At 50.8% G+C, this 71,252-nt stretch overlaps 1 protein-coding gene across 2 annotated transcripts; it reads left to right on the top strand.

Annotated features, from left to right (window-relative positions):
- The first annotated feature begins 18,639 nt into the window (after positions 1–18,639).
- On the top strand, positions 18,640–31,188 carry ARRDC4 (arrestin domain containing 4). 2 transcript variants are annotated; one of them, XM_056124515.1, is made up of 8 exons: positions 18,640–19,062; positions 25,151–25,217; positions 25,433–25,580; positions 26,668–26,770; positions 28,124–28,380; positions 29,042–29,204; positions 29,762–29,901; positions 30,193–31,188. In XM_056124515.1, exons 1-8 carry the CDS (start codon positions 18,777–18,779, stop codon positions 30,247–30,249), a joined length of 1,221 nt encoding a protein of 406 aa, XP_055980490.1. In that variant the 5' UTR covers positions 18,640–18,776; the 3' UTR covers positions 30,250–31,188. The 2 variants fall into 2 exon arrangements, with proteins under 2 accessions (XP_055980490.1, XP_055980491.1); XM_056124516.1 differs by lacking the exon at positions 29,042–29,204.
- The last annotated feature ends 40,064 nt before the right edge of the window (positions 31,189–71,252 follow it).

Genomic DNA, 71,252 nt, shown 5'->3' with positions numbered 1-71,252 from the left:
TCCTGTTTGCGTAGGGCCCAGGTCTCTGAGGCATATGTTAATGCAGGAAGAACAGTGGAATCAAAGAGATGTGCCCAGAGCCGGAGGTTCTTTGTCCTCTTAGCTATTTCTTTGATGCTCTTGAAGGCGTTCCAAGCCGCTCTCTTCTTCCTGCGCAGCTCAGGTGCCAGGTCATTCGTCATGTTGACTTCTCGACCTAGGTACACATAGCTGTTGTTCCTCCACTACCTTCACTACCCGGCCGCTGCCACACTCCAGGATGCTTTCTGAACCTGCGCAGCCGCAAAGCGGCCGCGTGACACATTATAAAACACTGAATACCCATCTTCCAGAATTGCCGTACCATATTTGATAGGGTTCAAATATGGTAACATCTACAAGGGCGATTAGAGGTTGCCCCAAAAGCCTCTATCCCTCTCAGAGAGCCTGGCAGAGTATTCCGCCCACACGGCAGAGCCTTGCAAGCTCTCCATTGTGTATTCGATATGCCAAAACCAGTAATTACAATGGGTCTCATTCCCCTGACCCTGAAGGTGCCCTTATTTGTTTTTATTTTCAGGCCAAAGACCTTTTGTTGTGACAACTCACAAACTATGCCAGACTGCACATCGGCCAGCAATATGCTGATGGGCAGCTCCTGTCTTTCCAATTCTAGGGTACTTTTAAAAATGATTTCTGGCAAGCTACCCGCGACGTATTCAATACGCCAAACACAGTAACAAGAAGTCTCAAAATGGAGACATTACTGGGCCCACTCAAGCAAATCGATGAACAACGGGAGGACAGTGACAGTGACAGTGTCTGCGGGCTCCAGGCTGTGTTCATTTGGCCTACTGCATTTTAATTTGGCCCGTTGCACTATTGCTCTGGTCCCACCTGGGCAGTTTTGTTTGATGCGTCCATACAATGGTTGCATCTGCTTTTGGGAGCTCAGGGGGAGAGCGGCATGGGACCTGTGAGGATTATGCAGTGACAGGGGTTAGTCCAGATGCAAAGTACCCTGCATGCCACCGGGCACTACCCTGGCCCAGCATCTCTGGGCCAGTGCTACAGTGTGCCAGGACCCGCCCATGCCAGGGAGTGCTGCAGCTGTGCCACCATCGCCCTGCCCAGTCTACGCAGCAACTGTCTGGTGCCTCCCACTTCCCACCGACATATGGAAGCTCCGGCCCCGGTCTCTCCACTCATCTAGGACTGCGCAATTTTACCATCACTGCTGGCACAGAGAACTTAACAGTTCCCACTGTCTGTGGGTCCCTGTTTTCTGGCTGGTTCATGCCACGGATGGGGCCGGTGACAGTGTGGAGGCCCTTCTCAGGACTGAAACCCTGAGCAGTCATCTATATGCAGAGTGCCAGGCGTGCCAACTTTCCAGAACCTGAAGACTGCAGAGCCCTGAGCAAAAATGCTGCAGAATTCAAGACCCCCCTTCACCCCGGTCCTGCCCTCCTTTGCCCTGGCCCAGCCCTCACTCTTCCTGTAGCTAACTCTGGCAGCTTCGACAGGGGTGAGGACCCCTCTGTGATTTTTGTAGGTGGAATTATTTATTATTATTATTATTAATTTTGGACTGGTGCGATAGCACAGTGGGTAGGGGTTTGCCTTGCAAGCAGCCAACATGGTAGACCCCAATTTGATTCCTCCGCCCCTCTCAGAGAGCCCGACAAGCTACCGAGAGTATCTCACCCGCACGGCAAAGCCTGGCAAGCTACCCGTGACATATTCAATATGCCAAACACAGTAACAATTGTCACAATGGAGATGTTACTGGGCCGGCTCGAGCAAATCGATGAAAATTGGGAGGACAGTGACAGTGACAGATTATTAATTTTAATTAAAAACACTGATTGGGCTGGAGCAACACGACAGCAGGAAGGGCATTTGCCTTGCACGCGGCTGACCCAGATTCAATCTCCAGCATCCCATAGGATCCTCTGAGCACTGCGATGAGTAGTTCCTGAGTGCAGAGCCAGGAGTAACCCTGAGCATCACCAAAACATTCTAAAATTTTAAATAAAAAAATAATAAAAACACCGTGGTTTACAAAGCTGTTCATGATACAGTTGTTCCCAGCATTTAGTGTTCTAATTCCACCAGTGTGACCTTCCCTCCACCAATGTCCCCAGTTTCCCTCCCGATCCCAACGTCCCAACCTGTCCCCTTAAGTATATAATAAATTTACTTTATATTGCATATTTCAACAAAACTTTATGAAATGGCAAATAGAATGCTGAGAAAAATAAATCAGTAAGAGCCAATTAGTGATTGCTATATGATTTTGACCTATTTAAATAAAAATGAAACCATTTCATACAACATAATAAAATGTCTATTCTCATTTACATATATACATTGTTAACTCTGGGATCTAAAGTATGTTACATTAAATTTTATGTTTTACTTGGATCTTCTTATGATAATAATCATGTCTCACCTGCCATTAATAATAGCAATTCTATATTGATGTATTTTGGAGTTTACATGGAACAGGTAAGGCCCACATATGTAAATTTTCCCCTACACTATATAAGTGCTGTAGTTTACAAAGTTGTTCATGATGATTTGTTTCTGGTGTTCAATATTTCAATGCCAATTAGGTGGGAATTTCTACAGCTGTTTCTCGGGATGGTTACTCTGGACTAGGTTCAAGGCCCTTTTTAATTTTTATTGTATTTTTGTTTGACTTTGGGGATAGACCTGTGGTGTGTAGGGCTCTGTGCTCAGGGATCAGTCCTGGCTGGGCTTGAGGATCCCATGCAAAGCCAGAAATCAAATCTAGGTTGACCTCATGCCAGGAGAGCACCTTAAGGACTATACTATCTGCTGGGCCCCAGAACCCCACCTTTGAAGGGAAAGATACTCCATTCCAAGTTCATCTGGTGGAGCTTGACAGAGAGATCTTGGAAAAGTCACTCAAGTCTTACTTCCACCAGGCTTTCGTTGCCCCTGGGTAAAATTCTGCTGTAACAGAATCCTCGGGAGAAGAAATCACTCCAACCACCATGAGGCACTTGAGCCAGAACTCAGGACCATGAAGACCTCGAAGCACAGTAACCACTGTGCCGGCCACAGTGTCCAGGGCTGGGGCCACAAAGGTCAGTGACTAATGGTAACGCTAACAGCCCAGGGCTAATGGTGGCCTGGGTGGAGTTAGCACCCACCTCCGAGGGCACATTGCCCTCAGAAGCCAACACAAGGTGGGTGCAAGCATGTGGGCATACACGGCAGGGGCAGGGCTGGGCTCCAGACCCATCAGAGAATGGACAGGCACGGGGCAGACAGAAGCTGGAAAGCCTGGAGGGTCAGGGCGTCCAAGCCCATGCTGGGGGAGCAGTAGAGATTGTTCAGGTCCATCTGAGCCATGAAAGGGGCACTGGGTCTCTCTCAGATAGCCTCCTCACTTCCTCCTTGCCCCTCCCCCTCCCCCTCCCTCCGTGGCTTCTCTTTCCCTCTCCCTGTCTTGCTCTGCCCCCACTCCCTCCCTCTCTCCCCTCCTCCCTCTCTCTGCCCTGCAGCTCTCTCCCAATCACTCACTCTTTCTCCCTCTTCCCCTCTTTTCTCTTCCCCCTCTCCACTTCTCTCTCCTTCCCTCTCTTCCTCTTCTCTTCTCCCCTCTCTCTCCTTCTCTCTCTCCTGCCCTCTCTCTCTCTCTCTCTTTCTCTCCGTCTCCCTCATGCCCTTCCCACCCCAAAGGGCTACTACTGTCTCCCTCTGCCACTACAGGAAGGAATAAAGACAAATGGAGCCCCATTTCCATGTGCCCTGCGGGCAGGGGGCACAGGACTGCAGAAACTGAGGTCCCCGTGCCTGTCCCACACATCAGCTGCAGGATCCTGCACCATGCCCACGGTGGGGCTGGGGGAGGGAAGGCAGAGTGCCAGAGGCCCTGCAGCTGATGTGTGGGACAGTGCAGGATCCTAACCAAGTCCTTCTCCAAGGGACCCTCTAGACCCCTGCCACCCCCAAATGTCTCCAGAGGGATCACAGGAAACCATCTCTGTGCAATGATACGAAGGCAGGTTCACCTAAGAGGATGCCCCTTCCTCTCTCTCCTCACTGGGATGGAAGGGTTTGCAAAAGCTGCTGCTCCAGTCTCTGCATCCTTCACCCTCAGGTCCAGCTAACTTGTGCCCTAAACCCGAGATCCCATAAAGAGATGATGGGGGAGAGATAGCACAGCCAACCCAGGCTCGACCACAGCACCCCAAAGGGTCCCCTGAGCATCTCCAGGAGTAATTTCTGAGTGCAGAGCAAGGAGTCCTGCTGGCTGTGGCCCCAAAACAAAGAAAAATAAATAAAAACCAACAACATCCCCCAAAGATCAAAGACAAGACAAGGTTGTCCACTCTCGCCACTCCTATTCAATATAGTACAGTACTGGAAGTTCTTGCCATAGCAGTTAGGCAAGAAAAATATATCAAGGGCATCCAGATAGGAAAGGAAGAGGTCAAGCTACCACTATTTAAGGATGATATGATACTATACTTAGAAAATTCTAAAGACTCTACTAAAAAGCTCCTAGAAAAAATAGGTTTGTATAATAAAGTGGCAGGTTACAAAATCAACACTCAAAAGTCCATGGCTTTCCTATATACAAACCATTAAAGAGAAGAAAGAGATATTAAAAAACAGTCCCATTCACAATAGTGCCTCAGAAAATTAAGTACCTCGGAATCAGCTTAACTAAAGAGGTGAAGGACTCTATACAAAGAAAATTACAAATTATACAAAGAAAATTGCAAAACATTACTTCAAGAAATAAAGAATTAGAGACACATGGATTGGGAGGATTAACATTGTCAAAATGCCGATACTCCCCAAAGCATTATACAGATTTCACGCATTCCCTATAAGGATACCAATGACATTCTTCAAAGAAATAGACATAACACTCCTGAATTCATATGGAACAATAAATCCCCACAAAGAGCTAAAGCAATCCTTGGAAAAAAGAATATAGGTGGCATCACCCTCACTAACTTCAAACTGTACTGCAAAGCAGTAGTAATCAAAACAGCATGGTATTGGGCTAGAAACAAACCCACAGACCAATGGAACAGAGTTGAATATACTGTCACAGACTCTTGCTTAATCTTTGATAAAGGAACAAGAAATGTGAAGTGGAACAATAAAAGCCTCTTCAACAAGTGGTGCTGGGAAAACTGGACAGCTGCCTGAAAAATAAAATGAACTCAGACATCTATCTAATGCCAGGCACAAAAGTCAGGTCAAAGTGAATTAAGGACCTCAATATCAGACTGAATCCATAAGGGATGTGGAGGAAAATGCAGGCAGAACCCCAGAACCATCCATCACATTGAAGCTAAAGGCATCCTTAAGGATGAAATACCACTGATCAAGCAAGTGGAAGCTAACATAAACAAATGGGACTACATTAAACTAAGAAGCTTCTGCACCTCGAAAGAAACAGTGACCAAAATACAGAGAGACCCCACTAAAAGGGAAAAATTATTTACCCAATACCCATCAGATAAGAGGTTAATATCCAGGATATACAAGACATTAGTAGAATTATACAAGAAAAAAAAAACTCCAACCCCATCACAAAATGGAGAGAAGAAATGAACAGAAACTTCCTCAAAAAAGAAATAAAAATGGCCAAAAGGCACTTGAAAAAACACTCTACATCATTAATCATCAGAGAGCTGCAAATCAAAGCTGCAATGAGATATCATCTCACACCACAGAGACTGGCACACTTCAAAAAGGACAAGAACAACAAGTGCTGGTGCAGATGTGGGGATAAAGAGATTCTTATTCAGTGTTGGTGGGTCCAGCTGTTTTGGAAAACAATATGGACATTCCTCCAAAAACTGGAAATTGAGCTTTCATATGACCCAGCAATATCACTTCTGGGAATAGATCCCAGGGATATCTGCACCTGTTTGTTCGTTGTAGTATTGCTCACAATAGCCAGAATCTGGAAACAACTCAAGTGCCCAAGAATAGGTAACTGGCTAAAGAAACTTTAGTACACCTACACAATGGAATACTATGCACCTGGTAGGAAAGATGAAGTCATGAAATTTGCTTATAAGTGGATGGACATGGAGAGTATCATGCTGTAAGTGAAATGAATCAGAAAGAAAGGGACAGACATAGAATGACTGCACTCATTTGTGGAATATAAAATAACATGAGACTAACACTCAAGGACAGTAGAGACAAGAGCCAGAAAGATTGCTCCATGTTTGGAAGCCTGCCTCATGAGCTCAGGGAGAAGGCAGCTGAGATAGAGAAGGGATCACTAAGTTAATGATGGTTGGAGAGATCGCTCGGGATGGGAGATGTGTGCTGAAAGTAGATAAAGGACCAAACATGATGCCCTCTCAGCATCTGCACTGAAAATCATAATGCCCAAAAGTAGAGAGTAAGAGGGAAATTGTCCGCCATAGAGGTAGGGGGAGGGGAGGGATTAGGGGGATACTGGGGACATTGGTGGTGGAAAATGTACACTGGTGGAGGGATGGGTATTTGACCATTGTATAACTGAAACACAATCATGAAAGCTTTGTAACCGTATCTCACAGTGATTCAATGAAAAAAAAAAAGCAACAACAGATTCCAGAGGTGAGCAATCCTATAGTCAGCATGGAACTGACCCTCGTTCAGTCCCCAGCACCCCGTATGATCCCCTGAGTGCCAAGTTCATTCCCCAGTATCCCATATGATTCCCTGAGCACCACCAGGAGTAATTCCTGAATACAGAACCAGGAGTACTTCTGGGTGTGACCTCCAAACCAAGAGAAATAAATAAAAGCAACAATAGACTCCAACAGGGAACAATCATACAGTGGAGAGGGCATTTGCCTTGCACACAGCTGGCATCCCATATGATCCCCTGAGTGCCACCAGGAATAATTCCTGGTTGTAGAGCCAAGAGTCACCCCCTGAGCACTGCTGGGTGAGGCCCCCCAAACCAAGATAAATAAATAAAAGCATTGGCAGACCTAGGGTGGCAGGATTTGTGGGTGGCAGACTTGACCTCGCCCGCCAGCAGCACATACACATATCTTGTCTCTCAGGCGTGACGTGCCTCTGACTGTTCCCAAAGCCTTTCGCCATGCGTGGTTGTGAAAACTGCACAGAGCTCAGTGCCCCCAGGCGTGGGCTGAGCACCTGGCCTCTGCCATGGGCACACAACAAGCTTACACAAGCTCCGCAAGCAGAGGCAATGCAGTCTTTCGAACAAACCCATCCATGTTGTTCTTGAAAATTCACTGAGCCGCCCGCTCCTCTCTGGAGAGAAAGATGGCGGCCGCACGGGAGCCTTGTGGACAGCAGGTTTGAGCCGGGGGTGGTGGGAGCGGCAGGGACCTCATGGGAAGGGGGGCGTTCTGGGCCGTCCTCCACGCCCGACCGAGGTCGCCAGCTGCCCCCCACGAGCGGCTCTCCAGCACGGCCACGACTCCAGGGCACAGAAACCAATCTCTTAACTAGCTAACTTTTAATAGAAATTCTTCCAGGGTCAATAAGTAAAATAGCAGAAATCCAAAGACATCATTTTATTCTTAAACCAAGTTGTAGAAAGCAAATCATTTCACAACGCTGTTTCAGCATGTCTGATTGGGGGGGGGGGGTCGTAAACTCTAAACAATAATTGTGCATCTTCTATCGAAACAATGTATCTAGTCAAAGTAGATAGAGTATTAACTAGAACTCATCTGCCTCACAGGAATTGGGAGGGGTGGGAGGTGGGGTTCTATTGGGGTTCACGGTTAAAAATAAGTATTGGAAAAGGGAAATGTGTTTGATATTTACATGACTGAGACCTAAACCCGAAAGCTCTGTAACTTTTCCCACAGTGATTCAATAAAGAAATAAACTATTAAAAATAAATAAATAAATAAAAAAGAAAATTCACTGAGCAATCAGTGGGGATGGGGAACACAGCCGGGTGTTGAGTTGGGGATCTCATGGCCTGGCTTAGCCCAGCTCCCCACTTCCCATGGCTCCTTCCCAAAGACCCGTTGGCTTTCCAGGGCTGGGATGCAGAGCCGCCACAGGTCAGCACTCGGCCCTCCAGAAGGTTCAAATTAGCCACTGCTCCCTGTGGATTCACCTGGACAGGAGACTTGGGCAAAAGCAGTCCTGGCAATACTGTTTCCTCTCCTCAACTGGTCTGATGCCTCAGACCACAAGGATCTGGGGCAGTTTCCAAGAGCGTGTGAGTCATTCCCCAACTCCCCCTCCTGGATGCCCACTAGTCACCCAATAAAGCTGCTCACTCAGCTCAACTTGGAGTGAATGGAACAAATAATTGACAGGATTTTCTACTCTTCTGGGAAGAGTTGGGAAGTCATTGGACCTCACGCAACTAAAATTACTTGGTTGTCAGCCCCAAATAATCCATGAGAAACCCACTTATCACTGAGTCTTTTTTTTAATTATTAAACCACAGTGAGATAAACAGGTATAAAGTTGTCCGTGATTGGGTTTCAGTCATACAATGTTCCAAAACCTGTCTCTTCACCAGTGTACATTTCTCTGTCCCTAATGTTCTAAATTTTCTTCCTTCCATACCCCACCCCCAGTTGACCTCTCTCTCTCTCTCCCTCTCTCTCTCTCTCTCTCTCTCTCTCTCTCTCCCCTCCACCCCACCCCACCCCCGGTTTGGTCATTATGGTTTGCGATAGATACTGAAAAGTTATCGTGCATATCCCTTTACTGCCTTTCAGCATGCAATTCTTGTCCAAAGTGATCATTTCCAACTGCCATTGTCATACTGGCCCCTTCTCTGTCCTAACTTCCCTCTCCACTATCCACTTGTGACAAGCTTCTTAACTGTAAACCAGTCATCCTGGCTCTCCTATTGTCCTTGGGTAATAGTCTCATACTGAGTCTCTTTTTTTAAGTTTTGTTGTTGTTTGTTTTGTTGAGGTGATTGATTTATTATTTTTTTTGCGGGGGGGGTGGGACACCCATCTTTGCTCAGGGCTTACTCCTGGCTCTATACTCAGGGATCACTCCAGGCTGTGCTTGGGAGATCATATAAGATGCTGGGAATTTAACCCAGGGAGGCCATATATGAGATAAGTTCCCTGCCCACTGTACTATCTCTCCAGCCCTTGGTATGTCTTTGATAAGCCCGTGATTCTTGGCTTTTGGCCTGTGGTTTTGAGTCACTGGCTTAGAGACTGAGTCAAGGTGTTTATCACAGTCCTTCAAAATCTTAAAATTTGGACTGGAGAGATAACTTACAGGGCAAAAGGGCATGCCTTGCTGGCACTGACAGCCAGGTTCAATTCCTGGTCCTCTCTGATCCCCTGCAACCAGCAGATGTTGCCTAGTAACTCCCAAGCTCTAGGGAGCCCCCTCAGTCAAACATGTGTGTGTGTGTGTTTGTGTGGTGTGTATGTATATATATGTATGTGTGTGTGTATATATATATATATAATTTATGTCCAGTGATTTTATAGATCCCTTTAAGTATTGTAACCATAAATAGAATCTTAAGGTGAACCAGGAAAACACATTTCCCCCCTAAATCTCAATGAAAATATTTTGTTTTCTTGCCCAAAGAGGGACGACTAATAGAAACTAATGATTTCCAGCCTCAGAGACACAAATTATGACCATTTCAAAGGAACTAGCTGAGAGTGTTTCTCACTGAATTGTGCAACCAGGGCTAGCCTGACTTTGTGGGGAGAGGGACTAGGGTGTAAATGGCTATCGTCAACTGTCAGGCACCCTGGAAGTGAGTCCAAAGCAGGCCTCTGGGACACCAGTTGTCTCCACTGCCGTCTCATGGAACCAGGAGCTACAGGGCACTGAGAAGACAGAACCTCAGAGACACAACAGACCCCTGAGGAGGGAGTGTCCTTGGATGCATAGAGCAGTGTTTCCCAAGGGACCACAGGTCCCCTGTGGACACCAGGATAGCCCTAAGGGATCCCAGTGGAAATCACATCAGAGGAAAGGGAGCCACAATAGGAGACAAGGGGCCAAGTGCAAGGATGTGGGGGCCACAGGAAGGACTGGAAACCAGAAGGGGCCATGATTGATAAAAGGTTGAGGAACTCTGGCCTACAGAGCTTGGCCCCTTCCAGAAGATAGGAACCTAGAAGCCAAAGGCCCAGGCAATTCACAGGAAGCTAAGGCCTGCTTCTCCATTCCACGGAGGGAAGTTTCTCCATCAAACCCCACCAGGCAGGAGGTCTGGTACCTGGTGGCTGCAGGGGAAGCAGGAAGTAATCCCTGGTGAAAGTTGAGCATCCCCAGCACTCCAGAGCCAGATTACCTGAACACTGGGAGCAGACACTGGGAGCAGACTAATCAACCCCATTGCTTGAGGCCTTATTTACTGCCTTCATTTGCTTAGTATCAGCTTGACCCTTGAGGAAAGCCAAGGAAGGGCCCTTCTTTCAGCTCCACCCTCTGTCACAGTCTGCCCAAGACCGAAGGGCAGGACCCAGCTACCAGAGTGATGCGGGAGGGGTCCCTATGTCTGTCCACAGCTCCCAGGCTCCTCATATCATCATTCATTTCAAGAATTAACATATGTAATACCAAAAATTCTCCGGGGCCAGAGAGATGGTACAGTGGGGAGGGGCTTGCTTACATGCAGCTGACCAGGTTCCATCCCCAGCACCCACTATAGTCCTCTGAGCACTGCCAGGGTGATTCCTCAGTGCAGTGTCAGGAGTAACTGCTGAGCATTGCTGGGTCTGTCCAAAACCAAAAATAAAAAATAGTAATAACACTGTAGCACTGTCCTCCCAATGTTCATCAATTTGCTCAAGCGGGCACCGGTAACGTCTCACAACAAATTGTAAGACTTGTTGCTACTGTTTTTGGCATATCGAATACATCATGGGGAGCTTGCCAGGCTTTGCCGTGTGGGCAAGATACTCTCGGTAGTTTGCCAGGCTCTCCTCTCCAAGAGGGGCGGAGGAATCGAACTTGGGTCGGCCGCGTGCAAGGCAAACACCCTACCCACTGTGCTATCACTCCAGCCCAATAAATAAATAGCAAATAGTAAATAGTAGTAACTGTCACTGTCACTGGCCTCCCATTGTTCATTGATTTGCTCAAGCGGGCCCAGTAACGTCTCCATTGTGACAATTGTTACTGTGTTTGGCATATCGAATACATCACGGGTAGCTTGCCAGGCTTTGCCGTGCGGGCGAGATACTCTCAGTAGCTTGCCGGGCTCTCCGAGAGGGGCAGAGGAATCGAACTCAGGTCGGCCATATTGGCTGCTTGCAAGGCAAACACCCTAACCACTGTGCTATCACTCCAGCCCAAATAGTAGTAATAATAATAATAAGGTAAAGGTAAAGGCCCTCCCGTTGATCATCGATTTGCTCGAGCGGGCCCAGTAACGTCTCCATTGGAGATTTTGTTGTTACTGTGTCTGGCATATCGAATACTCTCGGTAGAATATATAAAAGTTTATTGAAAGTATGTAGAAGAGAAGGAACTTTGTATAGGACTAAGCAAAGCATGGTTCTTTTTGTGTGGATTTTATAGGAAATCTGGGTATTTGTTTTCTTATCAAACAAAATCAGAGGAGTCCCATCGTTTCCCAGGGATCACAAAATCACAAATCACAAATCATCCTGTTATTCGTCGATTGCCTCGAGCAGGCCCCAGTAATGTCTCCTTCATCCTGGCCCTGAGGTTATATTCAAGGCTCTTTAGGAGAATGAGACCCATCATTGCTACTGGTATTTGGCATATTGGGTATGCCTCGGGGAGTTTGCCAGACTCTGCCATGTGGGCAGGCTACATTAGGTAGCCTGCCAGTTTGTCAAAGTAGGAATAAGATGTCATAATAAGATGTCGCGCGGCTGCAAATGCAGCCGTGCGGTTCCGGGAGCTGGTTTTTATAGTCTCAGAGTCTTGGCCACTGATGGGATTACACGGCACCAGGGGGGCAGTTGGTGGGTGTGACCCCCGCCTACTGGAATTTGGAGGATCTGGGTGGAGGATGCTCGACTCCAATCCGAGTAGGCTTGGAGATCTCGGCCCCGGAACCCACATGGCTTTGTCCCTCTGCCGGTACCTTCAGGTGTGCGGAGAGTGGTCTCAGCATGGTGGTGGCTGGTCCTGGAGGTCTTCGGCTGCCGGGGCCCTGGCCAGGGTGGGGAGGAAAGCTCAACCCCGGGATGTCTTGTTAAATTAGAGCCTATTTATGTTTCTAAAATGAGATTAACATATTTCATGCCCACATAGGCTGGTGGGGCCCGGCTATTTATTTTAGACCTATTAGGGGCTGGAGCAATAGCACAGCGGTAGGGCGTTCGCCTTACAAGCGGCCAACATGGCCGACCCGAGTTCGATTCCTCCGCCCCTCTCGGAGAGCCCGGCAAGCTGCCGAGAGTATTCGATATGCCAAACACAGTAACAACAAAGTCTCCAATGGAGACATTACTGGGCCTACTCGAGTAAATCGATGATCAACAGGAGGGCCTTTACCTTTACCTTAGGGTCCATATTTCACCTCGTGCCCAAGAGCTGGGGCAGAATTTATGGTCTTGGCAAGTGTAAACTATCCAGTCTCAGAGAGAGTCCAGGACTTCGTAGGAATGTCTAAGATGTAAAATTGAGTCAGCTAAGCTAGAGCTGCAAGCAACAGTGAGAAAGAGGGAAACTGAGTCTTCCTCTTTGAGAAGCATCCATTCTCCCACACTGTAGCAACGGTCCCTCTGGGAAAACTCAGGTCAGGGCACACAGGAACGCCTTTTCTTTCCCAACAGCCAGGAAAACAGGGAAAGTCAGTCTCCATGGGAAACAGGCAAGACCCCTATAAAGAAAGGTATTACTTTTTGGTTGTTGTTGTTAAGAATGTTTAAGTGACCAGGCAATAGAGGCAACAGTGCCTCATGTTCCAGGAGGTCACAATAAACTTTATTTTTTTCCCAGCATTCAGTTCTTATTTTCATAAGAACCTGAAAACTGAATTCTAGAATTTTTTCAAGAAGAGAAAAACATATGGAAAAAGAAATAAAATGTCTAGAAGAATAGAAATGAGGTTAAACTTACTCTAGATATAAAAATAGAATAAACAAAATAGATATGAAAATAAAATAAACAAAATTGAGTTAAACTTACTCTAAAGATATAAAAAATATTAATCAAAATTGATTTGGTGGAAGAATTAAGAATGGCTACTTTTATTAAAAATTTAATTTTTTATCATTTGCTTATTTTAACATTTAATAATAAAATAGGTCAGAAAGACAGTATGAGGTTAGGGTACATGCCTTGCATAAGCTAAACCCGGTTTGATACCCAACGTTATGTAGTTCCCCAAGCACCACCAGAGACCACGGAATATTGTTCAAAACAAACAGACAAACAAGCATTAAAAATCAGTGGACTAGAGAGAATACAGCAGGGAAGGCTCTGGCCTTGAATGCAGCAGATCCTGGTTTGATCCCCAGCACCCCATGTGGTCCTCTAAGCATCACCAGGAGTGATCCCTGAGCACAGAGTCAGTCAGGAATAAGCGTGAGCACAGCCAGAAGTGGCCTGAAACAAAAAAAAAAAAAAAAACCAATTCTCCAGTACCATAAATATAATAGTCAGAGATCACAGATCAACAAGTCAGAAGACAAATAAGTGAGTAGGGGAAAATCCAGCAAGCAAGATGAACTGCCATTTCACAGAACTGCATGTCACATTTTTTAAAAACTTCCATTTCACCAGATTCATCAAAAGGTAAACCTACAGCCCCAAAGAATTGCCTTTTCGCCCATCTGCTTGGCAAAGATTATAGAATGATTAACTTGGGTGTTGGCAAGAAAAGAAATGACCCTGTGTACAGCTAATGAGGATATAATCTTTTTGGAGGGTAATTTGGCAGTATCTATTTAAATTAAAAACAACCTACCCTTTGACTCAGCTATTACATGGTAGGGTTTATCCTAGAGGGAATAATTATGTGTATATACACAGAGACTTACTCCTGGTGTATAGCATCACCATTATTATTAATAGCCCTAAATCTCAAAAAGACAAAATACCTATTAGTGGGCTATGATTATACAAACAATGGCACAGTCACACAATAAAATTCTAAGTTACTCATGAAAACTACGAGGTAGAATTTTATGTGCTAATAAAGAGAGAGAGAGAGAGAGAGAGATCCAGCCTGTTTTGAAGCAAAGAAAAACAAGGTACAAAACCCTGAACTGGACCTACTTTGAAGCTTTTATGAACATGTGTGTGTAAGACACAGACCAAGTGAAATTTTGCACTGCACCAAGACTTAGAAATACTTTACTCAGCTAGGAATAGTGGGTTTGGGTTGAGGCCCAAGAAAACGGTGTAAGGAGTTGAGGGCTAAGCACTGCCAGGAGTGAGTCCTGAGAGCAGAGCCAGGAGTAAGCCCTGGACACAACCAGATGCCCAAAACAACAACAACAAAAGAGAAATTCCACTGGACTACAGCAATGGCACTCAACCCTTGGATATGGAAACACTCTTATCTAGCAATATTATAAACAATCACCATCATCATGCCATTGATCTAAATATTCACCTGGATTAAGAGGCTGTGAGGTCTGTCAGCTCCATGGAATTCTATACCAGAAGTAGAACTAGAGGAGATTTCGCTGAGTATCCTAAGCCAGGAGGGAAATGGCAATTACCTGCCTCCAGTTTCATTCACAAGTGAAATTGCGCAACTATCAGAAGCAACACAACAAACTCCCAGACTCAGTGAAAACCAGGGTGCTCGCCAGCAAAGGAGACTATAAGGTGGGAGGGATAGGAAGAGGGGCCTTTTGGCAGGGGAAGGGGGGATGGCACTGGAGTTTGAGGGGGAAGCTAAACCCCTGGAATTCCTTCATCTTGTCAACCAAACTGAATTTTTAAAAAATAAATCAATTATAAAAATATAGAGAGACACTTTTATTATTCTTTATTTTTACTTTTTTGTCACAGCCAGGTATGCTCAGGGGTTACTCCTGGCTCTGCACTCAGGAATCACTCCGGCAGTGCTCAGGGGACCCTATGGGATGCCAGGGATCGAACCCGGATTGGCTGTGTGAAAGGCAAAAACACCCTCCCCGATGCATTATACCTCTGGCCCCCTTTGCCCCTTTCTTGAAACTCCTGAGGACAAGATGCCTTAGCACTGAGAAAAAAAAAAAAAAAGGAGCTGAACAGAGCAGACAGCTGTTCTCAGTTGGGGTCAGGAAGGTCCCTATGGGTCCCCAGGATATTCCAAGGGGTTGCAAAAAATCACAGAAACTGAAGGACCATAGCATGAGACTTGGGGGTTGGTAGGATGGGGGATGCACACACAGGAAGTTAAATGGGTCAAAAAGCAGGGTCATACGAACACAATGGCCACTCAGTACCTCTATTGCAAACCACAACACCCAAAATGAGAGAGACAGAGAGAGACAGAGAGAGAGAGAGAGAGAGAGAGAGAGAGAGAGATAAAAAGGGAATGCCCTGCCAGAGAATCGGGGCTGGAAGGGGGGCTGGAAGGGGGGGGAGAGGGGGAGGCACACTGGGATCATTGGTGGTGGAGAATGGGCACTATGCACTGTGCATCGCCGGGTGTGACCCAAAAAGCAAAATAATAATAATAATAATAATAATAATAATAATGTAAAATAAAAAGTCCTATTCACTGTTAAAAAAATAGGAGGGTCATAGTTGGACAACATCTCAGGAGCACTGGGAAAGAGCATTTTATATGAAAGCTAATCCTGGGTGAGCCAAGGATGGACTTATTCAAAACCCCTTATTCAGTATGGAGTTGAACATCCATATCAACATGAAACAGGCAACTGTGTTAGAATAACTCATCCAGAGCAAAGCTGATCTCAACATCTCCCTCAGATACACAGACCCAGAGGGTACAAATGGGACCACATTGAATTTACATCGACTTGGCCATCCACTTCAACAGGGAAACTGTAAACAAAAACCAAGAAATCAAGACATTAAAGAGGCCAGAGACAGGACTCTTAACAGTTTGAGAACTGAAATAAGATGATAGAAAAAAAATTGTTGACAGATCATCTGGGAGCAAATGCTTCCTGGAATTTAAAATAAAATTAAATAAAAATTATATATATACAGGGCTGGAGCGATAGCACAGCGGGTAGGGCGTTCGCCTTACAAGCGGCCAACATGGCCGACCCGAGTTCGATTCCTCCGCCCCTCTCGGAGAGCCCGGCAAGCTACCGAGAGTATTCGATATGCCAGACACAGTAACAACCAAGTCTCCAATGGAGACGTTACTGGGCCCGCTCGAGCAAATCGACGATCAACGGGAGGGCCTTTACCTTATATATATACATATACATATATATACATATATATCTGCATGTGACCCCAAATGACCAGAAAAGAACCACTGATTACATACAATGCTTTTAAAGGAGATAGTCTCAGAAACAGAACTATGAAAAATAAGTATCTAGTGTACTAATTTCATTATCCCTTATAATGCTATTTTGCTCCCTTAGAAACAGAATCACTTCATTCCGATGTCATTTTTTTTTCCTGTTTACTGATTTTTATGTGCATGTTTGTGTTCTCTGTGATTTGGCTAAAATACAATGTTTAAGGGCTGAGTTAGCCAGGAAAGTGCTTGCCCTGCAAGCAACCAGGGTTCGATCCCCAGCAATCCGTATGGTACCCCAATCCCCTCCAGGAGTGATCCCTGAGCAGAGAACCAAGAGTCAGTCCTGAGCACAGTCTAGTGTGTCCAAACAAACAACAAAATGTTTGTTGAAACAAGAAAGAAATATACTCCTTGATCTGAAGCAACAGTTTCTTTATGTCTCTACTATTAGTCCTCAAAATATTAACAACTGACAAATATGCAAGCTTTTTTGGTCCTCCCACACACCCAAGCTTCCATGCCATTCTCCCCTAGGGACGTGGGGACATCTCTGCTCATCCCAGACTTGCATTTTGGTCAGGAACAGGATGGAGAAGAAAGGTCACTGCAAAGGATGCAGGCGTGGCAGATCTAAGAGCCAGAGGATCAGGTATTTATTGCAAGACTAAATTCCCTGCATGGGTATGAGCTCTGTCGCTCAATCAGTCATCACAGAGCACTTCTTGCTTGCTACATTCTGCTGTGCTAGATTCCAGGGTTTCAATGACGGGGGCAAGTCTGGTTCAACAGGGAGGATTGTGATGAAGGATATGCAAATAAGAATTAAAGACTGTGTCACAAAGCCATGGGACCCTAGTCCATGGGGGCGGGGGTGGGGGGAGGGCTGGGGTGTAAATAATGATATAATAGTAGTCACTTAGAACTTTATGCAGACCTGAATTAGTGACCCTTCCTTTCTTTCCAAAGGTATCAGGAAACTTTGGCCCTTGTAAACTTCCAGATTTTTTTTTTTTTTTATTGAATCACTGTGGGAAAGGTTACAAAGCTTTCAGGTTTATGTCTCAGTCATGCAAATATCAAACACATTTCCCTTTACCAAAACTTATTTTTTACCATGAAGAACCCCAATAAAACCCCACCCCCCACCCCTCCCCGTCCCTGTGAGGCAGATGAATTCTAGTAAACTTCCAGATTTTAAATCACAACTCAAAAGGGGCAGTAGAACAAACCAGAGTTTGGGATCCCTTTTTCTTTTTTCTTTGCTTTTTTTTTTTTTAAAGGAGGGTAGGGGAGAAAAAAAAAACAGAGAAGGAAGAAAACAGAAATAGGAAATCTATTTTGTCATCAGGAAATCTTTTCAAAACTCATGAGCTTCATCAAGCTGTGATACAGTTCACAAGCTTGGAATGCACAGAAGGGGGAAAAAACTTGAAAGGGTTGGGAAACACTGGCCAGACAGTGGCAGCTTTGCAAGGTACAACACCTAGACCGCAAACCTTCAGGGAGGTGACACCACGGAAGCCAGGAAATCCCAGGGTGGGGCAGAAACTTGGGTGGCAGAAGGGAGCTTGGAAACAAACTGATTCATGACCTTGCTGAACAGTCCTCAGCACCCGGGATCCTGCAGAACTCAGCCTGGATGCCTGAATTCTCCACGCCTGTGGCTCTGCCGCTGGGAATGTTGACATCTTGAGGGTGCATTGGGTGACAGGAGGGAGGGCGGTGGCGACACTCCTCCTCCCCCCGCCCCCCCCCCCCCCCGATTTTCCCCAGGAAGCATCGCTGGGTTGCATTCCTTTGAGTCCTGCAGCCGTCATCAGAAATACCAGCCAGCCGCGACCCCAGCTCAGGAGGAATCGACCTGGCGACTCCAGCTCAGCGGGAGCAGTCCGAAACCCCGCCCGCGTGCGTAACTATGGGAACAGCTGACAAGCCGGGAGTCCGGTGCTTCGCCGGGTCCGCCCCCTCCCGAGCAAATTTTGTTTCCCACTATCTGTCCACGTGGGCGCACCGCCTCGCAATTGGTCAGTGCCCTGGGACCGTGCCTTGCCCTAGCCAATAGGCGGCCTGTGCACGTGCACGCCCGCGTCTTCCGATTGGCCACTCGGCCCTGATCACGCACAGCCTTCCTGCTCCAGCCTCTACGTGGGGGCGCCAATGAAATGACTCAGGCGCCGTTCACAACCAATCGGCAGGACGCGCGGCTGCCTGCTGGCGAATGGACGCGCGCCGGGGGCGGGCCTTTCCCGCCCCTTTCCAGACCCAGCTGAGTCTGTTAAAGAGACAGACGCCGCGGCGGGCTCGGGCTCCACGGGGGCACCGCACAGTGGCCGCGGTGGCCCTCGGCGTGCGGCGGGCGCCCGTGACAGCGGCGCCGCGAGGCCCGTGACCCCGGCTCGGGACCGCTGCCGTCCTGGGCGGCGCGGCCGCGTGGCCCGGCGGGATGGGGGGCGAGGTGGGGGCCCCGGCGGGCGCGCCGGGGCGCGTGCAGCGCCTGGGGCTGGTGTTCGAGGACGAGCGCCGGGGCTGCTACGCGAGCGGCGACACGGTGGCCGGCCACGTGCTGCTCGAGGCGGCCGAGCCGCTGGCCGTGCGTGCGCTGCGCCTGGAGGCCCAGGGCCGTGCCACGGCCGCCTGGGGCCCGAGCGCGGGCAGCGCTGCCGGCCCCGCGCCCGCCTCGGAGGTGGAGTACCTGAACGTGCGCTTGAGCCTGCAGGAGCCCCCGGACGGTGAGCCAGCCTGGGGGGCGGCCGGGGACCCGGGGGGCCCGGAGAACTGCAGCCTCAGCTGGCTCTGGGGGACGGGGAGTGGGGTGCGGCGGGTCACAATGCTTGCGCGCCCCCATCTCCCACCTTAGTTGCGTGGTGCAATGAGATGGGGGGTGCTGGGTGCCCACCCAGCTGAGACCTGACTTGCACCGGGTTTCCCTGATTTCTAGGAAGCCCTGGGTGTGCGCCGTTGCCGTGGGGACGGATGGGGCGATGATCGCTCAGATCTGGAGTGTGGGGGTTCAGGGGGATGGGGAGCACCCCCACCCCCCGGCTCTGAGAACCCCCGTGGTGGTGTTGCCCAGGGTTGTGGGAGAGGTTCTCGTGCCTCCTTTGCCTCCTGTCCTAGAGGCCCTGATTCCGCTGGGTCCAGGATGAATTGGCAAAACGTCACTCCTGCCTGAGACATAGGACAGCAAGGGACATAGGACAGCTTGCCTTGCACGCCACCAGGCCGGGTTCAATCCCCAGCACCCCAGAGGAGCCCCGGCAGGAGAACTCCCTGAGCACAGAGCCAGGAGTCAGCCCTGATCAACACTGGGCTTAACCCCCAAACCAACAGAGAGTTCAGAATCTCAGTCCTGGGTTCTAATCAGAGGACTTCCTGGTGCTAAGGGAAGAACTTGAATTTGGTTCCACTCTTTAAATTCTTCCAGTTTGTTCTTAGTTGCTTTCTGGGGCTCTCTTGGAAATACCAGTCACCCTCAGCTTCCCCCCGACCCTACCCTCAACCACCATAAGAAGCAGACCTTTAAGACACATGTCCAACCTTGTCCAGCCCAGTAATGGACCAAGGCTTTCCCAGCAGTGGCCAGGCCAGGGGCCAGAGCAATGGTACAGAGGGGAGGACATTTGCCTTGCACACATCCCACCCTGGTTCGATCCCCGGCATGCCATAGGGTCCCTCAAGCATCACTAAGAATAATTCTTGAGTGCAGAGCAAAGACTATCTTTGGGTGTGACCCAAAAAGCAAAAAGCAAAAAAAAAAAAAAAAAAAAAAAAAACAAGTGCCTGGGCAGGAATGCCAGGACATGGTGGTGGCCCATTAAGATAAAGGGTGCAGACTAATTCCTGTGACCAGAAAATGACAAGGAAGTCATTCCCAAGCTCCATCCTCTCACAGTTGGTAGGAGCTAAGCTTAACTTTTTCTGCTACATGCACTTTGCCTTTTCTCTGCAGAGGAAGAAGCTGGTATGGGCCATTCTCCCACCCCGGCCCGGGGAGATTGAGGTGGGGGGCAGCGCTGAGTCTTCAGTAGGTCAGAGGCACCATCAGTAGAGTGGGCAGCCAGTCTTGCTGCCTCCGCTGTGGAGAGATTAGGCTGTCCACAGCCAGATCCCCGAGATAGGAGAGCCAGGGCAGAGCCCAGAAACTGTAGTAAGGAGCCACGGCCCCCAAAACGCACCAGGCAGCGGGGGTGAAGGTGCTTAACTTGCATGTGCCCAACCCTGGGTCGATCCCTGGCACCACATAGGGTCCTCCGAAACCCCCAGAACAGAACAGAGAGATGCTTCTGGATTCGTAGCTGGGGTGCCCTATCTTCTGTCTGCTCCGGGACCCGCTCCTGCCAGTCCCCGAGAATAACACACCACACAGACATTCATGGTGGCACTGGGCCTTGCGAGCCACAGAGAGCGTGGTTTTTGTCCAGGATTTTGGACTTTGGGCCTGTGATTCCCGAGTCAATAGAGGTGAGATAAGAGGTTTTGAAGCTGAGGCTGGCAATAAAAACTTGTGCTGGTTACAAGTCAGATCGTGGTGGCTTGTTGGGTTGGTTCCCTTCCCCCCTCCCCCCGCCACCTCCCATCCCTATTCTAAATCAAGGAAACCTGAAAATCTTAGGCTCGTTTCAAACTAACAAGGAATCGAGAGGTCAGGCAGAGAATACAGCGCTTGCCTTGCACGCCAGCACCCCTGGTTTGATCCTGGGTCCCACATATGGTTTCCTGAGCCCTGCCAGGAGGAAGCCCTGAGCACCACGGGTATGACCCAAAACCAGAACCCAAAACTGTGTGACTGCGGCAAGTGTTGCATTTGGTTTAACCAGTGTCATCTACTAGTTGATTCTGCAGAGGAAAAGCCATACCTACAAGCATCTCACTTGGAAGTGAGCAGCTTGGGGCAGGAGCAATAGCACAGCAGGAAGGCGCTTGCTTTGCATGTAGCCAACCCAGGTTTGATCCCCGGCATCCCATAGGGTTCCTCAAACAGGCCAGGATTAATTACTGAGTGCAGAGTCAGGAGTAACCCCTGAGTATCACAGGGTGTGGCCCAAAAACAAAATAAAAAAATAAAGAGTAGCAGAGGAAGAGGAAGAGGAGAGCCACTTGATAGAGTAGTAGACCCCTTGACTTATTTTATTCCAACTCTGAGCTCTGGAAAAATTCAGATTTGCAAGACATGTGAGCCTGTGGTGTTTCCCAAAAGATCTCTCTGGATAGTTCCTTGGAATTGTTCTTCTAATACCAAAGAATTCTTATCACACAGCTACTGGCTATCTCCTGGTGGCTATTAACAATGGCAGGAGACAAACAGCGAGGTGCTTCTGGTTCCTGGCAGCCTACCTGCAGGGTTCTGGAGGCCACCCCTCTCTCCCATGCCCCTGAGAAGGGCCCTTAGCAACCCTGGCTGCCAGGGGCCCACAATTTGGAGCTCTAGGTAGAAGAGCAAGATGATAGTTTTTCCCTTGTGACCCACAGTCTTACCCTCCCGCCTCTGGGGCGCCCCAAGTGAAAATAACCTGGTGCAAAGTCCGGTGACATGGTTATGGGGGCCTCATTTTTATGCTCCCTTACAGGAGAATCATAGAGGGAACATTTTATATATATATATTATTATTATTATTATTATCATGCCTGACTAGGAATACCTGTAAAGGCAATTAGAGGCTGCCCCAAAAGCCTCCATCCCTCTCAGAGAGCCCAGCAAGCTACCAAGAGTTTCCCACCCACACGGCAGAGCCTGGCAAGTTACCCATAGCGTACTCAATATGCCAAGAACAGTAACCATGACGATCCTCATTCCTTGACCCTGAAAGAGCCCCCAATACACCCTCGGGCTACTCTAGAATGCTACAGGGACGCATGGAGACGTTACTGGTGCCCACTTGAGCAAATCGATGAACAGTGGGATGACTGTGATACAGTGACCCGCAGTCACAAACACACACATTCACATACTCACATACACACACATTCCAACCATATGCCAGCACTCCAGTTCATCAGCTTCCTTCATTTCCCTCCTGTTTCGAAATAGCTAAACGTCTTGGCGATTTTTCCAGGGAGTGAGAGGTTGGTGATTTAGGGACCATACCTGGTGGTGCTCAGGAGCTTCTCTTGGCTCCATGCTCAGGAGTGACCCCTCGCTGTACTCGAGGCATCCAGGGTGATGCCGGGAGGGCCCTGGGGTTGGTCGTATGCAAAGCCAGCACCTTCCACGGGGAAAGCTCAGCCCTAGGCTGTGCCTTATTTCTTCTGTGAAGAATGAGTGTCCTCCCTCTTCCAGGGCCACATCCCCAGTGACTCTCAGGTCTGCATTAGCCGGACACGTCCATGCTGGGCCCCGAGTCCCTATGTGCATCTGCCCTCCGCGTGCCAGGCCCCACCATGGGCTCCAGTACAGCCTGACCGTCTCCAGGGCCTGCAGCCCTTTCCTGCCACGACTGTGTGGAAAGGGGCAGATACTCCTCTGCAGCCACCACACCCAGCATCCACGCACTGACACCCACGAATCCACACATGCTCAAGAACATCCGCTTCTGTCCCCCATCCACTGAGAACTCAAAATGAGCACTGTGGCGTGAGCTTGTGCTGAGAGTACTGTGATCCAAGAGATCCAGAAATTGCAGATTGCTCGCCCGGATACCTGCTCTGCACCCATCTCAGGACCGGGTTTAGAGGGTATCCGTGATCTCTGCCACGCTGCTTCAGGCACACCCCAGCTGGGACAGGCTTTGTCCCTGTCTCTGTCTCGACTGGCTGAGATATTCCCCAGTGGCCACCTAGGGAATATTTCTATTAAAATGAGCTTCTGTGCTAATACCCCACCCCCATATACCCCTTATTGTAAAGGGGGGCTGGTCCCTTCCTGCTTTCTGTTTACTAGTTTGGCAGTGCTCAGGGCTAGCTCCTGACTGCACGCAGGGATCACTCCTGGCAGGAGTCAGGGCACCCTATAGGATGCTGGGGATTGAACCCAGATCAACTGTGTGCAAGGCCAGTGCCCTCCCCGCTGTGCTCTCTCCAAGCTCATGGTTAGAATGCTAACCTCAGAGTTGGGGGGTCTTAGAAGGCTGGGGTTCCAGTGCCTTTTTATTTAGTAGATTTCTCCCCAATGAATAAAGAATTTCTTATCAGAGCTATGTTTCCCTGACCATCGGTGTGTTCAGTCTTAAGCTCCATCTGTCACAGGCAGCTGGATTGGCTCTGAATGAACTGAGGGTCTGACATGGTCTGTACCTTCAGTGGCCCTGAGGGCCTGTGGTCCATCCACACGCTCTCTGGGCTGACCCAGAGCAGGAAGATGGGGACTCCAGCAAGCAAGTCAGAGCTCTCATCCAGCCCAGTGTTGAGCCTGGAGGACCCATCCTGGCCCCCAGCTACTGACCCATCTGCTGACTGGGCAGTGATGTCTATATAGAGCTACTATCCTCTGTTCCGCGCTGCCCACGGCAGTCACCTCTGTGCCATAGGCCCAATTAAGGAGATCTTGGCCTGAGCAATAGAACAGCAGGGAGGGTGTTTGTCTTGCTCATGGCTGACCTAGGTTCGATCCCCAGCATCCCATAGGGTCCCCTGAGCACTGCCAAGAGTAATTCCCAAGTACAGAGCCAGGAGTAAGCCCTGAGCACTGCTGGGTGTGCCCTTCCACTCCCCCTGAAAAAAAAAAAATAACCAAATTAAGGAAATCTCATCTGGCAAATGACTGAGCTCTGAGGTTCAGATTCATCTTGGCTCGTTAACTGCACGGTGCAGGAATATTCGTCCGATCTGTACCCATGTAAGAGCCTGGGCGAACAAATGTCTTGTGTGTGTGTGTGTGTGTGTGTGTGTGTGTGTGTGTGTGTGTCTGGGTGCACAGGAATATTCGTCCAATCTGTGCCCATGTAAGAGGTGGGGCAAGCAAGAGAGAGAGAGAGAGAGAGAGAGAGAGAGAGTGTGTGTGTGTGTGTGTTTCTGGGTGTCTGGGTGCACAGGTGGCTGCGACGTGCCCCAGTGCCTGCCCACACATGGCAGGGATCTCTGGACTCTGACACTTTTTAGTAATTGTATAACTGGGTCATTTGGCAATTGTGGCTCTGTAGTTCGAAGCTAGTTAAACTAGATTTTTTTTAAAAAAAGGATTTGAAGCCAGAGCCATAGTACAGCAGGGAGGGCATTTGCCTTGCACACATCCAATCTGGGTTCAATCCCCAGCATCCCATATGGTCCCCTAAGCACCGCCAGGAGTAATTCCTGTGTACAGAGCCAGAGTAATTCCTGAGCATCCCTGTATGCCTACCTCCCCCAAACAAAAAAACAAATTCTAGTTCCAGGTTTGGTCTGAGTCCTTGCAGTGATCCTGCGGCCTCTGTGTCACTGGGGTTCACTCCTGGCAGTGGCTGGGGTGGGGGGGTCAGAGAGCAGGCAGTGCCAGGGATCAACCCTGCTCTCAGCCCTTTGAACCATCTCCCCACACCCCTATTCCGATTTTCATTCTATGAACAAACAAGATTTTTCATCTAGGGACCAGCGCCATAGGATAGCAGGAGGACAGGTGTTTGCCTTGTACACAGTTGACCCAGGTTGGAACCCCAGCACCACATAGGGTCCCCTGAGCCCAATCAGGAGTGATTCCTGAGCGCAGAGCCAGGAGTCAGCTCTGAGGGTGCCCCTCCCCCCACCCCAGCAAAAAAAAACAAAAAGAAAAAAACCTACAAAAGATTTTCAGTCTCTGGATCCTGGATCCAGGGGCTGAAGTGGATCTGACGACCGGAAAGACCTTCTTGGGGGGGGGGGGGGGGGAACTGCGTGGAATCATGAAGCTGTTTGATTTCTTTCTTCCAGGCCATGGCACCCTCTTACTGCAGCCCGGCAAGCACGAATTTCCGTTTAGTTTCCAACTGCCATCTGAGTAAGTGGACGGGCCTGCCCCCTCCCCTAAGTGGGGTGCAGGGTTCCCTATCTGCACCCCAGGGCCCCCTCCTCTGCCAGGCAGCCCGTCTCCAAGCCCGTTTGCAGGCTCACCCCACCACCTCTCTTAGTCCACAGTGGACCCGGGATGGGGCCTCCCCTGGCTGGGCTGACCCGGGAGACCGACTGGTCCCCTCTCCCCCCAACCCCTTGCAGGCCGCTGGTCACATCCTTCACAGGGAAGTACGGGGCCATCCAGTACTGTGTGCGGGCCGTCCTGGAGCGCCCCGCGGCGCCTGCGCAGAGCGTCCGGCGGGAGCTGCAGATCATCAGCCACGTGGACGTCAACACCCCGGCACTGCTCGTGAGTCCCCACCCCCCTCCCTGCCTCCCGGCCACCCCTGCCTGACCGTCCATCTGTCCTGCCACAGGGGCTGTCACCTGCCCACCCACAGGCATCCGCACCGGGGCAGATTCCAAACCGGACGTTAATACCAGGGATTCTGGCCCCTCGCTCAGGGCAGCCTTTTCCCCCAAAAAAGCAAAACGGGCTTGAGAGGCATTAAGAAGCCTTCCTAGTAATCGCATAATCCCTCCCTCCAATCCTCTCAGGGGGGCTCTTGGGCCCCCAGCGGCCGCATTCACAGGCCGGCAGGATTCTCGAGGTGCCTGTAATAGCAGGGTGAGGGGCAGTAATTGCGGGCGAGCATTCACGGGCCGCCTGCATTGAGGCGGGCACTATTATGCGCCCACCCGGCCCGCTCCACTCTGCGCCCATTTCCTCACATTAGCTAAGCGCGCACAGCTGTCCGGCTCATTTCCTTGGGACAGATTTGGCCACATTAAAGCATTGAACTTCTCATCATCCCCAGAAAAGCCGGAGAGAGATTGGGCGGCGAGAAGCAACATTGTAGTCGAGATGGGTGCTAATGAGCGGGGTTCTTTTATCTAAACCGTATTATCTGAATAATATCAAATTATACCTCGTGCTCTCCCAGTGCTGCCAGAGCCTGACTGGTTCTTCACTTAAATAAGAATGAATGAAATTTTTTGGCGTGGGGAGAGGTGGGAGACTGGGATCATTGAGACTCAGCGCCAGGATCTTGATGTTAGAAGGAGAGTTTTTAAGAACCGGGCTAGCTTTTTCCTGCTGATGTTTTTTAAGGTTATGGAAGGGTGGGGGAAAAAAAAAAAAGAAAAAATGAGAGTCCAAAGTTGCCAGGCTAGGGGCGGGAGCGATAGAACCGCAGGTGGCCTGGCATGTGACTGACCTGGGTTCTTTCCCCAGCATCCACTGCCAGTGCTGGGTCACTCCTGTGAGGTGCAACCCCTGTTTGTCTGGATATCAGGCTGTGTTCCCTGACTGCCAACTGGGTGGTGGAGGGGGACTTGTGTGACTTGTGTGAGGGGCTTGGCGCCAGCCCCTCACACAGATGTCTGGAATTTTCCAGAGCCCTGTGTTGAAAACGCAAGAGAAGATGGTGGGCTGCTGGTTCTTCACCTCCGGTCCGGTCTCACTGAGTGCCAAAATCGAAAGGAAGGGCTACTGTAATGGTGAGCAGATGCCTGCTAGTCCCGGCAGAGGCATTACCCTTCGCCAGAACCCCAGAGATGGTTTTCCTGTAACAACTGTCTGTCATTTCAGAGGGTGAAACATGCATTATAGTTGATTATTAAGTCTGTGGTTGGTTAATTTGGGGAGCCACACCCAGCAATGCTCAAGGGTTACTCCTGGCTCTGCACTCGGAAATCAGACCTGGGGGTGCTCAGAGAACCCTGTGGGAAACCCGGGGATTGAACCCGGATCAGCCATGTGCAAGGCAAACTCCCGCCCCACTGTACTATGACTCAGGCCCCTGATTAGTCAGCCTTTTAAGTGGGTAAGCAGATCCCCCAAACAACTCTGACCCAGTCCTTATTTTTTTTGGTACCAAAGGCTTCACCGAGAGGGGTGAGGGAGCGCCACATTTTATATCAGTGTCGCCAGAGGAGGTCTGGAGCAGTATTGCTCAGGAGGGAGAACCTGGGGAGGCGTTCGGATTCTGAGCTGGGAACTCAGAAATCTGCAGGGCTAGAATGCAGCACAGGAGACAGCTTTGCCAACAGCAGGAAGAGCCAGTCCCACACGCAGGACCTGCTCCGTCCCCACTCTGTGGCCTGTAGGAAAGGTAGGACACAGGTGTAAAACTCACCCACTCCTACTCTGGCCTCTCAGTTTATTCGTGCCTAAATATTAGCAGCTCCATCAAAGGAATTCTGTACTTGTCATCACAGAGCAGTTTAATTTGAACACAGGCACAGTGGGGTTTGTGAGCGACCTTCGGACTAACCGTGGCATTACATCACTCACCATCCATTTACCTTCAGCCTTAGCAGTCGTTTTAGATCCTGGTCATTTACACATCTGAAGAATTGCTACTATTGCTACATGGCACAAGCAAATGGTTTCAGTGCAGTACCGGATTTCACCAAATGAACTTCAGTTTGCTTTTTCAGTCATCCAGGCACAATTTCAATAATGATAATAGTAGGACAGCATATTCTTGTTTTTTTTTTTAATTATGATTTTGCCCTCCATCTGGATCTGGCAGTGCTCAGGGCTTACTCTGGGCTCTGTGCTCAGGGGTGACTCCTGGTGGGGATTAAGGAACCATATCGGGTGCCAGGGATCGAACCAGGGTTGGTCACATGCAAAGCAAGTGCCCTCCCCACTGTACTATGGCTCTGGCCCTAGGGCCCCACTTTTTGCACCCAAAGAATCAGACATGAAATGTGTGGTGGTGTCCGGGCCACAGTGATCCAACTCCGTTCTGGCAAGTTCTTGGGGGGAAATTCCAGGGCCTTGATCCTGCCAGGGGCTGAGAAAGTTCTGGAAAGTTCCTGGAGGTGCCCTTGCTCTCCTTCTAGGGGAAGCGATCCCCATCTACGCGGAAATAGAGAACTGCTCATCCCGCCTCATCGTCCCCAAAGCTGCTATTTTCCAAACCCAGACGTACCTGGCCAGCGGCCGGACCAAGACCGTCCGGCACATGGTGGCCAACGTGCGTGGGAACCACATTGCCTCCGGGAGCACCGACACATGGAACGGGAAGACCCTCAAGATCCCGCCTGTGCCCCCATCCATCCTGGACTGCTGCATCATCAGAGTCGACTACTCCTTGGCTGTAAGCAAGGGAGCCCCTGGGGCCACATCCCTGACCCCCGTCCACAGCCACGGATGCTGGGAAGTGACACTCTCAGGTGGTGCCACGGTCAACGCCAGGCGCTGAGCACAAGCACCTTTGGCTCTTCTGTCTGTCTACCAAAATGATTTCCCTGAGGGACCTGAGCAACCCATCTGCCACTCGGACAGAGGGCTAGGTGGGAACAGGCCTCATGAGGGCCGCCCCCTGGCTCTGGTGGTCCCCAGAACCACTCCCTTGGGCCCTAGTATTGATTTGTTAGCCTGGTTTGCCAAATATAGCCCCCTTGCCCCCTCATCCCCTGAGCACTGCTTGGGAGCCCCCCACCAAAACAAGAAAGAAAAGAAGGTGCATGAAGGGGACATTGCACAACTTTTTTCCCTGGGGCTGCTCTGTCAGCATGCTCCCAGGCAGGGAGGGAGGTTGGAGATAGGTCCCCATGGCAGGGAGGGAGTCAGTGACAGGCCACGGTCCCCATGGCAGGGAGGGAGTCAGTGGCAGGCCACGGTCCCTGTGGCCCAGCAGTCTGGCTCTGCTCTCCATTCACTGTGGTCCATCCGAGGTGGGCAGCAGGCCACAGAGGCATCCGGTTTTCATGAGCTGCAGCAGGTCTGACCGACATCCTCTCCCCGTGGCCCGGCAGGTTTACATCCACATCCCTGGTGCTAAAAAGCTGATGCTTGAGCTGCCCCTCGTCATCGGCACCATTCCCTACAACGGCCTGGACAGTAGGAACTCCAACATGGCCAGCCACTTCCTCATGGACATGAGCTGGTTGGCCCTGGCTCTGCCTGAGCAACCCGAAGGTAGGGGTATTGCTGCCAGAAACATCACTCCCACCCCGGGTCTGGGCGTTCAGATCTTGGGACACAAAGGGGCTGCCAACGGTCCTGAGTGGCCGAGGGGATCTCTTCTGATTCCAGCTGTTGCTCGTGAAACAGAGACAGGAGAAGAGCATTTCTGTAGCCACTTTGAATTGGGGGTGGGGGGCCCACACCAGGCGGTGCTTAGGGCTTGCCGGTGGGGTGCCAGGGATTGAACTTGGCCATGTGCAAGGCAAGAAAGAGCCTTCTGAGCTGTTCTGCTCCAGATACATTTGGATGATTTAAAAAAAAAAAAAAAACAACCTGATGCAGACACCTCAGAAATGGGTCAGTGTTGCCTGAGCTGGGCAGAATCTATTACCTGGTTTTCATGGTGACAAGAAGACAAGCCAATGGGGGGACCTGGTGGGGTTGGGGGGTGCCCTTCTTTGCCCCCAAGTGAAGCTCCTCCAGGCCGAGGGCTCGAGACAGTTCCGCAGAGCCTTGCGGTGTTCCTGTGGCTGCGGGCCGCTCACTGCTCCCCACCCCTCTTGTGCCAGCGCCCCCCAACTATGCCGACGTGGTCTCAGAGGAGGAGTTCTCCAGACACCCGCCAGCCGGGCCCGAGGAGGATGCCTGCTGCCCCATGCTGGCCTGCATCCAAGAGTTCCGCTTCCAGCCACCCCCTCTCTACTCGGAGGTAAGTGGGGCAGAGGAAGGGACCCCCCTCCCATATCCCTCTCTGCTCTGTGTTCAGGCTTCTTTGCCTGCAGCCGACAGCTGGTCTGGGGGAGTTGGGTGGTGGGGGACAGGGATTGAGCAAACACGGACCTGGGCAGTGGTGGGGGCACCAAGACCACGAGCCTTTGTGGCATCTGTGTGGACTGGGGGGGCGGAGGTGGGAGGGGTGCACTTGGGAAGGGTCCCCACCACCCTTCTCTAGTCAGGGGCCTTCTGGGGCACGCTGGTGACCACCTGCACCTCCCCACAGGTCGACCCCCATCCTGCTGGCATAGAAGACTCACAGCCAGGCCCCTCCGTGTTCTGAACAGACCCCCGTGGAGCACGGGGCCCTCCCCTGCCTTTGGGGGGAAGAGGGAAGGAAGATAAACGTGAGACTGAGGAGCACCGAGCCTGGGAAGGGGTGCGCAGAGACACTGTCGCGCTCCGGGCTGTGGCCCCAGGGAATTGGGCACAGGGTGGAGGACGCCCCACTGGGGATAGACACCCCCATGGGAAAAGCAAGGAAGGAGGCGGCAGGACCATCGTGCCGGGCAGCCTCAAGAAGGCCCGGAATTTTCATGCCATGTGGCCCCCTTGGGAGGCTGGACATGGGAGTGATGGGGACTCTCTGAGTAAAAGACACCCCAGTCAACACCGGTTAGTTACCCCTGGCATCAAGCTTTCCTGATCTCAGCCCACAACCAGGTTCTGGAAGGTTCTAGAAAGGAAGTTCCCCACCCTCAAGGGATGTGCTACCCCCAGCTGTACAGTATTAGGGAGGCTGGTGGACCCAAGGGACAGTTCAGTGTGGGACAGCCTGTCACATCCCACTCTGTTCCCCACTGAGGCCGGGTCCCTCACCATCTCTCCAAGGAGCACAGCTGCCAACTAGGGTGTTCCTCATCTTTAGGACTCAGGTATGGACGGCGCCAGGGCCAGACTCCTCAGGCTACCTGTGTGGTACGTGCTAGGTCAGGCCCGAGCCACCTTGTGGAAGCAAAATGGGCGCCCCACCTCCCCACCCTAAGTCAGACTTGGTCAGGGAGCTGCCATCCGGTCCTGGGAGTGGGCCAAGGGATGAACATGCCAGAAAGTATTCTAGACAAACGCAGCATCCCTGGAGGGTGGACGTAGCCTTTCGCACAAGCCTGGGAGATGCAAGCTGACACCCCCCCCAACCCCCACTCTGTTGAACTGTGACTCTGTTTATGATTTTGGTGCAATATTTAATTATCATTTAACCTCAGGATCTTTAAAAAAATAACCCACACAACTGCGTGGTCCCCGGCCCTGGCCTGCCCCAAGTCGGGGTGGGGTGGGGTCCTAGGCCACTTGCTTATTATCCTTCTGTCCAAGGGCCCCTGGGGGCGGGAGTGAACGAGGAGACTTCAGCAGGACACTGGACTCTGACAAATGGTATTGTCCTCTGACTTGGCCAGAAATGGGCCTTCTGCCCTGCCCGCTCCAGGCCTGACATGGATGGGGCCTGTTCATCAGGGATCTGTCTCGGACAGGAAGTGAATGTCCGTGTGTCTCCCCACCCCCGACTGTGGCTAGGGGGCCAGTGCCCTCCTCTGGGAGTCCCTGATGAAACTCAGTGCAAAGACAGCATTCCCCCCGCCCCCGGCACAGCCAACACAGTCACCAAACTCCCCTCCCTCCCTCGGGGCCCAGTGGGCCTTGCACTTCCGTTTTGTCTTGCGTGTCTTTGTTTCCAGCAGGTGTGCATTGCTCAAGTGTTTTATTTATTTTAATTTGGAAGAAACAGAAAGGGCTGTCCCCGAGATACCAACAAGCCAAGGGAGAGAGACAGCCTCCAGGGTGGCAGCCCAACGGCCTGGCCCCCAAGTTCTGAGGCAGCTCTGCCTCCCCCACATCCTAAGAAAGATCCAGAACAGGGCCCATCCCAAAGAAGCCAAGCTGCTTCCTAGCCTGTAGGAAGGACAAGAGCCGACAGCCTGTGACTGAAGGCCTGTTCCTGACCCTCAGCCTAAAGCACAGGCCAGGAAAATCAAGAACTGATTTTCACAAGTGTAGACGGTTCTAGACTGGAACAACTCCGGGGGAAAGGGAGAAGGGGGGAGGATGAAAACTGAGCTGCTGGTACCCGCTAAGTGTATGTCACCCCCTTCTGTTTCGTCAACAAACCGTGGCCTTAGAAGTTTCCTCTGGATACAAAAAATTTCAAATTGACAATGGGCACAGGAAATGTTCCCCGGACAGAACTTTTCAGGTCGGGTTTGACTTGGTTGGTTTTGCACACCACAAAACTCAATAGGCAGGGGTGATTTTTTTTCTTTCTTTTGGTAAGTTAACTATGAAAGCCTTTTTATTTTTATTATTTAAGAATGTAACAGTTTAGCCACAGGGAAATGAATAATGATTGTATTTTGTACTCTGGTTTGAACCCCATGGGTTCCTTTTGTTAATAAAACAATCACACTGATGCCTGAGTGCCTTGGTTCTGCTTTATTGGGTTTCCCGTGTCTTTGGCAAGAAGACTGTGACTTAAATTGTTAGACACTTTCAGGAATTCTTTTTTGGGGTGGCACCCAGTGATGCCCAGGGGTTACTCCTGTTTCTACAATCAGGAATTACTCCTGGCGGTGCATGGAGGACCATAGTAGGGGATGCTGGGGATCGAACCTGAGTCAGCTGCGTGCAAGACAAGCGCTCTGCCAGCTGTACTATTGCTCCGGCCCCCACTTTCAGGAATTTAAGTGACGAATTTTTCCTTCATCTTTAGGCTGCTTTTTGAGACTTGTTGGTTTTTGTTGTCGTTTTGATTTTTGGGTTCAGAAGGCCAGCCCAGGAGTGCTCAAGATTTAACTCCTGTATCTGCTCAGGGATCACTCCTTGGAGGATGGGGCAGAGGTAGAACCCAGACCGGCCCCATGCAAATCAAGTGCCCTACCCACTGTACTCTCTTTGGCCTCTAAGCCTGTCTTTATAGTAAACTCAGTTTCCCCAAGATCCTCTTTCCTTCTGTAAAGAAAAGTAGTGGAGATGAGTGAATGAGCGTTGGTTGCTGGGGGGAAAAAAGCACTTTTTCCTCAAATGATTATTCTGTGTGTGTGAGAGAGAGAGACAGACAGACAGACAGACAGACAGAGAGCATGCACGCATGTACCCACACAACAAGCAGGCGTTGGCCTCAGTTTGATTACAGAACCCAGCAGTGCTTGGGGAATCTCTGGGTCCACACCCTGCGGTGCTCACAGGATCTAACCAGGTCCAGTTGCATGCAAGGCACATGTCTCCAGCCTGCTACCACCTCTTCAAGCTAAGAGTGCGTGGTAGGCTGCGTGTCCCAGTATGCACTCAGCAGGTCTGGTGGGGTGGTCCCTACACCCAGGACCACTAGCGCAGGTGCAAACTGTCCGTGCTGTCCAAGAACCACATGTGGTCCATCATCTTCGAAGTGAGGTTTCCTCCTACCCACTCAGTCCTGGAAATCGACCAGCTTTACCAGAGGGATGAAAACAAACCCCCAGAATTGAGTCTCCCCACATATTAAATAACAAATCCATCATTGCTGCAGCCCACCTAACGCCAGATGATTTGTCTCGTTAAGAGAGGAACAAGGTATCAGATGGCCCTTTAAGATCCCACTCTACTGCCCCAGGATGATAAATTTAGACAAGATTGGATGTGAGTGAAAATTTGGGACAGGGACCTCATATTACAAAGGGGAGCAGCGCTCAGGGGGATAATCTGAAAGTCAGACCTACATTTGCTGGAAGGTTCCTGCTGGCTAAAATTCCCTAAAGCTCCAGCATTAACAGAAGCTAGAGAAACTAGCCATGGCTGAGAATTCAAGAGATGAAGCCTGACACTATCCTGAGGCGTCAGTGCAGCTATTTCCCAGCCCTGCCTACCCACTAAAGGCCTCCAGTGGGCCTCTGTCCTGTCCAGCTGTCTGCCTACAAGGTGCAAAGCCCCCCCTCATCACCGGCCTTTGTTTCTGTCTTTGCATCCAGAAATCACTCTGTCTCCACAAAAAGCAGCAGTGGTGACGATCCTGAGAGAGGGGGTGCCCCCACCCCCATCTCCCCCATCTCCCCACATAGTCCCAAACTTATGCAACCCTGAAGATGGTCACAATCAGGAAGCCAGCCTGGATGCAAGGCGCAGCCTGAGCTCAGGTCTGAGTACGGGGTTTGTTCCTGCGTGACATGGGGGGACAGTACTCTGACGTTCTGGGACCAGGCTGGGTTCCGGTCACTACCCCAGCTAATGGGCCCCTAGTCCTTTCCCCAGCCTCTCAGGGAGGGGATCCCCATCTCTGGGCCTTGTTTTGTCCATCCCATTAGGGACACAGGCCACTGTGCATGTGTCTGAGATGCACTTTGTCGCTCAGCATTCGGTCACCCACAAAAACCCTTGTACCTCATCGGCCATCAGTTCCTTGTGTTTTAGCTGTTGTTGTTTGGAAAGAACACAAGGCCAGGAAACAGTACAGGGTTTAGGGTACAGTCCAACCCAGGCTCAATTCCTGGTACCACCAGGCCTGCAGTGCGGGGGTGGCCAGATATCCGGGCTGTCCCCAGCACTAAAGGGTACAGCAAGCAGCACTGCATCCATGTGTCAAGCCACTGGCCCAGCTGGCCAGGAGTCACCAGTGGGACCCTCTACCCTCCGGAGCACTATCTGGGAGGCCCCAAATGTTTCCAACATTGTACAACAGTCATTTCCATCCACTGCCCACAGCTCTGTGTGTGGAAGGACCAAGAGAGCGATCTGGAGCAAGATAACTGTGAGAGCACCACCCAAGACTCCCCCCACACACAAACACCATGCCATCAGCAGCGTGCACTCCACATCTGAAAGCCTGCGTCAGTTGAGGACACCAGAATCCATGTGGAGTTCATGTGACAAACATCAAATCTGTGAGTTATTTTTATCAACCATCACTACAGGCAGAGTACTAACCACTATGGAGCGATAGCACAGCGGTAGGGCGTTCGCCTTACAAGCGGCCAACATCGCCGACCCGAGTTTGATTCCTCCGCCCCTCTCGGAGAGCCCGGCAAGCTACCGAGAGTATTCGATATGCCAGACACAGTAACAACAAAGTCTCCAATGGAGACGTTACTGGGCCCGCTCGAGCAAATCGACGATCAACGGGAGGGCCTTTACCTTTTACCTTTACCTTTTTATCACTACAGGCATTCAGACCTGCCTGCACTGGATCAGATGGTGACTCTAGCAGCAAGGCAAGGTTTATGGGGTGCGGGTGATGAAATGGCCCACACATATACAGGCAGACACACAGAAAGCATACAAGCAGACACACACATACAGGCAGACACATATATAACATACACACAGATATATAGACACAGATACAGGCATACATGTATATGGGCAGACACATATAACACACAGGCAGACACATAAACATACAGACACATACAACACATACAGATACATACATACAGGCATACATACATATAACAGGCATACGGACACAAGCATATGCACACATACAGGCATACATGTATGCATACAGACATAGATACACAAATATAGGCACACTTATATACACACAGGCATACAAAAATATACCACACTTACACACATACAGGCATACACACCACACTCACCACAAATACATATTCACACCAAACATGCCACAAACACCCACGTACACACATTTCCCATTTACACATCACACATACACAAACATACACACCGACACAACACATACACTCCTATAAACACACCAACATCCACACAGTACACATATGCATACACAATAACACATACATGTATATAAACACACACCTACTTATACACACTATGGCTATGTCACATACCCCATATACATACCACACACAGCATATATACATTCCCCTCACGCCATATACATACACACAACATACACATATCTCTCACACCATGCACACCATATACACATACTCCTCACACCACACACACACACACACACACACACACACACACACACACACACCTTCTTCATTTCTTGACCCAAACTTCAACACACGGGCAGAACTTACTCTCTACGTGAAGGCTCCAGAGAGGGTTCATCCCCATGACCAATCCACCCCCTAAGAAGAATGGGGGGCCCTCCCTAGGGGGTTGGAAGAATAGAGAGGGTCGCACCAACTTGTGTCTCACGCACCCCTGAAATTACTGCAAGACAGAAAAGTGAAACCTAACCATATGCCATCACAGCAGACGCATCCAAAAGAAGGTTCTAGAAGCTGAGACCATCCAGAAATAGCAGACCGAACCCTCATTCTTCAAAATCTGGGTTATCGTCAGTTTACAGAGGCCTCAGAGAGCTGCACCAACAGGAGGAACCGCGTAGGGACGGAACGCTGAAAAACGTCCTTTTCGTGACTGGATGCAAAACAATGTTAGTGCCCCTGTGCATACAAATGCTGTGACCAGGCCCTGTGGAAGCAAGAGCCCCAGGTTCCAGGTAAACGTTCCAAGAGAACCTCCATCTACGGCCAAGAAGGATTTCAAAGCAAATCTCACTATTTGTTATTCTGGCCTCAATTCAACAGCTGGCCTGGCTCGATAAAGCCAGAACTTGGGGTGCCAGGGGAACCAGGAGCCACAAATAAAACTTTTATCTTATCTGAAAGCACAAAAAGCCACAAGTACTGATACCAGGAGATAAGCCTGCAGCAACTGAAAAGGCTAGAAACAGCAACAGCTGGTGAGGGAGGTGTGTGGGGGAGGGGAGGGGGAGGTGCTACCCCATACTGACACACTCCGTCCTCCCAGAAACAAAACACCAGTGATCCCCACTGCCCAGGGCTGCTCCAGTGCAGGTGCAGAACAGGGTAGGGGCTCTGGGGTTTCACTGGCCACATGAATATACAGTCTCAGCTGTCAGCCACCAAACAGCCTTGATGGGCCAGCAGAGCCCCCCTGGGTGGGGGATTCAGGTGGGGAAATCAGCTCAGCCAGGATGGAGGGCCCCAGTGGAGTCTGAATCAGCTTCATGTTCCCCAGGGGTCACATGCAGAGTTTAAACACCCTAATGCCAGCCCCCCACATGCCCCATCCTATCCCCTACCCAGGAAGAAGAAGATACAAGATGTTCCGGAATCCCGGAAATATCCCCGAAGTGGCAAAAAGAGCAATTACTCATCAGATAAATTCCCTAATCTGGGGAACTGTCTTTAGGATGAGGTCCCCCAGCACAGTCAGGGATAGCCTCGACCCCCGAGCACTTCCAGGAGTGACCCTCAAGCCCTGAGCGGGAGTGACTCACACCCCATCACCCCCCTGTAATGATCTCTTTACCTCACAGACCCCACTCGATCTCCTCAAACTCACCTCTTGTTCTGAACCCAAACTGCTGCTCTGTTGCTGGTTGTGTGTCCTGGACACCAATGTGCAAATTGACATAGACAATGTGCAAATGTCTTCCCCCATTTGTGGTGACAACCATGTGCTGTGCCCCTCAGAGCCACATGCTCAGCCCTTCAACACATTCTGTTGTGTGGGGTGGGGTGGGCACCACCCAGCAGGGCTCCGAGGGACTAACTGGCTCTGTCTCAGGGATCAACAACCCCCCCCCCCCCCCCACGCGCAGTGCTCGGAAGACCCTATGCAGGGGGCTGGAACCAGGGTGAGCTAGCTGTGTGTGACGCCAACCTAGCACCGTTTCACTGTTCCATCCCTCGGCGATTGACAAGGATTTAGTAAAACAGCCCTGTTTCTCATTGAAAGACCTGGCGGAGGAGGGACCCACTGCTGGCAAAGCTTGTCCCAGGAATCTGGACTCTTCCCAAGCTCGGAGGTGGCCTCAGGTCCTCTTCCATATGGAGGCACATTTTCCCACACCCAAAAGTCCTCCTGACCCCCAGCAAAGCTCAGGGCTCAGAATGTCCAAGTTGGAGGTTTCCCACCCCCACACCACGAAACAGGACACAGGACACCCATTGGGCTTTTCTGTTTTGTCTCGGGGCCACACCCCGTGGTGTTCCTGGCTCTGCATACATGGGTCCTTCCTGGCAAGGCTCGGGAACCCTACGGAATGCAGAAGATAGAAGCAAGGCAAACGCCCTCCCTGCTGTCCCATCACCCCCAGCCGATCCAGTATTCTGGAAAGTGGCAGAGGGGAGAAACGCACCAGGCTGTGCAGGCTTCTGAGAGGCTGGGCTGAAAGCCACGCCCCTGGGGGCGGGCCCAGGGCTGCCCCAACCACTAGGAAAGCACGGGACCACGTGAGTGGGCATGGCCAGGAAGGTCCAAGGGCAGTCAGGTGTCTGAGTTCACTCTGCCCCATCCTGAGAAGTTGTGGGCAGGCAGGAGTCTGACGTTCATCACAGACTGGGGCACAGAAAGTTTTCCTGCCTCCCTTCCACCAACTGCAATGGATGGAGGGCGCCCATTTCTCCAATAAGTTCCTTCTCTAAACGACCTCCGTTTTGCAGTCTCGGATGCCCAGGGAAATTTTATATTTTATTGCCAAGCGGCATTTCTGCCGGGTTTTCCATTAACACAGACGGGCAATTAATGCATTTGGTTCAAAAGCCTTCAAACATTTGTACAGCCATTTGCACGTTTGAATGGCGCTGTGTAACCGCCAAGCAGGTGGTTAACTATATGTATATTAAATTCATAGAGAAACTGGTAATTTTCAATTATAATTGTCAGTTCACAGTTTACATGGTAGGAATTTTCTGAATAGACCCATTAGCTGATTTAGCTAGTTGGGCTTTTTATAAATCATGGTTTATTTGCTTACTCTACTTTTAAAAGAGGAATTTCCAGGGCTCTCACATGAATCAATAAATATTTACTTGGGTCTTTATTTTGCCCAAATGCCATGTTTGACAATGGATGAAATATCACTGGCTTTTCCTAAACAGCTGTTGGGCTGCGACTGTTTTATTAGTTGTTTTTGTTTAGTATTATTACTTGGATAATGGCTTAGAACTTTTATTCATTTGCTATTAATTTGCCTTTTATAAATAAAGTCAGAAGCGGGCTGAGTCTCAGTTCCTTACAATTTTACAGCATATTGTACTTTCCCAGTAATATGCTTTGACAATAGAAACTTCCAGGCCGTGGAAAGCTGCCCCATTTGTCTAAATGATATTCTTTCAAGCACAACTCTGAAATGGATGGCCCTGGCTTGAGCACCATAAAATTTGATGATTTTCGTCACTGTGGATAATATTTTCTCTTTCTGCAGTGGCAGAAATCAATGAAAAGCTCTCATTTGGCTTTTACAGCGCAAAAGGCTACCAAAGCCGCCAGATCCCATGGTGGGGGGTGGGAGGAGGGAGACTCAGAATGAGAACTGAGATGCTGTGAACAATCAACAACATTTTCCATCTTTCAGAGTACCTGGGTTGAGCCTTTGAACACAGGAGCAAGAAGGGTCAGGGAAGTGGTTCACATGAACCTCAAATCTGGGCATTGCAACCAACCCACTGTCAATCACACAGTGAACAGGAGGAAGTGTTGAACCCGGGAAGAGCAACAGTGAGGGCTGAAAGGTGGAAAGTGTTATGCATAAACCCGATTGGCAACAGAACTGTAAAGCATAGTGTCAAAACAAGCACAAAATTTGTAAGTCTACAACTGTACCTCATGGTGTCTCACTAATAAAAATTTTTTTAAAAAAACTTAAAAAATAATAAAATAATAAAATTTTTAAAATTAAAAAAAAAAAGAGTAATTCCACTCCTGGGAATATACCCCAAGGGCCCAAAAGCACAATGCAGAAAAGATAGCTCTGTCCTGGGAAATAATACACTAACCGATCCATACTCCCCAACGCCCAGAATAAACCACCACATGATCTGAAGACAGGTACTTGCTATTCTTCTGGTGGGGCGCGGGAGGGAGTGCTTGGGGCCACACCTGGCAGTACTCAGGGCTTGCTCTTGCCTCTGCTCAGGGGTCACTCCTGGCAGTGCTTGGGGGAGCCTGTGGGGTAGAAGGGATTTGAACTTGGGATAGCGAGGTGCTAGGCAAGTGTCTTAACCCCTGGGACTCCAGCTCCAATCCTTTGTTTTTTAACAAGTGTCTAATGCTTGGGAATTTTTTTTTCCTGCTAACCCTGGAATGAAATATACCGCCTTCCAGAGTGTTTTTGTTTATTATTATTACTTGGATAATGGCTTAGAATTCCACAAAAGCATGGCAGCATGAAGTGCATGACTATTCCACAAATGTATGATTATTGCTATTATTTTAGTTTGGGGGCCATACCTGGTGGTGCTCAGGAATCACTCCTGGCAGGGCTCAGGAACGGAACCAAGGTTGGCTGCATGCAAGGCCAGCGCCCTACCCTCCGCACTATCTCTCCAGCCCATTTGTACATGCATATCAAGAGGCTGTTGAAGAACATTTCCTGGAAAAAGGATAGCTTCTTCCTCAACAAAGATAAAGGTGGTGGGGAGGGGAAGAGAGAGAGAAAGCATTTTCTTTAAAAAAAAAAATTAAAGAACTGTGATTTACAAAGTTATTGATAGTTGCATTTTAGGCATATAATATTTAAATACCAACCCCTCCACCAGTGTCCCCAGATTTCCTCCTCAGCCCAACTCCCACCCAATCCCGGCCTGTCAACATGATAGGCACATTACAAAGTTCCAGTGGTTGCAGGTTAGATCTCATGTTTTCAGCATTATTGACTCTGTGTTTGGGATATATGGCTATACCACTCACCCATATCACTGGTCTAACTGAGGTCCTGCTGCCTGTTCACCCATTACTTTCCATTCTCCTCTTCCTCTCCTTGATTATACCATCCTGAACATAGCCAATCTCATCTGAGCTCGGAAGCTAAGCAGGGTCAGGCGTGGTTAGTATTTGGATGGGAGACAGCTTAACAAAGAACAGAACACTGAGAGAGATATACATACAGCTCAACCAGAGCCTTACCCTCCCAGCTACCCACAACCACTAACAAGCTCAGCAGTCACAAAACTTCCCTAGGACCAAGCCACCTTCTCTAGACAAGGGAAACAAGACAGTGTCCAGAATGCAGAGGAAAATGATTACTATGTCTTTCCCAAAGCATCCACCCCTAACTAGGACATATGAATGATGGATCAGCCCAGTGGTTGCCCAATCAATGTTCCATCGAGTGAAAGACTGCTTTCTGCTTCAAGGATGATCTGAATTAAATCTAGCTCTTCTATAAACTCCTTCCGGACCAAGACCACCAAACTTGTTCTATTTGCTTTTTTCACACCAGCACTGGAGTGTCGGCCAGCGGGGGCCAACTCTCAGGAGAAGTGAGAGCAGGATGGTCTTGGGGAGAGCTGTTTCCTCGAAGGGTTTTGGCACTCAGCAGTGAAAATCAAGAGGTGTTATCATAAGGTGATAGGATATCTGGGCTGGGCACAAAAGAAGGAAAAGAAGGTGACTGCAGTGACCTTCCAAGAAAGTTCATCTCTAATGCCAAATGAAAGCTTTGGAAAAGAGGATTATTTTGTTTTGTTCCCATAAAGCATTAGATGTCCAGGGTCATAGTGTGCATTTTTACAGGGTCATCAAGCCATACTTCTTCTGTTTTAGCTTAGTCCAAGAACATTCCAGAAGCAGCTCCTAGGCCAAGGTCACTCCTTTACATGAGCTGGTGTTTGGTCAACCTGAATTTCCATCTGGGTGACTCACTGTGTCCCCAGGCCACGGGTGATTGAATGTTTTTTTACATTCTTAATGTTGGGTATTAACCCTAAGCGTTTTAGACTTCATCAGTGAGTTGCTCCCTTTCCCTCCTCCACCACATGAAAGCTTACAGAGCCCTTACAAACATCCCTAATTGCCCAAGTTTATCCCTATTGTTTCCTTGTGTTTTACCTCTCATTGTCACAACTCCCCAAGTCAGGGGTGGTTATTTATAAGTCAAACTTTTCTGTTGATTCTGTATTTTGTAGTGAATTAACTTGCTTTGCTATTTCCCCTTTTCATATTTTACTACGGAGTTATGTTCTTTGCCTAAACATAGAGAGATTGTTAATGCCGTGCTCCCAATATTTGGGAGTTGATTGAATCTGAAATATATCTATTCCTGGGTATCTGTAATAATTACCTGACTCAGGCTTTGCTGTAGTTCTTAATACCCCCAAAAAGGGGAATCCTTACCACAGGACTTGGATGAACCTGTGGTGAGTGGCAAAGCTACCCCGGCATCAAAATTTGACAGACTAGAGAGCATAAAAGCACGGTCTTAATGTAAGCCATTATGACTTAAGAGACACAAACCCCATGGGGAAATAAAAGCTAAATCAGCCTGAAGACTTAGCCTGGGATTTAGGGTAAAAGCCATGCTTGCCCTGAGAGCCCAGACAAATAAGTTTTGGAATCTGTACCTCTTACTGTGTTTATCCAAACAACCTCAAGTATTAATAAGAAGTAAACTTAATTGTTTAATATGTAGCAAAGGAAAGAGAAAAGCAATATAATGTTTGTCACCCCTGGGCAAATCTCTCCATATAGCCCCTGGGAGGCAGAGGGTCTCCTTGAATTAATGCCCCCCAAGACAATAGCCTCTGTGGAAACTGCTTTACCTCTGAAAATGATTAATCACACCTACATGCAGTCCAATACCTCCAACCCCCTCAGATGTTCTGTAAGTGTGATAATAGCCCTGCATTAAACAGGTCATTTGACCTTCAGTCTGTGGTCCCCGTCTCTTTGTTCCTCTGCTAAGGAGACAGCTCTCTGCCACTGAACGTGTCACCCACTTACTCCTGAACCTACACTTAAGGTGATGAACTATTTCTGGTTTACAAACTGAGAATAAAATGGAACACTTGTTGCTGGATAGCACAGCAGGGAGGGCATCTGCCTTGCATGTGGCCAACCGGGTTTGATCCCTGGCATCCTATAGGGTCCCCTGAGCACCACCAGGAGTGATTCCTGAGTGCAGAGCCAGGAGTCAGCCCTGAAAACCATTGTATGTGACCCAAATGCCGCTCCCTCCACCCTGATTTTTTTTTAAATAAAATGGAACACTCCTTCTTCAACACACAGTTTTTCAATCCCTCCTGTCACCTCAGCTTTATTTGCTGTCGATTTGTCTAAACAGAGAACAAATTTTAGATGCTGTCAAAGATCCTGTGGCCAGGCTGTTGTTGGAGTAAACCACAGTATCGGGCTTGGTGGCTGCCTTGTCCACATTCTCATCATCTCACAATCCCGACTCAGAGTGTGTGTGGGTGTGAGGAGGGCAGCAATTAGTGCCACCACAATGCTGTCAGCTTCAGCCTTTGTCACTCTTAGTTTCTTGTCTTCAGGCCTTTCCCAGCATTGCCCATCCTGGGCAAGCACATCCATGGGTCTCCCCAGCATATAAGGAAAGGCCAATCCAGAGCCAGGGATGGGTATGGCCAAATAGGAGGGTGTGGTGTGTGCCCTTGGCACATTCCTGCACCCTCCCCTAGGACAGGCCTCCCTGGATTTCTATCAGCTGATGGGTCCCTCCTGGATCTGCTGGGAAACGCCCTCCTGAAGGGGACAAGGGGCACCTGTCTGTCCAGTGAACCCTCCTGGGAACTCAGGGGAAGTGGCCAAAGGCGGTGCAGTAATAACAGAAGCAAGAAAACGCTGCAACCCCCCTACCCCTGTGCAAATATGGAAAGACACAGTCCAGAGAGAAGCAAGTAGCTGACAACAACTACAGGGCCTGTATCTGCTTTTTGGCTTAGCCAAAGTGACCTTGTCCGGGTCACTTCTCCATAGTCTGCATGAAGCTTTGTTAGTAGTGAGAAGGCAAAACTGATGCCATGACAGGCTGCAACTAACATTAGGTTCCAACTAGACCTCATTTTCTATTTCCCCAGAGCAGGACTTGCAGTTTCTGGTAAACTCCGAGTTGAGTAATTCATCTAGATAAGAAACTGGGCAGTTGAATCTGGCCAGTCATGAGGGGTCGGCACACCCTTCTTGGAAAGAATCCCAAACTGTTACTGGTACCTGCTGTCTAATTGCTGACCACTACTGCAATAGGCTAAAAATAGACCAGTATATAAATCTCTTCATAACTGAACCCAATATAAACTGCTTGTGTGTTGGAGTCAGGGTCCTTGTCAAGACTCCACAGCATTGGATAAGACTTGGACCCTAGCTCAAGCTAGCACTGGGCTAGTATTAAAGTTCCTTTGCTTTAGCATTATTGTGCGTGGACTTGGTCTCTCCATAACTTGGGCACAACAGTAGTAGTAGTAGTAGTGTTAAATGTTTGTTTTTGGCTTGGGGACCACACCCAGTGGTGTTCAGGACTTGCTCCTGGCTCCGCACTCAGGGATCACTCCCAATGGTGCTCAAGGGACCCTATGTGGTACTGGGGATCGAATCCAGGCTGATCCTCTGCAAGGCAAGCACCCTGCTCCTTGTACTGTCTCTCTGGCCCTGCAAAGTCAAACTCTTCACCTCCCCCGACTCAAGCAGATACCTGAGTTCAGGGTTGGCCTTTGGGAAATGATGGTGGCGCTCTCTGCCAAGGGAACACAAAGAATCAAAGCCATGTTTATCTTTTTTTAATTTTTTTCCCAAAAAAGTGTCTTCTGCAGAGGTAAAGGTGGATGTGGGGGCCCAGGAGTCTACTTACAATGGGTGGCAGCCCCCTGCTGGCCTTGGACCCTAGAGGGGTGGACATCTCTGAGGTTGGGAGCGAGTCATGAACCTGGGGGGATGGAGGAGAGTGGACATCTCTGGGGGTGGGTCAAGCCTTGGACTCTAGGAGTGGGCATTTCTGGGCATGGGGCCAAGCCTTGGACCCTAGGAGGAGTGGGCATCTCTGGGGGTGGGGGTGAGCCTTGGATCCTGGGGCCGTGGGCATCTCTTTCCAGAAACGAGCCCTTTGACCTTCATACAGGTATAACCAGTCTGGCTTGGCTGGGCCAGTGCATCTAGAAGCAAAGGCTCATCAAGAACCCAGGGGAATCCCTGGGAATTCCCAAAGGCCTTAAGCTCTGGCTTTGGGCAGGGAGCCAGCAGAGGAGGAATTTCCTGTCCAACAGGTTGGGAAGAAATTTGGGCTCAGAAGCTTAATGCTGGGATGCGAGCTAGAGCATCACAGTCAGAACCTGCACCTCCTTTTTAACCAAACAACCGATTTGCATCATTCTCAGCCCTCAGTCTCCCCATGTTTCCCTGGAACCTTAACACTGGAGGAAGGAGAGAAGACCAGGGATGCAGGGAGATTCTGTCCCCCCTGGGTCAAGAAGACTGGCTGGGAAAGGCAGAGATGAAGGCTGCTGCTCTACTCGAGAGACATGCTGAGAGGACGTGTGTGCACCCATCATGCATGTGTGTGTGTGCATGAGAATGTCTGCTGGGGTATGTGTGTGTACCCATTGTGCGTGTGTGTATGAGAGTGTCTGCTGTGGACATGTGTGTGTACTCACCATGCATGTGTATGTATGTGTGTGCGCACATGAGAGTGTCTGTTGTGTGTGTACATATATGTGAGTATCTATTGTGAGTCTGTGTGGACATGAGTGTGTGTTCATGTGTGTGTGTTAGTGTATGTGTATACACAATATATACATGTGTACCGGCTGTGTGCATTTATGTGTGTGTCTCTGCTCTAATTCTGTGTGTACACATATAGGTGTATACTTGCTGTGCATGTCTACCTGCTATGATGGGGTGTGTGTGTTTATGTGTGTCTGTGCTATAGGTATATGTGTACATGAACACATGAGCACCTACTGTGCATGTGTGGCGTGGGTGGGTGTGTTCATGTGTGTCTGTGCTATAGGTATGTGTGTGTATGTGTGTATCTGCTAAGGGCGGTGTGCAGGCTATCAATCGTCTTGAACTCGACTCCAGCCTCTTCACTCCACCTCCCTCTGGGACCGAGGGTAATGCCCGGGCCCTTGGGGGGAGCACGCGCACAGCACACCTGGTTCATACCTGAGAGACAAGTAAGAATTGGCCAGGTGACAGCAGGTTTGGGGAGCATTCCAAGAAAAGGCGGTTTCTAAAGGAAGACAGGAAGTGGGGAGAGCTGGGGGCAGGGTGCAGAGGCTGGGCATAGAAGCCAGGCCGTGTGCGCATGTGTGTGTGTGAGTGTGTGTGAGTGTGTGTGTGTGTGTGTGTGTGTGTGTGTGTGTGTGTGTGTGTGTAGGGGGTCTCAGGCTGGGCGACCAGGCAGGGCAGAGAAGCACAGTTCAGAGACAAACAAGATAATCCATTCAGCTTTGAAACTGAAAGCATTGGAAGCTTCTAGAATATGGGATCAAGGGCACTCTCTTGCCCGGGGTCTCAGGGAAGAGGCTATGAGGTTCTGCTCAACTCCTTCTGCATTTATATTACTATCGGGTAAAGAGTAATAAATGAAAAGCAAATGGCGCTGAGATCAGACACCAGTAACATCTATTCAAAATGTACACAGGGATGGAGAGATAATACAGCAGGGAGGGCACTTAGCCTGCACACAGCTAACCTGGGTTTGATTCCCAGCATCCCATGTGGTCCCTTGAGCCCACCAGGATTCCTGAGAACAGAGCCAGGAGCAACCCTGAGCATCGCTGAGTGTGATTCAAAACAAACAAACAAACAAACAAAACAAAACACCGCCTCTAATCTTTGGGGCTGGAGCGATTGCACAGGCTTGCACATGGCTGACCTGAGATCAACCTGGCATCCCATAGGGTCCCCGGAGCACCACCGAGAGTGATTTCTGAGTGCAGAGCCAGGAGTAACCCCTGAGGATCTCCAGGTGTTGCCCTCAAACAAAACAAAACAAAATACAATGTATTCTAGGTGGGGCTGGAGCAATAGTACAGGGGGTAAAGTTCAATCTGGCTCCCTCATATGATCCCCAGAGCCCCATCGGTGGTAAGCCCTGAGCCCTACTTGTCAGGGCCCCCAAACCCAAAATAAATAGATTCATTAAATGCATACACCAAGGTTTTGTTTAGTAGGCAGGAATAAATGATAGGTGTTTCTCCTAGAAATCATATTTGCATTCCAGAAACATGTTGGGGGAGTGGCCGCCTTCCCCGCTTGGGCCAGGTGGCTTCAAGGATGCAATTGTGTCTCCTTCCCTTAAGTCCTGGAGCTGGCTCATCAATGGCACCGTGTTGGTGCTGGCTGGTCTGTTTCACCTGCTCCCCACATCCTTCTGGGATCCCCCCATCCTGCCAACATATGTGCCTTATTCCACTTTGCAACTCTGGAAATCTGGGGTTCTCAGAAGTGCTTGTTTTGTTTGGGGGCTCACACCTGGTGATGCACTGGGACTACTCCTGCACTCAGGGATCACTACTGGTGGGGTTCAGAGGGCCATATGTGATGATTAGGACAAGGCAAGCATCCCACCCACTGTGCTATCCTCTCTGGCCTTTTGTGTGCTTAATAGGCCATGGGCCACACTGACCACACTCCTCACCACCCCGCTCCCTCCCCCCAGTGCTCAAGGGGAGTCTGGCTGTTTCCAGCTGGTCCTTTCCCTTGAAATTTCCTAGTTACCAATTTTCATCATTGGCCACAGATCCGTCAGACGGCCCCCACAAACGTGGGGACTTCCTAATCAATGTATTGATTGTTTGGTGACTTAGTTCATCACAGCCCCATCTGAGAACTCCAGGGGTCTTGTCAGGGCCCGTGTATCAGTCAACCTTGTTCAGCAGTCTGGACATGCCTCCCGGAACACAGCCTCTGCCCTGTCCGAAGTATAGACACCCCTCGTGGCTTGCTTCTCTTTGCCTTTTCTGCTGCGTAGGGCGACCCCCACCAAGCAAGTCACTGTGGTTAGGACGCCTCATCGTCTTGCCTTTAACTCCACACATTTTGCTTTGCAGATGTTGATGTGATTCTCTCCATGTGCAACCTGTGCAGCATCATATCTGTAGCAGACAGACCTCCTCCTTCTCTCCAGGAACTCCTTGGAGCCCCTTCTGCCTGACTGCTTTATCTTATTCCACTCTGTTACACACTCACTTCTTGGGCATCTTCAGATGAAGATGTTTCTCTTACTCGGTTCCAGAGGTTTCTGCTCTCTCTCACCAAGTCGGGCCACTTGCATTAGTTGACACCCACACTGTTTATGTTCTCCATAGCACTTGCCGCTTGTCACCTCCCGGCCTAGAGGTCTGAAATGCTCCTCTTGTCTATTTTTTGAAGTGATGATGTATTCATTAGAAGGGTGTTTCCCTCCCTTTTCTCCTGAGTTCCAACATTGTTTCCTTCCTGTGAAGGGCTACAAAGTAATCACTGTAGCCAGTCTTGATTTACTAAGTTTAACAAGGAACAGCCGTGGTGATGCAAAGGCTTTACATCAGAGTGTATAATCTTGCTCTGTCTTTTGTGGAGTATTTGGTTTGTCTTTTATGTTGTTGTTATTTTGAAGGCCACACCTGGCCATGCTCCAGGGCTATTCCTGGCTTAGTGCAGGGCTGTTCCCAGAGCTGGCTGGGGTGTGTACAATCAAACACAAACCTCCTGCTTACAAAGCACGTGTTAGGCCCTTTGAGTTACTTGTGCGTGTGTGATGTATTTATTTATCTCCTGTGTGTTTTCAATCATCATCTGTACAGGGCCGGAGAGGCAGTACAGAAGTGAGGGTGTTTACCTTGCACACGGCCCACCTAGGTTCAATATCTGGCATTGCATATGGTCCCCCAAGCACTGCCAGGTGTGAGCCCTGAGTACAAAGCCAAGAGTAAGCCCTGAGCACTGTCAGGTGTGGAAAAAACAAAACCACAAAGCAAAACAAGAATAAATTACTCTCTGTACTCTCCGTGTTCACTTTACTTCCACACTGAACACTTCCCACTTCTCTCCCAGTTCCATTACCTCCCACCTCTCCCTTAAAATTCTCTGCTGAGGCAGGAGAGATAGCACAGTGGGAAGGGCATTTGCCTTGCATGCGGCCCACCTGGGTTTGATCCCCGGCATCCCATATGGTCCCCCACACCCCACCAGAAGCAATTCCTGAGTACAAAACCAGCGCAAAACCTGAGCATTGCCGGCTTTGATCCCAAAGCCAAATAAAATAAAATAAAATTCTCTGCTTCCAGACAAGTCAACTCCCCCCTCTCTCAAGAAACCTGTACATGCCTTCCGATAACAATTCATTTCCATTTATCTGGAAGATAAGTCAAGATCCTTCAGTTTTAAAGAATTTGTTTTTTTCCTGGATAAATTCTGTTAATCCTGAGAAAGTTAATGCATCAATATTTTTATTTGGACCCTAAAATGTATCAGAAACTTGCTTGGACAAAGTTGCTCCCAATATTAGGAACCTGAGGAACAGATAAGCTAAGCAGAGCGCACGCAGCTTGCAGGAAATAACTGTCCAAATCCCCGAGTCACGGCAACTCACATAAGGCTATCTTGTGGAAGCATTTAACACGATGCTTTCAAATGAGGAGCAACATTGGTTTTATTCTTCTACACAGAAAACAAGAAGTAGACATTGGGCAGCATGCAGGATTTTAACGAAAGAAAAGTTGCGGATCTACTGAGATGCCAAAGAGGAAACGTGTCACCCCGCAAATGCACCATACACCACAGGATTGCGAGTGGTTGTGAGTGGTTATTTTTCATTAACTGAAGTAAGTCGTTTCCACTGGTTATTCCCTTTCCTGCTCCCCTTCTCACACTGGAGAGAGGATAAAATATCTAGCTCGGAATGGAGGAATAGGACGGGGTGAAGGTACTTGCCTTGGACACGGTTGACTCCAGTTTTATCCCCAGTACCACATGAGGTCTCCTAAGAACCGCCAGGAGTGATCCCTGAGCACAGAGTCAAGAGTAAGCCCTGGGCACTGCCAGATATGGCGCCCAAAACCAAACCAAACAAACAAAAAAAAGAAGTCTAACTCCAGGATAAAAGGACATGTAAGTTAGAGGTGTTAAAGTTGTTGTTGTCAAACACCCAGGATTTCCCATTAAAAGGAGAGCAAGAGGGGCTGGAGCGATAGCACAGTGGGTAGGGTGTTTGCTTTGCACGCAGCCGACCAGGGTTCGATTCCCAGCATCCCATATGGTCCCCCGAGCACCGCCAGGAGTAATTCCTGAGTGCATGAGCCAGGAATAACCCCTGTGCATTGCCGGGTGTGACCCAAAAAGCAAAAAGAAATAAAGAAATAAATAAAAGGTGAGCAAGAAAATGCACCAGACCAATGGACTTTTGCTGAAAACAGTTCAAATCTTCAGACCGTTGGGAGAATTGCACCTCACAGAAATCACCAACAGATACCTGAGCTCTGGGTAGAAAATCAATACCCGCTTCCCCAGACACACACACACACACACACACACACACACACACACACACACACACTGCAATGGAGTTAAAAGAATAGGAATCACTTTCCCACATCCTCCAGACACCCCACCACTACCACCACCACCACCACCACCACACACACACACACACACAGACACACACATGCTGTTCCCCACCTCATTGGGGGGTAGTAATGCTTCCTCAACAGGAATGAATTCTATGCTGATCACACATTCAGATGTCTCACACAAGCCAGGAATTTTCAAATGAGGTGCTTTCTGATTGTGGCTGGGGAGGAAGGTGTGGGGAGGGCAAAAGGCATGGCTGGGACACTGGAAATGCTTTCAGACTTCTTAAAGACCCTCCCATATTTGTTTTTTTACCACTTCATCTCAAGGCAAAGAGGGTGGGGGATATGGGAGCCAGAAGTGGATTTGGGGCCACCAATTGGACTTAGCTGATTAACTTGGAGTTTTTCCAGATCATTGGGAAGTTTAAAAAAAGAAAAGTGGGGTAGAGAGAGGAGAGGGGAAGGAGGGAGGGAGGGAGCGAGGGAGGGAAGGAAGGAAGGAAGGAAGGAAGGAAGGAAGGAAGGAAGGAAGGAAGGAAGGAAGGAAGACCCAATGTCTTTTCTCTCTTGAAAATGATGGCTGGGGAAAATATATCAGGAGCTAGTCCAGCCCTCATCAGTGCTAGTGACAGGAAAAAAATCAGACTTAGACCTTTGGGCCCTGTGCTTGCCTGGAAGCCTTCAGAGACAGACTCAGATCCTTGCTCTGAGCTTCCTTCTCTATGAAAACAAAAGTCCCTGAGTCCAGAAATGAAATCCCTAAGACCTTAAATGAAAACCAGGAGAACAGAAATGGAGCCCCAAGCTGCAGGGCTGCAGGGAGAGACAGGACTGTGGGCGCAGAACAAGGCACTGAAGCATGGGTTCCATTTTCCCTCCAGCACAACCTCAGACTTGGCTTTTTTGAAGCACAGACTTGGGGGGGCAGTGTTAGGTGTGGCAGGGAGGGAGGCAAAGGGACTGAGACAGAGTCAGAGAGATTCTAGCAAAGGACAAAGTCCTAAAATCAGAGCATGGAAGCAATGGGAAGTTTGAGTCGCTCAGCATCAGTAGAACATAGTTACAGATTCTGCAGGAGATAGTGTGGGCACTGGGGCCAGAGCCAGGACCAGGGACTGAACACTAGGCCCAAGACTCCAGTTACACAGATGCGGTAATGTCCTGGGGCCTGGGAACGATCTGGTCTTTGCTGAGGACTTGCAGGTAGGAAGGGGACAGGCAGAGTCACATGTGACAAATGGGGGGTTAGAGGGACCTAGCATAGAAATTTAAATTTAGTAAAAGAAGGACACTGAGTGAGGCTTCCCCTGAGAGTGGCAATGAGCACTAAAGCACTTACCCTCATTCCAATGGGTCCAGGTACATTCCAGGTACATCTTTCTACTCTGCCCTCCTCCGGGGAAGAGTCTTTTTGTCTTTTGAAAGGCAGACAAAAACTGAAAGGGCCAGAGAGATCACACAAAAGGGAGGGCATTTATTTATTTGCCTTGCACACGGCTGACCCAGGTTCAATTCTGGGCACTCCTAAGCTCTGCCAGGAAGGATCCCAGAGCACAGAGCCAGGAGTCATCCCTGAGCACTTCTGGGTGTGCCACCCTCCTCCCCTGATCCCCCCCCCCCATCAACAAATGAGAGAGATGGAATCAGGGTAGGTAAGTGTGTGCCTAAGATCCCTCTGGGCAGTCAGGGCTTGGCTCCTGGGAATTTCCGGGCCTCCAAGGAAGGCTGGGGGTGAACAGGGTATACCAGAAGGCTGGAGGCCAGCAGGGTAGACCAGAAGGATGAACTCAGCATCCCACTTCAGAGTCTTGCTGAAGTTTGAGGAGGAAAGACCTGGACGAAGGACTCACTGGGAAATTACTGGGATTGGACTGGGGGCTTCTCCCTGTAGTGTGTGGGACACCTGGGCACAGAACCCCCATGTGCCACCTCCAGGTCCTCCTCAGCTGTCCGTGCACCATGGGTGGTCCCTGGATTGGAGGATGTGAGCCTTCAATCCTTAGGAGCAGGGATGGTGGGGGGAGGTGGGGTAAAGGTGCTCACAGGGTCACTACCCTCCTTCCTGAGGAACTGTGCTGCTTCCTGGCACCCCACAGCCCCATTGATCGATTTGGGAGAGGTTCCAACCTCCTCCCACCCCCAGCCTGCTCCAGCTCAGCTCCTTTGTACCCACCTACATTTGCATGTGAAAATTACCTTCCTGGGTACCCAGCCCCATGGTCTCCCGGGAAGATACTATGAAATGATAAAATGTAATTATTGTTTCCATCCCAATGGTCAGCCAGCAGCACTGCACACATCAGAGCATCAGCGAACACAGCATTCATCTCTGGAGGAGGAAAGGGGGCAGGGAGAGGGGGGTGCCTGAGTGCCCTCACCCCCCAACTTTCTTCCTCATCTTGGCCCCATTCCGGGTCACTTTCTCCTCTTTGGCAGAGTTTCCAGAAGCATTTCCTGGGCCCCCAGGACCCTCCTTGCCAATAGGAGGGGTACAGGAATAACTCGGCAGAGGGGAAGGGCAACAAGGACCCACTGTCTGTCCCAAAGTCCTCTCCAGAAACCCAGCCCTGGAGAGGTCTCTCTGGATCCCATCTTGAGGGCTCTAACCCCCCCACCCTGTTTCCTGAACTTCTTCCTGGGACCCAGCAGTGATAGGCAGCTTTGCTGTCCTATCAACCATCCAGCCAGTGTCCAGTCAGCATCCAGCAGCTTTTCAGAAGCCAGACGACACTGTGGTGGTGGGTTGGGGAGAGGTGCTGATTCACTGGTATCCCCTTCAATAACCGAGATGCATCACGCAGGCCTATACCAACTTTGATCTAGATGTGGGGTGGGGGGGAGCGGGAGGAGGGCTGCCGGACCACCCCAAGAGACGTGCTCAGGGAATCAAATGGAAGTTAGCTTTCTGCAAAGCCAGTGCCTTAAACCTGTTCTATCTCTAGGGCCTGGGCAGTGACCTTAGAGGTGAAAGAAACAGCCTTGAGCTGCATCACCCCCATGTCACATGAATTCAACCAAGGCTGATGGGCACTGCTCTGCCTGCTTCCACCCAGGCAAAGCCGAAAGGCAAAGGGGCATTTGCTCAAAATACTCAGAAAGGAAGGTGCCCCCAAGACATACCTGGATATTTCCAGTACCTTCCCAGTTGGGACCTGGGCCCTGGTTGCCAACAATTCATTTGTATGATGGTCAATTTCAAAATCTGAGCTGAGAAACACACACACACACACACACACACACACACACACACAGTGTGTTTCTTTGTATTTGAGATTCAAGAACTAAAACACACCTGTTGGCTATGGTCTATGGCTTCTGCACCAATGCACACAAGTTGTGTGTGTGTGTGTGTGTGTGTGTGTGTGTGTGTGTGTGTGATGAGCACTCACTCAAACCCTGGTAAATTGCTTTGTCTTTGATTTTCTGGAATTTAAACACCCCTCACGGCTATGGCTGAAAGAGCAGGCTGGAGGGGGTGCATCTGTGTGGATTTGGGGGTACCAGTAAAAGCATGTGTGCTTGGGCTTCTCTGCATGGACCCACCTTCGTCTTGGTCTCTGGGGCCTTACTTGGTACAGGGACAGCAGCCTGGCAGAGGGGGACTCCCATCCCTGGGGGCACTGCTATCAGGAGGAGACGTATTCCCCTGCCCCCCCCCCCCCCGCCCCCGGTGTCACACAAAAGTCAGAAGAAGCTAATCTCCGAAGTCACCAGCCCTTACTCTGCCTGGAATGGGGTCCCAATGCTGACGCTGGCCCTGGCTGCTGTGGTCACTAGTGGTCACAGTGCCAAGTCTTACAGCTGGGAACCCTCACTTTGTGCCCTCCTGGTGCCTTCGTGTCCTCGGGTGGTGGCTGGGGGCAGTGAGGGGGCAGGCCTGGGGTCGCAGGGCTGTTGGCGGGGGGCAGGCGGGGGGGGGGGGGGGGGGCTTCCCGCTGAGGGTAGGAAGCTTGTGCTTCTGTGCTTCCCGGTCCCCCATGCTTCCGGGTGCCCCTCCTCTGCGCCCAGACTCCAAATAAGGGGCCCGGTTGGTCCACATACATGCACACAGTATGATAACAACCAGCGTGCTCGCGCACCCCACTGGGGGAGCCCTCGTCTAGACCTTAGAAAAGGGGATCCGGATCCCCAGGGCAGCCGCAACTAAGGAGGCTGCTGAGAAAAGCTCCGACGGCGCCCCCTGGAGGATACATCGGCACAGCGCGGCTGTTGCACCCGCAGGACACGCCAGGGCCAAATGAGGGTGCGGGAGTCACCAGCGCCTGGGCCCAACCCCACCCCTACCCCCCCCCCCCGGCCGTCCTTCCTCCTGGGGGCGGGGGGCGCCCTCAGCATCCGCGGTCCCTGAAGTTGCCTGCACCCCATCCCTGGCCTCTCCGCCGCTCCAGCAGGATTTCAGGTCAGGAGGTCTGGGAACCCCCGTGGCACCCACCCCGACTACAGGGTGAAGCCACGGGCACGCGCTCGCAGCCGGTGCTACCGGCCCACCCGCCCCGGAGGGAACTTCCCCTGGCCTGTTTCTCGTCCCAAGGTTGCCAGGACAGGCTGTGATGGACATACCAGCATTTTGTGAGGCCTCGCTGGAGGCTCACCACGCCAACACAGCGGAGACATCTGGTTCCCTCCCTCGTGAGGGGGCACCCCGGATGATCAGATGGAAAAGCGGTTTCACCAAAACCTGCAGGCAAGCTGCAGACGGCAAAGGAGTCCACACAAGGGGAAGAGGAACCCCACACCATTCCTGCAAGAACTTGGGAGCTCTGCAGCCGCCCCCAAGAACATTCTAGAACTGTTAGCTTAGTTTCCACTCACTGAGCACCTCCTGAGCACACGCTAAAGATTTTACCTGGAGCAGCTCTAGGTTTTATCTTTCTTTCTTTCTTTCTTTCTTTCTTTCTTTCTTTTTTTATTTTTTGGGGCCACACCTGGCAATGCTCAGGGCTTACTCCTGGTTCTGCACACTGGAATCACTCCTGGCGGGGATTGGGGAACCCTCTGGGATGCCGGGGATCAAACTGGGTTAGCCACGTGCAGGACACACACTCTCCTCTGTATGAACACCTCCTGAAGAGAGGGCAATTCCAGAGCTCCTCCCAACTCGAATGTCAACACATCATTCTAGGCACCACAGGGTAGAAGCCAGTCTCTTGAGCTGGTAGGGAAGAGACAGATGTCAGGGGAACTGGGTGAAATATGCTGCATTTTCGGCACTGAACCTCAGCGCTGAGCATCCTTGTGACAACTCGATACATCTCCTACTGCCTTGTGACTACCTACAAAGTGATGGGGAAAGGAGGGAGGAAGAGAGGGAAGGAGGGAGGGAGAGAAGAACGGAAGGAAGGAAGGAAGGAAGGAAGGAAGGAAGGGAGGGAGGGAGGGAGGAGAATATGGTCCCAGTTATCAGCACTGTACCTGAGACAGATCACTGCTGGCACTTTGACATTCGCTCCCCATTCCCCCGGCAGGATGTCAGCAGCAGTCTTTCTTAGGACCCTCTCCTGACCCATCTTGAGGGGGGCATCTGTGAGCCTCTGGCTGCTAATGCATCTCCCCACGTGGTGACCCAGGGCTCCAAGGCCATCAGCATGTTTCGGGAAAGCAGCACATCCGGGCTCCAGTCTGCAGCTGCCTCCCTGCGAATCACGGGGCCCGTGGGTGAGACGGACAGACAGGCTTTACGTGTCCTCCCCACCCTCGCTCCTGTGGTCTAGGTGGGCTTCTGGCAAACAGCTTTATCCTCTGCCCCATGGGGGGCAGCCACTTCGGGGGGGCAAAGCCCATCTGCCTGCCCCAGGTCACCGTGCGAAGAGGGAAGCCAGGGGCCACGTGGGGGGAGTGTGGTTCTGACAGGCCCACAGAGGCCAAGGAGAAAAGAGTGGCCTGGTGTGCGGCTGCGTGTGTGGTGAGGGGGCACCTAGCAGAGCGGCTGCTTCAGGCACAGCTGAGGAGGCTGTTGCAGGGGGTAGGGCTGTAGACTCTGCTGCTGCTGCAGTAAATGGTGCTGCAAGGGGTGGCACCAGGCTAGTAAATGTGCCCCGCGGCCCATCTTCTCGGCTGAAGCCCCACAGTCCCCAATTTCCTTTCCTATCTTGGCCCCATTCCGGCCCATTTTTTCTCCTCTTGGGCAGTTTCCTCAGTCCCAGCTGTGAGGCAAGACCAGAGACAGCACCTATCCCGCTGGCATGCCCCCTGCCATGGGTCCTATCATCACCCATCCTGGGGTTTCACAGCGCCCCCCTCCCACCCTGAAACCCCTCCAGCGCCCCCTGGCTGCCGATCAATTGATCAGCAGCCCGGCACCCCGCCTCCCAGAGCTCATCAAGGAAATACAACTCAGCCGGCTGGAGTCTGGGGTCCATCAGCGCTTCTGCCGGAGACCTGAACCCCATCTTCACCCTCAGGCTCTCCCCGCACCAGGCCCCAGAGCAGAAGATGAAGATATCGCTTATGAACACTGCGGGGGGAGGGCGGCAGAAACAGAAAAGGGAGCTGCTTGACCTTCAATCCCGGGCCAGTGAGGTTCAACCCACGCCGGAGTGCCCAGAATTGGCTAATCATCTCCTTGGAGACTGAGCAAGTTGGGGTGTCGGTTCATCAACTGGTGACGTAGGCTGGTGGAGACATCTGCTCCCTGGTGCTACCTACCCGGCCCCGCCAAAACTCTCAGGCAAACGCGTGCGAGAGCAGAGGGGACATGTGTGAGCATGGCAGGACAGCAAGGGGCCTGACTTCCTCCCCAGATCCTGCCCATGTCCCTCTAGACATGAATGATCTTTGCTGGACGTACAACAGGGCAGCAATGCACAAGTTTTATAGGAGAGGGAAGGAGAGGGACAGGGCACACAGACTTCCTGGGGCAGAGAGCGAGGGATGCTGATGTTCTTTTGGAAAATCCAGTCGAGTAAGAGGCAAGGGAGTAGGTGAAGGAGGGGACAGGGGATAAAGGATAGAATCTGGGGGTGTCCAAGAGACAGTGCAGTGGGAGGTGCTTGCTTGTGTACAGCTGACCCAGGTTCAGTCCCTAGAGCCACACTTAGCTCCACCAGAAGTGATCTCTGAGCGCAGAATCAAGGGTAAGCCCTGAGCACTGCCCGGAGTGACCTCTGACATGGAGTAAGCCCTGAGCACTGTCAGGAGTGATCTCTGAGCATGAAGTAAGCCTCGAACACTGCCAGGAGTGATCCCTGAGCACGAAGTAAGCCCTGAGCACTGCCAGGAGTGATCTCTAAGCACAGAGTAAGGATCCCAGAGCACAGAGTAAGTTCTGAGCACTGTCTGGAGTGACCTCTGAGTACAGGAGTAAGCCCTTTGCACTGCCAGGAGTGATCTCTGAGTACAGAGTAAGCCCTGAGCATTGTCAGGAATGATCCCAGAGTACAGAGTAAGTTCTGAGCACTGTCTGGAATGATCTCCGAGCACAGAGTAAGCCCTGAGAGCTGTCAGGAGTGATCCCACAGCACAGAGTAAGCCCTGAGCACTGACAGATTTGGTCCCAAACATAAAACAAACAAAGGGACCTGGAGATGAAATGAGAAGGGGGAAATGAGGGATTCCCCCACTGGCTTCTGCCCAACATCTGGCTTGGCCTGGGCTGGGTGGAATGATGGGGCGAAGGAGAAATAAGCAAATAAGCTCCTCCCCCCCAACGCCCCTTTCTTGCCCTCCCAGGTGCTAACAGCAGAACCCCTTTGCTTTGCCTGGAAGCTGCCTTGTGTGGCCAAGAGGATTTTGCAGATGCCATTCAAGTTGAGATCCCTGGCCTAGGCATTGTCCAGTGGTCACAGTGGACCCCAAGTCCACAGTAGCAAAGAATCTCTTTGGGGGCTGTGGTCACAGAGAGACGGGGCCGGGTGGTGGGGATTCAATGCCTCCTGCTTGCGTCTGAATCTGGAGACTCTTCCCAAGAGCCAGAGTGAGGCCTAAAGAATCTAGAAGTAGTAGAGGGGCACAGGTGCACCCCATGGAGCCTCAGCGAAACACATGAAGTCCTCCAGACCCCCAATCTCCCCTACACTAGACCTGTTGGGGCTTCAGAACCCCAGAATCACAGACCACGCATCTGCGTTTGCAGGTATCTGACCATTGCAGAGGGGGACTTGGGGGCTACAACCAGCAGTGCTCAGGGCTGACTCCTGGCTCTTTGCTCAGGGATCACTCCTGGCAGGGCTCAGGGGGCCATATGGGATGCTGAGAATCGAACCCAGGTCAGGCGCGTGCGAGGCAAGCATCCTCCCGGCGATACAACCTGCAGCCCCACTGATCATTTGTCATGGCAGCAAGGGAAAAGCAATAAACCCAGGGAAACCCAAAACGGAAAATTATTCGTTTCCCCTCCCCCGCCCCCCCCCCCCCGCAAAAAAAAAAAAACAATAATAATCCCCTCTCCTCTCTTGTGGCGCCCCTGACAACTCTCTTCTGCAGAAGGATCTTCTCTTTTTCGTGCGCATCCACAGCGGCATCATTTCTGGCATGGGGCTCTGGGGGGTGGGGGGGACCCAGATATTGCACAAAACACAGGGGGGTAGGGGGGACCCAGGGTGTCGGGTACGGTGTGATTGTGAGCGCCCTCCCCCTCCCCCCACTTCCTGTAGGGACATCTTTGAATATGGAAATGCGCCGAGTGTTATTAGCGAGGTGTCAGGTGCGACCGAGCACAGTTAGTGAGAAAATAAATGAGTTTTGACGCAAATAACTTAGGTATGCATTGATTGAAGACAGAAATAATAAAGCAGATCTCGGGGCGCGATGTTATACACGGTGCGGCAGGCTCGCGGGGCTGGGGAGGGCGGTGGAGGCTCGGTCGTTAATGGGTTCATTAAGCAGCTCCGTGGTGGAACCTTCGCTCCCACCGCCCGCTCCCTCCCGCCCCTGCACACCCCACGCGGGCCACGGAACTGTCGCTGCTGCGCAGGCTTGGTTAAGGGACACTGGTGGCCCTTAACTGAAGAGTCTCTGCAGAGCTGCCAGGAAGGAGACACTCAGGGGAAGGAGAAAGAGAATCCGCCTCTCAAACTCAGGGCTGCTCCTTCTCATTTCTGGGCCGTTTGGGCAGTGCTGGCTGCACAGCTAAGAAGCGCCAGCTTGTGGGTCCCTGATGCCTTACCTCTGTTCCCCGCCACATACTTTCCCTGGAGACAGGATCTGGGCTTGCTGGCTGTCTTGGTGCTGGACAGGGACCTGGTGTCCCTCTCATCACAGATGCCCTAAGTTGTTCAGGGAGGCCAAGTTGGGGGAGGCTGCCCTGGTCCCTGTTCAGCCTATGCCACCGGGGCTGGCAGGGAGAGGTGGGATGGATGCCAGGTCGCAGGTGCTCCTTTGACAGGATGGGAGTGGTCGGGGGCACCTCCCGGCAGGGCTGAGCTCCGGGGCAGACTCTGGGACCCGGGGGAACAGGTCTCTGCATCCATATCTGGAAGCTACTGGCCTCAATGGTGATGGTGCCCATAGAGTGGAACCACGTCTAGTTGGGAGCAGTTAAGAGTTGGCTGGGGTGGTGGCGGGGGAAGCAGGGATGAAGCGACAGTATGGCAGAGGGGGCATTTGGCTTCATGCAGCTGATCCCTGGCACCCCACAGGGTCCCTCGAGCACTGCCAGGAGTAGTTCTTGAGCACAGAGCCGGGAGTAGACCCTGAGCATCACCAGGTGTGGCCAAAACAAAGAGTATTTATTGGGGGACCAGAGCAATAGTACAGCAGGGAGGGTGCTTGGCTAGCATACAGCCCACCCAGGCTCCATCCCTCGTACTCCATAGGTCCCAAAGTGCAGAGCCAGGATTCAGCCCTAGAGCACATGTGGTCCCAAACAAGCAAACAAAAAGAATATTTACTGGGGGGGGGGTGACTGGGGCCTATAACTGTTGCTTATTTAAAACACACACACACACACGCAGGGCTGGAGCGATAGCACAGCAAGTAGGGCTTTTGCCTCGCACGCGGCCGACCCAGGTTGGATTCCCAGCATCCCATATGGTCCCCTGAGCACCGCCAGGAGTAATTCCTGACTGCAGAGCCAGGAGTAACCCCTGTGCATCACCATGCATGACCCAAAAAAGAAAACACACACACACACACACACACACATGCACACGCACACACACATACATATAGTTTATTTATTTTTGGTTTGGGATCACACCCAGCATTGCTCAGGGGTTACTCCTCGCTCTGCACTCAGGAATCATGCCTGGCAGTGCTCAGGGCACCCTATGGGATGGCAAAGATCAAAATTGGGTCAGCAATGTGCAAGGCAAATGCCCTTTCTGCTATTTCTCTCCTCCTCCTCCTCCTCCTCCTCCTCCTCCTCCTCTTTCTCCTCCTCCTCCTCCTCTTTCTCCTCCTCCTCTCCTCCTCCTCCTCCTCCTCTTTCTCCTCCTCCTCTCCTCCTCCTCCTCTTCCTCCTCTCCTCCTCCTCCTCCTCCTCCTCCTCCTCCTCCTCCTCCTCCTCCTCCTCCTCCTCCTCTTTCTCCTCCTCCTCCTCCTCTTTCTCCTCCTCCTCTCCTCCTCCTCCTCCTCCTCCTCCTCCTCCTCTTTCTCCTCCTCCTCCTCCTCTTTCTCCTCCTCCTCTCCTCCTCCCCTCCTCCTCCTCTTTCTCCTCCTCCTCTCCTCCTCCTCTCCTCCTCCTCCTCCTCCTCCTCCTCCTCCTCCTCCTCCTCCTCCTCTCCTCCTCCTCCTCTTCCTCCTCCTCCTCCTCCTCCTCCTCCTCCTCCTCCTTTTTGGAAGCCTTCTGAATTGAACTATGAGTATGGCACCTAAACTAAATGCTCCTGTTCTCAGATCCACACTGAAGTGTGGCATTTGTGTGAGTCTGTGCTACTGAGTCTCCTCTGGAAGCCCCGGCTGAAGCCACTCCAGAACATGGCCCCCAGAGCAGCCTGGCAAGTGCGACACCCAGAGGCACCCCCTCCACCGCCGCTCCTGGGTCTGAGCACGCTTCCTGCCCTTCCACCCCCACAAGCCCAGAGTGCCCACATCCAGACTCCTACCTCCCGGAAGCCTGACTAAAGGTCTGACCTGGAAAAAGATGGGCATGCCCTAGAAGAAAGATCTAGAAAGGCCCACCACCTGTACACACATTGCATCGGACTCTGTGCTGGTCCCCACGCCCGGGCTGAGGGCTTTGGAGGGGGCTGCGCTCCTCAAGCATCACTCCCAGGGTTATGGAATGGGGAGGCAACAACCTGCTACAAAAAAAAAAAAAAGCTGATAGGGGGCTGGAGCGATAGGACAGCAGGGAGGGCATTTCCTTTGCACGCAGCTGACCCAGGTTGGATCCCTGGCAGCCCATAGGGTCCCCAGAGCATCAGCAGGAGTGATTCCTGAGTGCGGAGCCAAGAGTCAGCCCTGAGCATCACTGGGTGTGACCCAAACGAACAAACATAGACATAGGGTGCGTATGACCCCGAGAGAAATACAGATAGCCAATTAACAGAAAAAAAAAAGAAATGTTAGAGGGCTGTTCTAACACTATATGGGGTATGAGGGTCTCCCAAACAGTGACCAGGGGATAGATCACTCCCAGTAAGACTCAATTCAGCCAAAAGGGACTGGTCAGTGCGGGAGGGGGGGGAGTGGTCGGAGCGAGTAGGGCTCATCTGGGATATACTGGGCACTGCTGGATGGAGCCACGCAATGCTGGGAAGCAAACTCTGGCCCCTAGACATTCAAGGCATGTGTCACTGCTGGCCGTTTCTCCTCAGCCCCCGAACACTCTTTTATTCTTATTCATTTTTTATTAAGTTACAAGAGATATACAGTTACGAAGTTGTTTATGATTGGGCTTCAGTCATACAGTGTTCCAATACTTGTCCCTTCACCACTGTACATTGCCCACCCCAGTTTCCCTCCCTCCACCACCCCTACCCCCTCCCTCCACCCCAGCCTGCCTCTCTGGCAGGTGCTTTACTTCATTCATTCATTCATTCATTCATTTTCTCTCTCTCTCTCTCCTGTCTCTTTTATTTGTTTCATTTTTATTTCTTTGTTTGGTTTTGGGGGCTACACTCAGCCAAAGCTCAGGGATTATTTGTGATTCTGAGCTCAGACAAACGCCCTACCTGCCATACTATCTCTTGGGCACCCTTTTATTTATTTATTTTTGTTCAGGGGCCACACCCGGCTTTGCTCAGATGGCACCCCCACCCCCCCCCTGGCCTGCAGTGACAGACTCTGAAAACAAATGGGGGGTTAAGTGAGGGAGCGCAGGCCAGAGGCGAGCCCCACTCCCCCCGCCACGCTGTCGGTCAGCATTAGCCCCAGCCCCATGAGCCGCGGGGGAATGTGGGGTGTCATCTGGGCCACCTCAAATGGAAGAGGGGGGAAATGGAGTGGAAAGGCGCCGTCTGATCCAATCAAAACATGAAAAGGGTATTTTGACATGTCAATTACCAACTTCCTGTGTGTTCCCGTCACCCCAATGACACCCTCCCCTGTCATGTTTTTCAAAATGATATCTTAATCTTCCTGTCACCGAATAATTATGTCACCGTTCCTGGGCCCTGAGCGTGGGGTGGCGGTATTTTACGGGATCTGCCACTCATTATTAACCAAACTCCCTCCCCGTCCCCACGACCTGCAGAGTGCCTGGTACTTGAATATGCCAGGTGTCAACTCGGAGCCCCGGTCAGGCCACTGCCTCCAGCTGGTGACGACGAAGGAGTGTGAGGAGCACTGTGGGCTGTACATCCGAACACTGCATACCATTTGGAGAGAATGGATGCTTTTTAATTTTTTCTTTTTTCCCTTCCTTCTTCCTTTCTTCTTTCTTTCTTTCTTTCTTTCTTTCTCTCTCTCTTTCCTTTCTCTCCCTTCATTCCTCCCTCTCTCCTTTCCTTCTTTCTTCCTTCCCTTTCTTTCATTATTTCTTTCATTCATTCTTCCTTTTTCCTTCCTTTTTTCTTCCCTCCCTCTCTCTCTTCCTTCCTTCCTTCCTTTCTCTCTTTCTCTCTTTCCCTTCCTTTATTTCTTCCTTCCTTTTATTTTTCCCATTCTTTCTTTTTTCTTTCATTCTTTCTTCCTTTCTTCCTTTTTTCCTTCCTTCCTTCCTTCCTTCCTTCCTTCCTTCCTTTCTTCCTCCTCCCTTTCTCTCTTTTTTCTCTTTCTTTCTCTTTTCTTATGAAATGGGAACCTGGCTTTAAAATCTGAATAGTTCCCCATTGTAAAATGGTGCCATGCACATTTCTTCAGGATAGAGTTGATATTCCAGTCACAACGAGGAGTCAGTTAAGAAAGGAGAAGAGCCTTTGTGGGTGAGAGGGATGTCTCAAAGGGTGAAACACGATTTGCATGGGACTGGGGCCTGGGATTTGGCCTCTGCACCCCAGGGTCCCTTGAGCACAACCAGGTAAGATCCCTGAGCACCTGAGATGAGGATAACCCCCGAGCACTGCCAGGTGTAGTTCAATAACAAACAAGAGACTCAAGGATAGAGTGAGTGGGACCGGAGTGATAGGACAGAGGGAGGGCATTTGCCTTGCACGCAGCCAACCTTGGTTTGATCCCCAGTATCCCATAGGGTCCCCTGAAAACTGCCAAGAGTGATTTCTGAGTGCAGAGCCAGGAGCAACTCCTGAGCCGTGCTGCTTGTATGGCCTCCCCCCAATTTTTCTTATAAATGGAAAGGAAGAATGACCTCCTGGAACCCTTCCTAACCACCCCAGCCCCCCACTCCATTTCGTCCTTCAAGTCTTGCAGACCAGAAGCTTCATTCAGATCACAAGTAAACAGGGAAGGATTTGGGGTCAAAATGTTGACCCCAGAAATGAGGATTCGGGGCACAAAGAGAAGTTCCTGTGGGGCAGAGTCCGACCTGAACACAGCAACCTTGCAATGGGGCTCTGAAATGTTGGGGTGCAGGAGACAGACACACGCAAGAGCCAAGGTCTGCCAGCAATGCAGCCCGAAGTGCCCCCACATGCCATGTGCACCCACAGTGCCCCGAGGACCTGTCCCAGCACCTCTTCGTGCTCTGTTCCTGTTCCAATGACAAGAAAGCCCCTGGTTGATTGGGGCTGGAATGACAAGACAGCAGAGCAGGCACTTGCCTTGCACGCAGTTGACCCGAGTTCGATCTCCGGAACCCCCCTCTGGTTCCTGAGCACCTCCAGGAGTGATTCCTGAATGCAGAGCCAGGAGTCAGTCCTGAGGCTGCTGGGTCGGGCCCGTGTGGGTACACGGTTTCTTTGGTTTATAAAAACAGTTTGTTCATTTGTCTGTTTCGGTGAGCCGCTGTGATTTACGCTGTGATTTGCAAAGTTGTGGACAACGGTTTCAGGCATACAGTGTTCCACCCTGTCCCCCCACCCAGGACCCCACCCATCCACCACTGTCCCCTAACTTGAAGTCTTGGCAGATCCATTTCTGAGTGCTGTTTCTGGGCCACGCAGACAGTGCTCAGGGCTGACTCCTGGCTCTGCACTCAGGGGTAGGACCTGGGGTACTGTGCAGAGTCAGGGATCAAACCCTGGTCAGCTACGTGCCAGGCAGATGCCCTCCCCACTGTCCCTGATGCCCTACTGCCCTGCCCCCAGCTTTTCAAGCTTTGCATTCTTCCCTCCACATGAAGGATGTGGCCCAGAGAGGGACAGGGCTCAGGAAGGGAGGAGCAGAAGGGCAGGACCCTGAGGGGACTCTCTCTCTCTTCCTCCCTCCTCTTCTCTCTCTCTCTCTCTCTCTCTCTCTCTCTCTCTCTCTCTCTCTCTCTCTTCTCTCTTCTCTCTTCTCTCTTCTCTCTTCTCTCTTCTCTCTCCTCTCTCCTCTCTTCTCTCTCTTCTCTCTCTTCTCTCTTCTCTCCTGGCCGCCCTGCAGGTCCTGACTTATGTGGGTTCTCCCGTGACCCAGGTGGGAACCCATCCAAGGCGACGAGACCCAGCCTCCCTAGAAGGAGCAGGAGAGGAAGGGCAGGGGAGGGGCCCCATGGAGGCTGCTCCCGCCCTGTCCCTCTGCTGCCACCTACTGCCACCGAGTAGCCACTTCTCACAGCACTGCCCCCACTGGAGTCACTCACTGCCCGGCAGACTGCAGGTGTGTGCATGTGTGTCTGTGTGTACACGTATGTGCTTGTGCGCACGTGTGTGCATTTGCATAAGCGTGTGTGTGCAAGTGTGTACATGTGTGTGCAGGTTCGTGTGTCTGAGTGTGCATGTGTGTATGTGTGCATGTGCATGAGTATTCATGTGTGTCTGTGTGTATATCTGCCTATGTCTCTGTGTGTACATACATAGATGTGTGTGTGTGTGTGTGTGTGTTTCGAGATTAGCCTTCTGATTTGGTGTCTGGGGGGAGTTCTTATTTCCTGATTCATCTCACTCCTGACAATCAAAGGAGAATGATGCTCTCTCCTCTCTCTGTCTCTCTGTCTCTTTAGTTTAGTTGGGACAAAACTGCCCAGTTGTTTTGTCAAAGTATGCTGTCAATCCTCAAAGTACACTGACAGGAGGATTTGGGTAGGGTTGATGGGGGTGGAGATGGCAGTGGGGGAGGGGTATCTGGGCTTTGGTTCAGTCGCTCTTGGGGTTCAGGAGGGAGGTGGGCATAGCCCCAGGGTAGGAGCAGGATGAATGGGTAACATGGGCTCCGCCTCTCAGACCAGGGTCCCCAGCTGCGAGCATGCATGGTTGCTTGGGTTTCTAAGGGCCTCTCCAGCATGGGCTGACTTGGGGGGTCATTCTGTAAAATCAAGCAAGGAGGAAATGCTCACCCCACAAAAACCAGGGCCCCCCACCAGCCCTGGGGCGATGCTGGAGCTGTGGCAGATCCACACAATTGACGTTGCTTCTTTTGGGGGGCTACCCTTCCCACGGTGGGCAGCTCCAGGCCCCAGCTGTCCACTTGTTCTTTATTCATTCTTCAAATCGCCGTGACTACCCGATCACATCATCACTCACCAAGACCAGCCAGACGCCCTCCGAGCTGGCTGCTGTCCGCAATGACCGTCATATTTCACCCGGCCTACAACTCGGACAGGCGATGTGTTTCTGAATTTGATTTTGCGTATGAGCTCAGCGGGGTGCAGGTCTGGCTTTCTGGGTGCCCCCCTCCCACATTGCGATTACTCAAGGAGAAGGAAAACGAGCCATAGGAATGGGCTCTGGAAAGCGCTGCAAAGGAAAACCGATGGCCTGACTGTGCTCACTGTGAGTTCTGCCGGAAAGGCAAGTGGGGGACACAGGGGCCATGACTGCCAACCGCACACAAGGTTCTGCAACGGTGGCAGAGCCGGGCAGTTAGCCTGGGTCAGTTAGCCTGGGTCCAAGCACATTAGGGGAGAAGCCGGAGGGGGACTGACCTGCAAAGAGTAACTTGCTGTGAAGGGTGGGGAGGATGTGGGCAAGGCCCAAACCAGAAGGAGGGCTGGAGAGACATGTACAATGCAGGCAATAGCCTTGCATGCAGCAGAACTGGACTCAATCCCGGGCACTCCTTAGTGTCCCCCAATCCCAGCCAGGAGAAAGCCCTGAGCACTACCGGGTATAGCCCCCAAACACACAAACAGAATAACGTAATAAAACCCAAGGGTTGAAGACATAGTACAGAGGTTGAAAGCACTTCCCTTACATGAGGTCAACCTAGGTTCAATCCCCGGCACTACAGAGGGTCTCCTGAGTCCCACCAGGAGTGATCCCTGAGCACAGAGACAGCAGTAAGCCTCGAACACCATAAAACAAAAAATTAAAATTCAAAATTAAAGAGAGAGAGAGAGAGAAGTCCCTACCATAGGTGTGTGTGTGGGCAGGGTCGTGGCAGGGGCAGGAGAGAAACCAGAAACATTGGTGGTGGGAAATGTGCACTGGTGAAGGGGTAGGTTTTGGAACATTATATGAGTGAAACCCAATCTTTGTAACTGTGGAAAAAAGATAAATCAATAAAACAAAATCCAGGGGTTGGGGCTGGAACGATAGCACAGTGGGTAGGGCGTTTGCCTTGCACGCGGCCAACCCGGGTTTGATTCCCAGTATCCCATATGGTCCCCTGAGCACCGCCAGAGGTAATTCCTGAGTGCAGAGCCAGGAGTGACCCCTGTGCATTGCCGGGTGTGACCCAAAAAGCAAAAAAAAAAAAAAATCCAGGGGTCAGAGAGATACTACAGTATTAGGTTAAGGCACTTGCCTTGCCAAATCTGTTTCAGTTCCAACCACCATACAAGAAGCCCCAAGCACCGCCAGGAGTAATCCCTGAGCCCAGAAATGCCCCCACTCCCAATACAAAGAAAATAAAATCCATCCATTTTAAAAAAATAAATATCTATCCGAGGTGAATAAATGAGTTCTAAATATTCATCTCAGCCACTCACTTCCCAGACATCCATTCCAGAGTTACATTGGCACCAATACTGGCATGTCTCCTGGGCTGTGCTAGAAGTCATATCATTTGTTCTTCTGTCTCTACAGTGAGCCAAACAGGGGGTCAATAAAGAAAATAATAAATAAGCATTTCTCCTTTCTACCATCCAGACAGAAGCACAGCAATTTCTCTTCAATTCCTGCCATTCACCCCGCTGGACCATGGGCAGGGAAAGGAAGAATATTGGTTTTTGCCTTTTTTAAGAAAAGGAACTTGCAAAGATGGGCAGAGCAGCTCTGCGTGCATGTGTGTTCATGTGTGCGTTTGTGTATTTTCATAGAGATGCAGGATAAATTAGAAAGAGAGAGAGAGAGAGAGAGAGAGAGAGAGAGAGAGAGAGAGAGAGAGAGAAATAAGCCCTCAGGAGATGGGAAAACGGGGTCGGAGAGATAGTACAGAGAGCAGGGTATTCGCTTTGCATGCGAATGACCTGGGTTCCATTCCTCAGATCCCATATGGTCCCCCGAGTACTGCCAGGAGTGATCCCTGAGCACAGAGCCAGGAGTGAAGCCTGAGCTCTTCCAGATGTGCCCCCCCGCAAAATAAAAGAAAAAGAAAAAATGGGCCAGGGTTCTGAAGCGATAGTTTAGCAAGGAGGGCATTTGCCTTGCACATGGCCCACCCAGGTTCGATCCCCAGCATCCCATATCATCCTCTGAGCATCACCATGAGTAATTCCTGTACACAGAGCTAAGAGTAAACCCTGAGCAGTGCTGGGTGTGGACCCAAAAGCAAAACAGAAGGATGATATGGGAGGGATGGAAACACCAAGGAAGTACAAGGCACCCCCTGCTGGGTCATCCAAGGCTGGGGAAGAAGTGGTTCCGGGTCCCTCATGTCTGCCTCTCGGGCCAGTTCCAGTGGGCAGGGAGTGATCCCTGGGCTCAGAGCCATGGAGTAAGCACGGAGCACAGTGGGGTGTAACCCCAAAACCCAGAAAATAAAAAATATATATAAAGAGCCCAGGTGACAGCCAATCTCTTGGAAACGTGGAAGGGGAGACTCGGGAAAGCTGAGTCCCTCCACACTGCCAAAGATGGAAATGTCCTCAACGGGGGAAAAGTCATGAGGAAAATGCTAAGTTCATGACATGGAACTTAGATCCATTTATTGATTCATAATGGCCCCACGTGGGCCCCAAAAATCTCAGCAGAAAAATTAATCAATGAATCAGAGTAATCTATTTGAAGAAATAAGGCACAGAGATCTTCAGTGTTTTATTTTGTGTTATAACTCTTGATTGAATGGCCAGAGCAATAGTACAGAGGAAGGGCACTTACCTTGCTTGTGGCTAACCTGGGTTCAGTCCCCAACATTCTATATATAGACCCCAGAGCACCACCAGGAGCAAGCCCTGAGCGTCGCCAGGTGTGACCCAAAAGCAAATAAAAATTTAAAACCAGGGCTGGAGCGATAGCACAGCAGGTAGGGCTTTTGCCTCGCATGCGGCTGACCCGGGTTCGATTCCCAGCTTCCCATATGGTCCCCTGAGCACCGCCAGGAGTAATTCCTGAGTGCAAAGCCAGGAGTGACCTCTGAGCATCGCCGGGTGTGACCCAAAAAGCAAAAAATAATAATAATAATAAAATAAAACCTCTCTATTGAGGCATCATTGACATACAATATTGTTGGTTCAGGTGCTGGACACGATTCAATCCTCACAGTCCGCAAAATGTTCTCCAGATACAAATTGCTTAATGTTCTGTCACATGCAGAACAATTTGGAGGGGGCAAGGGTGACAAGGGACCATGGCTACAGAAAGTGACACAGGTGAATGGCTCACCAATGGGAGGGTGCACAAAAGAACTGGGGTGTTCAGTGTCTTCACACACGTTTCAAAGGCAGGAGAAAAATTCTTCCCCTGCCTCCCACCTCTAAATGAGAGGTGACCGCAGGGCCATTTCTGGGGTACTGTCCATATTCTATTATTGGACCAATCACTAAGGTCATGGTGACGTTTCTGCAATCCCCCCCCCCCAATGTTACCCTTTAAAGCATGGGTTTTGTTGAGTGTGTGTGTGTGTGTGTGTGTGTGTGTGTGTGTGTGTGTGTGTGTGTGTATGTTCTGTAAGAGTGGTTAAAAATAAGAAAACAGGGGCTGGAGAGATAATACAGCAGGGAGGGCATTTGCCTTGCACACGGCCAACCACAACATCCCATAGGGTACCATGAGCACTGCCAGGAGTAATTCCTGAGTGCAGAGTCAGGAGTAATCCCTGAGTATCACCAAGTATGACTCCAAAAAGCCAAAAAAAAAAAAGGAAGAAGAAGAAAACAGTTAAAAGTGGAATTAAATCTGTAAATACAGCCTCTGGTGTCTTCACCAGCATAGAAGGGGTTCAGGGAGCACTCTGTAGAGGATCAGAAAGAAAAGGCTCCCCACAAAGTGTTCACCTCAGGCAACGGCCACAGGTTCAGTCGCTGCCTGAGCCCAGTGGCTGGAGTCTCCTGGTGCAGGGGAACCAGAGTCCTGGGCGGCCGCCGTGGTGCATTTTATAGCTGTCTTTCATGTAACCCAGTGCTGAATTAAGGGAACCGGGAACTTCTTGATGTGGTTCAGGGGCATTTTATGGCAGACTTCTTCAAGCAGGGAGTGGGGCTTAGGGGGTGGGGAGCCACTCCCAGCGTATTCTGGGGACCATGCAATGGCGGGGACCAAACCCAGTTGCTCTAATCCACCTCGGACAACAAATAGAGCAGAAACGTTTCCCACTGGATCCCACCATTGTGTTCGTCACCCCAGATGGAGGTCTAGGCTGGGAATACAAGGAGCTTTTCCCAAGTCCCTCTGCCCTCTTCACTTTCAGTCCCAGCAGATCTAAGCCCTTTCTTGCAACCTGGGACCAGGTCTGTCCTGCGCTCACCCTGAGCTGGGGAATCCTGGGTTGTGCAGGCTTGCTGTAAACGTTTGGCCACCCCCAGAAAGCCCTTCTGCACTGCTCTGGGGGGGGGGGGGGCGTGAGTGGTGTGGCTGCACTTTTTCACACTCCATAAACCTGTATCTGGGCACAGGTGAAGGCCATCATAAAAGGAAAAACAAATTATATATATTAAAGAGCCCAAGCAGAATGGCCTTTGATGCTTTGTCTATCGCAGGCTAATTAAACACCAGCCGAACAGAACTCAGGTCTTTACTGGAGGTTTCCAGATGTGTTAGGACTCGACCCAGCTCAGTCTAATCACTGTGATTTGGGATGAGCTGTGGCCGCCAGCTGCAGGACAAGGCGTGTTTCTCCTTCTGATGACAAGGCCCGGGGTGCAGGGAGGTGGCAGGAAGTGCACGGGGACGCCCTGAGAACGTCTTCTCTGGTGCTGAAGCTGTGATTAAAATAAGCACCATCAAGGAACGGATTCCTGGGGGCCCTACACACTATGTTATGCCCCCCCCGACCCCGCCAAAGACAGATTGTCACCGCGCCCATAATTACCAATGACGCCACCATCCCCTTGGGGCCCAGCTGTGCCCTCAGCAGCACACAGGGGCCAGAGAAGGAAAGGGGAAGTGGCAGGGACACCCTCTCTGGAGTTACAAGGCCAGGTCACCTCGGTCCAGTAGCCCAGGAACCTATGGGAACTGGCCACCCACCCACTCCTAGACATAATCCTGGCATGGCTACAACCTCGGGCATCCAAGTTCACACTTCAAGTGGCCAGACAAGCCTCGGGGCTGAGGCTCTCAAATGCAGACCCCTCCCTCCTCGCAATCCTCAAGAGAAACATTCCCAC

Source organism: Sorex fumeus, unplaced genomic scaffold (genome assembly GCF_029834395.1).
Source record: "Sorex fumeus unplaced genomic scaffold, SorFum_2.1 ptg000051l, whole genome shotgun sequence".
Taxonomy (NCBI): domain Eukaryota; kingdom Metazoa; phylum Chordata; class Mammalia; order Eulipotyphla; family Soricidae; genus Sorex; species Sorex fumeus.
This window is presented reverse-complemented; position numbering and strand designations above follow the sequence as displayed.

Bases quoted from the DNA above. Each gene is read 5' to 3' on its own strand.
- ARRDC4 (XM_056124515.1), top strand. From the start codon at position 18,777: ATGGGGGGCGAGGTGGGGGCCCCGGCGGGCGCGCCGGGGCGCGTGCAG. The intron at 25,218-25,432 runs GTAAGTGGACGG...AACCCCTTGCAG, and splicing joins AGTTTCCAACTGCCATCTGA to GCCGCTGGTCACATCCTTCA. The intron at 28,381-29,041 runs GTAAGCAAGGGA...GTGGCCCGGCAG, and splicing joins GAGTCGACTACTCCTTGGCT to GTTTACATCCACATCCCTGG.